The sequence below is a fragment of the Larus michahellis genome, chromosome 1, assembly GCF_964199755.1.
Source record: "Larus michahellis chromosome 1, bLarMic1.1, whole genome shotgun sequence".
Taxonomy (NCBI): domain Eukaryota; kingdom Metazoa; phylum Chordata; class Aves; order Charadriiformes; family Laridae; genus Larus; species Larus michahellis.
The window spans coordinates 83,118,632-83,189,308 of NC_133896.1; the positions used below are offsets into that span (position 1 = coordinate 83,118,632).

Here is a 70,677-nt window from a genome sequence, read left to right on the forward strand (position 1 = left end):
TCACCAGCAAGCCCAGTACCATCCCCACCCCCCTTCAGATCTAGTTTAAAGCCCTCTCAATGAGCCCCGATAACTCTTGTCCTAGAACCCTTTTTCCCCTGGAGGTCAAGGTATTCCTGCCTGTTACCAGCAGGCCAGGCGTTTTGTAGATCAGGCCATGATCAAAGAACCCAAAGTCCTGCCGGCAGCACCAAGCTCGAAGCCAGGCATTGATCTGCTGGGTCCTTCTATTTAGCCCCTCATCATTCCCCGCAACTGGGGGAATAGACGAGAACACAACTTGCGCTCCCGATCCCTTGACCAGCCGTCCCAGGGTCTTGAAATCTTTCTTCATTGCCCTTGGACTTCTTCTTGTTACCTCGTCGCTGCCTACCTGAAAGAGCAAAAGTGGATAGTAGTCTGAGGGCCGTACCAGGGAAGGAAGCATCCTCTTCACGTCCTTGACCCGGGCCCCAGGGAGGCAGCAGACCTCCCTATGTACCGGGTCCGGCCTGCATATTGGGCCTTCTGTTCCTTTCAGTAATGAGTCACCTATGACAAGGACCCGTCTTTTCTTCTTTACCACAGAGGTTTTGATGCAGGGGGAGGTCTGACTAGACCTTGCTGACGGCTCCAGGGTAGGAGAAATAGGAGAAATATTGTGCTCGTCATCATCCAGGTTCCTCTGCAGAGCACTGTACCTGTTAAATAATAGCACCTGGGAAGATGGGGTAGTCGCCGGGCAGTCTCGAGTGCAGCGCCTGTTGCGCCGCGCAGGAACTTCCTGCCATTGCCCCCTGTCCTCCAGGTTACCGCCTTCAGTTGAGGTGAGAGAGGATATGGAGCTCTCTGTTGCAGGGGTTTTATCTGCCTGCTGGGTTTCTGTCATGGGATGCAGGATTCTGCTCCAGGAATCTATCTCCCTTTCGCATTCCCTGATGCTCCTCAACCTACTTACCTCCTCCCTGAGCTCCATGACTAATTGGAGAAGATCCTCTACCTGAGCACATCTCCTACAGGTATGCCCATCATTGCCATCCGACACTGGCATAAGAGCAGGGCATACCCTACAGCCCGATGTCTGTGTGGTAGCATGTTCCCACAAGAGCTCCGTCTGAGAGGCGGCATCAGACCTGGTGGTTGTGGAGCTCATGGATGCCACAGTCATCTTGCGAGTAGTTACCATCACTACCTAGCCGGGTTAGCAGTCTTTCAGCTCTGTCCTGCACGAACTGCTGTGCAGACCGCTGTGATTGGACTGGTGTGTCACACCCTGCTTGGCCACCCCCTTCTCCAGCCCAGGAAGTACACTCTCGTTGTGGTGCACCTGGGTGATACCTCGGGTCACACCCAGGGAACGCCCACTTGCAGCTCACTTACTCAGTGTTTGCTCAGTGCGCAGCAACCAGGTCGCTGTGCTCCCAAAGGGTTTCTTTTATGAGGGGGGAGAGTGGTCCCACCCTCTGCTCGTTAACACCTGCCGCCGGGGGTGGTGGCTCCGCCCTCGGCTCCTCAGCTGTCCCCGCCCCCCAGAAGGGCCGGGTACCGGCTCGGGCTGGCCCCTTTTCCTGGCTTTAAAAGCCTCAAAAACGAGCCCCTGGCCGTTTCTTTGCCGCGATTTCCTTCCCCAGCACAGACTTACCTGCACTGGAGCTGATCTCCTCGGCAAATGGTGCATCCACCTGCTCCAGCATGGGGTCCTCCATGGGCTGCAGGCGGATATCCGCTCCACCGTTAACCTCCATGGGCTGCAGGGGGACAGCCTGACTCACCATGGTCTTCACCATGCAGATGCAGGGGAATGTCTGCTCCAGCACATGCAGCGCCTCCTCCCTCTCCTTCACTGACCTTGGTGTCTGCAGGGCTGCTTCTCTCACACATTGTCACTCCTCTCTTCCAGCCGCTGTTGTGCAGTATTTTTTAACACGTCTTAAATATGTTATCACAGAGGTGCTACCAATGTCGGTGACGGCCTCAGCTTTGGCCAGCAGCAGGCTTGTCTTGGAGCCGGCTGGAACTGGCTCTATCGGGCGTGAGGGAAGCTTCTGGTATCTTCTTCCAGAAGACACCCCTGTAGCCCCCTTGCTACCAAAACCTTGTCACACAAACCCAATACATGCCTTTAACTCAAGTTTCTCATTACATTTTCTAGAGCTTCCTAAACCCATTTTGCTCCCAAATGACCACTGGCAGAATGACATCAACAGGTTGATTTAATAATAGTAACAATAATAGTTTGTTGCTTCTGGCATGGAGGGGCGATCTGATATATATATAATGTGTTTAAGAACAGAGATCCCTTCCAACAGACACACCTCATTCTGAGCTTGCAAAGTGTCTAGAAAGGGCAAACTCAGAGGCTTCTCCTTTACCAACATGTGAAAGGGTCCTTCAGAGTACAGTGTATTCACTCACTAGACTGTGCACATGAACACCAGCGACATTAGCATAGAGTTCAGGCACCACCAGCTCAGGCACCTGCAGTACTGCGTGGTCATTGCTTGTCTTTACAGCTGTTTGGAGGGACTGCATCAGGGCTGCTGGAGAAGGCCGGTTAGTTGCACTCCACTGCCAGCAGGACTTCATGATGTTGTACCTGTAAGACGGAGAAGTAGGGAAGCACTGGGAATGAGAAGCACCAACGCAAAATTTTACTACAGTCAAGTCATCTCATACTTAAAATGCCTAGAGACCTTCTCTTTTTATGCTTCATATGAAGTTCTTTCAATGACCCTTTGAAATTTGCAACCACGCAATAATGTGGGGGGACAAAGACATGCAGTTATTTGCCAGGAAGTAAACTGGCAGTATGGGAAAAAGGAAAAAGATTGTTTGGTATTTCCTTTTGAAACAGCATTATGGAAGAAAAAGGCTCTGAATATTAAAAGAAATTATGTGTTCACAAAAAGAAATATAATGCCTTAGATATTCCCTGCAGATGCTTTGTTCATTTCAGGGAGAACCCCGCAACTTAGAGGAGAAAGATTATTCCAGAATAGCCCTTCACCTTGCAGGGAAGCAGTGGAGCAACAAAATGCAAAGGCAGACAAGGAAACTGAAACAAGAGCAGTTTTCAAAAGCGGTAAAGAAAGGTTTTGGCAATCAAGGTTTCATGCAGCAGAATCCATTAAGCAGATGTGGCAGACTTGTGAGAACAAATCTTTTCAGATTAACAGGTTACTGTTTTGTATGGTCTAGACTTAGAGATCTTCTCTAAGATCTAGTTTTTTATGTCTCACTTCCATTTAGCTCTGCAGATCTCAGGTTCAATTGTCCATAAAGCAAGTGGCTTACATGGCTTGCTGGCAGGTTGAGGGCTGCTTCATAATGTTCTGTCTCTGCAGGTATGGTAAAATGTCAGAAGGTGGCACCTCAGGATATGGTGGAGCTCCTAGAAGGGCAAAAGGAGTAACAGTAGAAAAACTATAAGGTAATGGTTGCAGATAGCAGCTTCTGTGTAAGAAGGCCTTCCTTGCCTACCACAGGCCATTTTTTTTCCTTCCACAGTTCACGCTGAAACAAAGTCTGAAAGGAATTGTCAAGACTTTGCAAGTTGGAAAAAACTGGATGCTTATTTAAATGGCCCAACTTCACATTCTAAAATTTGAGATTTTAAGTCTTGTTAAATTTGCTGCTTCCTTACTTATTTTTTTAATGACCATTAAATCTTCTTACCTAATGTAATCATCTCATACAGTAGAATTCCAAAAGACCATCTGCAAGAAAAGAAAACAAAGCAATGATAAGTTCCCATTCCAGCTAGCTAGCTAGCTTCAGTACATACAAACAACTAGGCATGACCTGCAGAATAAGAAGAGAAGGTACGAGCTATAAAGTGGAGCCTTATGCTGAGATTAGATATGCCTTACTGTGAATTTCAGAACATGAAATGATACATAAAGGAGTGAAAGAGACAGGCCTGACAGACAGATGAACTTTGAGTCCAAAAATGAAATCATACATGTCTGCCTTGATGCTGGGGGGTTTCTTCAGGAGCCGCTCTGGTGCCTGCCACTTGACTGGCACAATCTGTGTGACTGAGTTGGCACCATATGTGTGAGTTTCATAGGCCAGACCCAAACCACAGAGCTTAGCAGTGAAGTTGTGATGGAGGAGGACATTCCTGGCAGCAATGTCTCCGTGGAACAACTTCTTCTGTTCAAGGTAAGCCTAGAAAGTTGGAAAAGAAAGAGATTGTGATCATTTTTAAATGAATTTTCATTTATATGAATTTTCACTTAGTTTATGCCTGTCTTCCACGCTGTGGAATAGGGGTGTATGCTCACCCAAATAATGCAAGCATATTTCGCTCAGTTTTAACAAAGCACATTCTCAGTGCTTAGGCCAAGAAGACTTAGGCCACCATACAGACTTGTGTTGCAAGCAAACAAGAACAAAAAACTGCAGTGAATGTGAGCAGACTTACCAGAGCTGCGGCAACCTGATGTCCAACTTCATACACTTGCCTCTCAGTAAGATCATAGGGGATACCATCGATTGTCATTACATCCTAGAGGCAAAAGAGCAGGCCTTGGTTCATACAAATGCCATAGCTGTAGGGTACTGGGGAATGTTTTCTTCTAATATAACAAAATGAGTACTATCTAATCTTATGGTCCCTCAGCTAATTTCACAATTGGTCACAAATTGTCTGAAATATAAGGGTACATGGATGGGTGATGATGGATGGATGGTGTGCTGTGTAAGACAAGTACATAGAGACTACAGGTGGGTAAACTGAAGCGTGGAGAAGAGATTAATAGGTTAGACAGAAATGGGCAGAATAACAGTGGAGACTGACAATCCATACAGATGAATGAAAGATATATTATAAATTAGACTGATGAGTAGAAAAGCATAGTTATAACATATGAACGGTTATCTGGTATGAGACTAACAGTCTGTCTCTCTTACTACCCGGCCTGTAACAGTGACCCTAGTTGGATGCCCAGATGAGAGAAAAAGAATAAGGTAAGCACACAGTGTTTCCCTGTGTTGTTTTCCAGCCCCCAACTATTTTCAATTTAAGGAACTTCCTGAGATGGTTATGGTTTCAACATGTTCAGCAACCTCTGAAAGGTTATCTTCCACGAATGTTCTCAGTCTTGTCTTGAACCCATGTAAAGTTTCAGTATCCACAGCAGTCAGTGGCAAGGAATTCCATTAGTCTACACCCTACTCCATGAAGGACCACCTCCATTTGTTTGCCTCTCAGTCTTCCTCAGGGTCAGCCCTGACCTTTACTGGCTGGAATCATCAGGAACCATCATCATCTCACTGTCATCCCATTTTTTAGGTTATTGAATGTCCTGGTTCTGGCAGGGATAGGGTTCATTCTTCCCAGGCTCTGGCAGGGACACAGGTATCCCATGCCACGTGAGCCATGCCCACCCTGAGCTGCCCGGGGGAGGGGGCAGGAAGTCGCTGCTTGGAGCGGGCTGGGGCATCCCAGGTCCGGTCGGTGAGCGGCGGTTCCATAACCGTGTTTGTATATTCCTCTGTCCGTGTTATTGTTGTTGTTTTCTTGTTCCCTTTGCTGTTCTGTTAAACTGCCTTTGTCTCAACCCAAGAGTTTTGCCTTTTTCTTATGATTCTTCCCATATTGGGAAGGCCCGAGCGAGCGGCACGTGATTCTTTGTTGCCATCTGAGGCTAAACCACGACAGTCCTTTCGGCGCCCAACATGGGGCTCGAAGGGTTGAGATAACGACAGAATCCAACTAGAGCTTGAAAAAAACAATTTGTTGTATGCGTTTATTGTATTAGGTAAATAGTCGCTGGTCACCATGTTGCTTGGTTTATTCTCATGGCTGTGTTATGTGAATTGCTATATGGCTTATGTACTCCCTGCGGTGATATTTGTTACTTCTGGGAGAGGGATGAGGATTATCATTTTGCTGTCCTGTGCGACATCGGCTTATGATATGATAACATCACTTGTTAGACAGTTACTTTGGGGCGTTTATGTGGTATTGCTGTCCTGTCCGTTGCCGTCTCTCAGAATTTATTAATAATTACACCCAGTCTATGGGGGAAACAGGGGGGGACACTTTCCCCAGCTCTTTTGCCTCCCTTTTCTCCTTCAGGTCAGGTATGAGGTATGGGCTTTTGAGAATTTTCAATATCCTTGGGATGCTCAAACCAGCATGTTCCTAGTGTTATGTCTCCTGAATATGTTCCAGGTCTTGTTTAGGGTTAAAGGACTACTTAAGACTACCACCCAGAGATCTGCTCCGAGGCTGGATAGTCAGGGGTGGCATGGCATGTGGGAGAGCATGGGCAGGTACCTAGAGAACTACTCACCTCCAATGGTCTGGGACTTCACCCCTGAAAAATTACAGGACCCTGATAAAGTGGTAGAATATCTGAAGAGAAAATGCTGTGGCTATTCCAGAGAGGCACAACTCACCGTGCTGTGCTGGGCTCTGGCCAGTATCTACCAGGCACTGCTCAGTGTTACACAGCACCCTCAAGGGGAAGAGATGGAGACCAGACCAGCAGCCACTGTGGCTACTGCAACCCCTGCGACAGACACTGCGGCTACTGAAACCCCTGTGGCAGACACTGCCACTACTCCAACCGCGGTGGCAGCCACTGCCGCTGAACCAGGGAACCAACCCATGTCAGTATCAGTTGCCCCCATACAGAAAAAGAAGTACATGAAGAAATCAGTTCACTTAGTAAGAGATGATGATGAACCAGGGTCATCATGAGAACAGGAGGAAGAGGCAGAACCAGAGATAATCACTCAATCTCCATCCTTGAGTGAGCTGCGGGATATGCGAAAAGATTTTAGCTGACTTTCAGGCGAGCACATTGTCACCTGGCTGCTCCGGTGCTGGGATAACGGGGCCAGTAGCCTGGAATTAGAGGGTAGGGAAGCCAGGCAGCTGGGATCCCTGTCTAGGGAAGGGGGCATTGACAAGGCCATTGGAAAGAAGACCCAAGACCTCAGCCTCTGGAAACGACTCCTGTCAAGCATGAGGTAAAGGTACCCCTTCAGTGAAGATGTTCTATGTCACCCAAGAAAGTGGACTACCGTGGAAAGAGGTATCCAGTACCTGAGAGAATTAGCCATGTGGGAGATGATTTATTATGACTTGGACAATGCAGACTTACCCACAGACCCTGATGAGGTGCAATGCACAAGGCCCATGTGGCGGAAGTTTGTACGGAGCGCACCATTGTCATATGCCAACTCACTGGCAGTAATGGAATGGAAAGGTGAAGAGGGACCAATGGTGGATGAGGTGGCTGGCCATCTCCAGCAATATGAAGAAAGTTTCTCTTCCCCCCTTGTCTCAGCTGTGGAGAAACTGTCCCAGAAGATCCAGCAACTTGAAGAGACCATGTCCTACTCCCCACCTGTATGGGCCAGCATCTCAGCTCTTAGGAGCAGGCGTTTTCCCCACTCAAGAGAGAGAGTACAGAGGGTACACACCACGAGGCACCCTGTGGTTCTACCTGCGGGACCACAGGGAGGACATGAGGCAGTGGGATGGACAACCTACTTCGACCCTGCGGACACAGGTACAGGAGTTGCAAGGAAGAACAACCACAAAAGGGGATCCCTCCAGGAAAAGTGCCACCCCAGTTTCCAGTGGGCAGTTCCCCAGACAGAGCAGAAGGCCTGATCGTGCTTCTGATCCTCTTGAAGGAACTTCCAAGTCATTTCTGCAAGAAGTGAGTAATGGATACTATAACCAGGATTAGAGGGGCCCTGCCTCTGGCCAGGTCAGGGAAAGGGACAACCGGGTTTATTGGACAGTGTGGATTCGATGGCCTGGCACATCAGACCCACGGGAGTATAAGGCTCTAGTGGACACGGGTGCACAGTGTACTTTAATACCATCAAGCTACAGAGGGGCAGAACCCATTTGTATTTCTAGGGTCACAGGGGGATCCCAAGAGTTGACTGTACTGGAGGCGGAAGTGAGCCTAACTGGGAATGAGTGGGAAAAACATCCCATTGTGACTGGCCCAGAGGCTCCATGCATCCTTGGTATAGATTACCTCAGGAGAGGGTATTTCAAGGACCCAAAAGGGGACCAGTGGGCCTTTTGCATAGTTGCCTTGGAGACGGAGGAAGTTAAACAGTTGTCCACCTTGCCTGGTCTCTCGGAGGACTCTTCTGTTGTGGGGTTGTTGAGGGTCGAAGAACAGCAGGTGCCGATTGCTACCACAGCGGTGCATCGGCGGCAATAGCGCACTAACTGAGACTCTCTGATTCCCATCCAAAAACTGGTTCATCAACTAGAGGTTCAAGGAGTGATCAGCAAGACTCGCTCACCCTTTAACAGTCCCATATGGCCGATGTGAAAATCTAGTGGAGAGTGGAGGCTAACTGTAGACTATCGTGGCCTGAATGAAGTCATGCCACCACTGAGCACTGCCATGCCGGACATGCTAGAACTCCAGTACAAACTGGAGTACAAGGCAGCCAAGTGGTATGTCACAACTGATATAGCTAATGCATTCTTCTCAATCCCTTTGGCAGCAGAGTGCAGGCCACAGTTTGCTTTCACTTGGAGGGGCATCCAATACACCTGGAATTGACTGCCCCAGGGGTGGAAACACAGCCCCACCATTTCCCATGGACTGATCCAGACTGCACTGGAGCAGGGTGAAGCTCCAGAACATCTGCAATACATTGACGACATCATCGTATGGGGAAACACAGCAGAAGAAGTTTTTGAGAAAGGGAATAAAATAGTCTGAATCCTTCTGAAAGCTGGTTTTGCCATAAAACGAAGTAAGGTCAAGGGACCTGTGCAGGAGATCCAGTTTTTAGGAATAAAATGGCAAGATGGATGCCGTATTTCTGGGGTCAGCAGAAACACCATTGGGACGCCAGATCCCAATGGATGTGATCAACAAAATAGCAGCTATGTCTCCACCAACTAGTAAAAAGGAAACACAAGCTTTCTTAGGCATTGTGGGTTTTTGGAGAATGCATATCCCAGATTACAGTCTAATTGTAAGCCCTCTGTATCAAGTAACCCGGAAGAAGAACGATTTTAAATGGGGTCCTGAGCAATGACAAGCTTTTGAACAAATCAAACAGGAAATAGTCCATGCAGTGGCCCTGGGGCCAGTCTGGGCAGGACAAGATGTTAAAAATGTGCTCTACACCGCAGCCGGGGAGAATGGCCCTACCTGGAGCCTCTGGCAGAAAGCACCAGGGGAGACCCGAGGTCGACCCCTAGGGTTTTGGAGTCGGGGATACAGAGGATCCGAAGCCTGCTACACTCCAACAGAAAAAGAGATATTGGCAGCGTATGAAGGGGTTCGAGCTGCTTTGGAAGTGGATGGTACAGAAGCCCAGCTCCTCTTAGCACCTCGATTGCCGGTGCTGGGCTGGATGTTCAAAGAAAGGGTCCCCACCACACATCATGCAACTGATGCTACATGGAGTAAGTGGATTGCACTGATCACACAGCGAACTCAAATGGGAAACCCCAGTCGCCCAGGAATTCTGGAAGTGATCATGCACTGGCCAGAAGGCAAGGATTTCGGAATGTCACCAGAGGAGGACGTGACGCATGTGGAAGAAGCCCCACCATATAATAAACTGCCAGAAAATGAGAAGAAATATGCCCTGTTCACTGATGGGTCCTACCGGATTGTGGGAAACCATTGAAAGTGGAAGGCTGCTATGTGGAGTCCTACATGACAAGTTGCAGAAGCCAGTGAGGGACAGGGTGAATCGAGCCAGTTTGCAGAGGTGAAAGCCATTCAGCTGGCTTTGGACATTGCTGAGCGAGAAAAATGGCCAGTACTTTATCTCTGCACTGACTCATGGATGGTGGCAAATGCTCTGTGGGGGTGGTTACAGCAGTGGAAGCGGGGCAACTGGCAGCGCAGAGGCAAACCCATCTGCGCTGCTGAACTATGGAAAGATATTGCTGCCCGGATAGAGAATCTGGTTGTGAAAGTATGCCATGTAGACGCCCATGTACCGAAGAATCGGGCCACGGAGGAACATCAGAACAACCAGCAAGTGGATTGGGCTGCTAGGATTGAAGTGGGTCAGGTGTATCTGGACTTGCAACATAAGGGTGAACTATTCATACCTCGGTGGGCCCATGACTCCTCAGGCCATCAAGGAAGAGATGCGACATATAGATGGGCTCGTGACCGAGGGGTGGACTTGACCATGGACACCATTGCACAGGTCATCCATGAATGTGAGACATGCGCTGCAATCAAGCAAGCCAAGCTGTTAAAGCCTCTTTGGTATGGAGGGCGATGGCTGAAATATAAATATGGGGAGGCCTGGCAGATTGATTATATCACACTGCCACAAACCCGTCAAGGCAAGCGCCATGTGCTCACAATGGTGGAATCAACCACTGGATGGCTGGAAACATACCCTGTGCCCCATGCCACTGCCCGGAACGCAATTGTGGGCCTTGAAAAGCAAGTCCTATGGCAACATGGTAGCCCAGAGAGAGTTGAGTCGGACAACGGGACTCATTTCCGAAACAGCCTCATAGACACCTGGGCCAAAGAGCATGGTATTGAGTGGGTGTATCACATCCCATATCACGCACCAGCCTCTGGGAAGAGAGAATGATACAATGGACTGTTAAAAACTACACTGAGAGCAATGGGTGGTGGGACTTTAAAACATTGGGATGCACATTTAGCAAAAGCTACCTGGCTAGTTAACACCAGGGCACCTACCAATCGGGCTGGCCCTGCCCAATCAAAACTTCCACGTACTGCAGAAGGGGATAAAGTCCCTGTAGTGCACATGAAGAATATGTTAGGGAAGACAGTCTGGGTTAGTCCTGCCTCAGGCAAAGGCAAACACATCTGTGGGATTGCTTTTGCCCAAGGACCTGGGTGCACTTGGTGGGTGATGCAGAAGGATGGGGAGGTCCGATGTGTACCTCATGGGGATCTGAGTTTGGGTGAGAATAGCCAATGAATCAAATTGTGTGTTGCTGATTGCTAAGTAACACTGTCACTGTATATCCTCGTTACTATAATTGCTATCAGATGTACTACAGTAAGAATCACACAAATTAAGGACAGATGGACTTTGATGAAAAATTGAGTAAAGCACAGCGGTCATGGGATCAGAACAGGCCTCAGCAGCTGGTGCCCAGCAACTTCCTCAAGATCTACATCTTCAGCCCACAGACTGTGTGCATGAGCCACACCGGGTGCACCAGTCACAAGCTCCGAAAATACAGCATGCAACAGGCCAGCACCACACGGCATCTCTTCTGCCCTGAGAGACTGTTCTAACAGATGGAGCCCAAAGCCATGGATTAAATGAACTCAACGGACACTTTGGAGGGATGGCTCATAAACTAAGGGCATTATATCTGCATGAATATATATGTGTATATATATATATGACAGGGGCAAGTGGTGGCAATTCATTGGAACCTGTAAGATCTGGGCATGGCAAAAATGGTATGGAATAAGGGTCCTGGTTCCAGCAGGGGTAGGGTTCATTCTCCCCAGGCTCTGGCAGAGACACAGGTATCCCATGCCATGTGAGCCATGCCCACCCTGAGCTGCCCGGGGGAGGGGGCAGGAAGTCGCTGCTTGGAGCAGGCTGGGGCGTTCTGGGTCCGGTTGGTGAGCGGCTAGGAGTGGCAGTTCCATAATCGTGTTTGTATATTCCTCTGTCCGTGTTATTGTTGTTGTTTTCTTGTTCCCTTTGCTGTTCTATTAAACTGCTTTTGTCTCAACCCAAGAGTTTCACCTTTTTCTTCTGATTCTTCCCATATTGGGGAAGCCCGAGTGAGCGGCACGTGGTTCTTTGTTACCATCTGAGGCTAAACCATGACACTGATACACGCAATGAACAGCACCAAGTCCTACATGGGTGACCTCCCTCCAGTGCAAGTACCAACCTTTCAGTCTTACGCTCTGTTTCCTGTCTTTTAATCAATTGGTTATCATTCAATGTTCAGTTTTGGGCCACTTACTACAAGAAAAACATTGAGATTCTGGAGAGAGTCCAGAGGAGAGCAACAAAGCTAGTGAGGGGTCTAGAGAACAAGTCTTATGAGGAACAGCTGAAGGAACTGGGGTTCTTTAGCCTCGAGAAAAGCAGGCTGAGGGGAGACCTTACTGCTCTCTACAACTACCTGAAAGCAGGTTGTAGTGAGGTGGGGGTCGGTCTCTTCTCCCAAGTAACAGGCGAGGGAGTAACAAGGCGAGGCAAGTAACAAGAGGAAATGGCCTCAAGTTATGCCATTGAGGAGGGAGGTTTAGATTGGATATTAGGAAAAATTTTTTCACAGAAAGGGTTACCAAACATTGGAACAGGCTGCCCAGGGAAATGGTTGAATCACCATCCCTGGAAGTATTTAAAAGACGTGTAGATGTGGTGCCTAGGTACATGGTTTAGTGGTAGTTTTGGCAGCGTTAGGTTATGGTTGGACTTGAAGATCTTAAAGGTCCCTTCCAACGTAGATGATTCTATGATTCTGTGACCTTCTCCCTGGTGTTGTAACTGCTCTGCTTTCTTAAAAGCACTTGGAGTGAAACTTTTAAAACTTTTTAGAAATTCAGGTAGCTGTATCAACTCTCACTCATATTCCAGTGCCTGCTATACCCTTCAAGGAACTCCAATGGTCTGCAAAGTAGGACTTAGCTTTACAAAAGTATATCAACTTCTTCCAAACTATATCATCTCAATCCAGATATCCACCAATTTTATTCCAGTTTAGACTTGTGTAGAACTTCTTAGGTGGATGGAAATAGTTTAGACTGATATAGAGGGATGCATTGAGAGATGAAAAGAATCATCTATGACTTATGGACTATGACTTATGGATAGATTTGTACCTAAGGAATTTAAGAAGATATATAATTGCTCCTTTTGACTCACCTTCCGACACGTCCATAGAAATGTCAACAGGTCACCAAGAGACACATCTTCCATAATCATATAAAGTGGGAGCTGGCCTACACAGCATCCAAGCAATTCAACCAGGTTCTCATGATGGCCAAGATTTTGATGGAATTTAATCCTTCCCAGGAAATCCTTTACTTCCTGAGGACTAGTCAGGTCTGAAGGAACAAAAAGAACCCCAAAACAAAACAAATAAACAAAACCACCACCACCACCAACAACAACAACAAAAACCACCAAAAAGCCCCCAAATGGAAGCAGCAAAGAACTGGGTGCATAGCTTAAAATCAACATGAACAGCAATCTTCTTTAGTCAAGACACTCCCACCAAAAGGCTACTCTGACTAGCTAACGTGATACTGAAAACAGCTTATTCTTGCCCAGTAATGACTGCCGATTCTGCCCAGCATCATGTCTTTGATACAGAGATCTATACCAAAGGGGATCCTGGCCATGTGCCTTACCTTGTAAGGCTTTCAATACTACAGTCTTAGTCTTCCCAGGGTTCCCAGTTTCCAATTGTGCTCTGTAGATGCTCCCATAGCGGCCTTGTTTTATCAGCTGCCAGGTGCCTGGTGAGAGTTTCTCTCGGGGTATCTCCAGTTCTTTCAGAGTTAAGGATGCAGAATGTAGCAGGCTCTCCATAGATGTCTCACTCAGCTGGATATAGCGTTTCTCTGTTGAGCTGGATTCCTGCCAATTCTTGTCATTCACTGACAAAAGCAAATGCACATGATGCAAAAAAACAGACAGATGAACTCTTGTAGTAGGTGGCAATGCCTGTTCTTCCCTTTAATTTTTTGCTCCATACTGTTTTGGAAATCGGGACAAAGTAAAGAACTGTTGCTGTATCTTACTTAACCTGGCCCTTCAAGAGGAGAAGGAATCTGTCTCCCATTCTGATGAAAAGGCAGGAACGAGTCTGGAGATCTCTACTATATTTAACTATCTAAATTTTCCTAGATAAGAAGCATTTGTACTTGATTCCCATGTGCTGAAGAAGACCATTTTCTTTTCTTACCAGCTACCAGTTGTTATGAAAGTGACATGCACAGGGTGCTTCCACAAAAGCCTTATCTTTGTTCTCAATTGTTTCCCTTAACATAGGCTGAAGAGGCTTTTCCCTCTACAAAACTAAAATCAGTTCAGAACTGGATTTTCATTTCCACACAGCAACATGTGTTTGTGGTACCAACAAACCTTTCCCTATCCCCTCACCAGTCCCTGTTCTATTTCCTTTTGTCTCAATAGGAAGTAGGAGACAGCAGCTTGAAATTAAATTTCTTAAATGACAGTATAGAAAACGGATTAATGACGTGTCATCTACATCAAAGCAAGTCATTCATAATTGCACCAATAGCCTCTAGAAGGCTGTTACATAAATACTCTTTGCAGCTTTCAAGTGATGTTACCACAGTACTTTAAACAGCCTATATGGTATGTTGCTTTAGGTTTTCTCAGGTCCATCTATACTACAGATTCCACTACTACTACTGTGAGTGGGGTAAACCAGGGTTCCCATTTTTTCTAATGTTTACTGGATTGCTGAATACCACTCAGGCTCTTCATAAATGCTACTGCCTAACAGCTGCCTAACAGCTGAAGCAATGGGGAAAAGGAATTGACTTCTGGTCACTGAAACCAACACTCTTTCCTCTGTCTGAAAGACATTTTTTTACCTTGTTGTCCAGATGATGATGATGATTGCTCCTGCTTTGCTCGCAAGCCTCGACAGTGGAGCCAAAGGATCACAGTTAGCACGATGACAAAAAAACCCACAAGGAGAACTGGGACAACAATCACTTCAGTCTGATATTCACGCACAACTATCAGCAGAAAAAGAAAATGGGAAACCAAGGAATAAGCAGCACTGCCAGATTCACATGGGTTCTGTATAACAAAGTAGTAATGACCCCTGTCAGTAACTTTCAACCCCAAAAGCATGTGTATCTGTCTTCTGCTACTTGGAATAGCAACTCAACACTATTAGTGCTGCCACACTATTTTTCAAAGGTGCTGAGTATCTAAACTGCATGAAACCACTCCCACACCTAAGGTCACTTATTTGATGCCTTAATACAGAGGCTAGGAATTGCAGCCATGTGTAAGTGTCATCCACCAGTGAAACAGAACTGGCCCTGGCAGAGGAACAGCAGGGAGATGGGAAGGGCTGATTATTACAATGCCATCACAAATACATGTGCAATTACAACTTCACCTCCTTCCATTAAAATTATAGGCAACATTTCAAAGAAAACAGGGCGTGGTCAGCTGGTTTGGAATTTGACCGGAAGACATTGCAATTAACAAGGATGTTGCAGGTAACTAACTCACTCTCTTATGCGCCCAGATTTGGAGGTGGTGCTATTTTTGTGTAGGCCAAGACCACATTTCAGTTCCCAAAGATGACAGAAAGTCATGAAATCGAAATCTCACAAGACTGGTCCTTAGGGAAGCGGCAGGGAATCTTTAATGACTATATTATGTCTCATTCAAAGTAGAAATACTCTAAAATGGCTAAAATTACATAAGATTAATCCCACCACAAAGACCGCATCCCCTTAAAAGTTTCTCCCCTGAGACACAATGCAGGGAAAGGTCAGTCAAATCCTTCTGTGTGGGCTGGGACGCAGGTAGAGGAGGGGAAAGGGCTTGGCCTGCTTTTCAGTAAAGCTGGACTTCCTGATCAGCATGTGAAAGCTTATTACTTAAAGGAATCTGTGAATCTTACCACATAGCTTGTCACTGCTGTTGCATTCCAGTAGCATGCGTGTGAATCTTTTTATATCCCCTGCCATGTTCAATTACAAGCAAGTGGGTCTCCAACCTCTATCTTCTGCACAGACACAAATAATATTAATGAAATTTATTAGGAGAAAGGGTGATTAATGAAGCAACAGGTGAGCTGAATATGGAGCTTTCTACCCCTTATGAACAGTGGTTTTGTGAAGAAGCAGCATTGGGACTTAGAGGCTTAGAGAACGATACAGGACATCCATTATCAAATCCTATGAAGGGTAGACTGTATGACCAGAGAGAATTTAAGATTAAGCTTGTTCTACAGTGCTTCACCAGCAATAGGGTATCCCTAGGCCTACAGGCTGGCATATGCACAAAAACTCATAGTCATGAACTTAATTATATTCAAAGAATAGCTAATACAGCTAATACACTTCTAGCTATCACACTTCTTAGATGCCAGGATGGCCCAGCCTTTTATCTTCTGGTCCATAACAAATGAACAGATCAGCAGCATGCATACAAAGTGTCTGTCATTCTTGACTACAGCTCCTGCCATAACTCATACTATTGCTCCACAAAGACAAGGAGAGAAAAAGGCTTGCCATTAGGGCTGTCTGGTACTGACTCCTTAACACCGCCAGGTCTATAACTAAACTGAAGCATAACATCTGGAACTCTTCTGTATTTGTAGTTGAAAATCCAGGGCCTGTGCAAACGTGCACCTTTCCAGCTGTAATTTCAGCTATCACTAACCTCTTCCTTACCATGTGCAATCATACACCTACAAAACCTTCTGATTGTGTAAATGCGTTTGCCATGTGTACAATCCTGCTCAGACAGGGCTAGATTCACCAGCGTATGCCAGCATCTTTGAGTTGTGCCAGGACTGCAGATCAGCTGCAGGCCTCCCAGACGTAGGATTTTTGCTGTTCTGCATTACAGGGGGAGATCGCCCCTGTAGAAACTTGTATTTCAGTTCAAATGGGTGCGTGTGTTTTTGTTTATTCTCTGGAGAACACATAAGCACTTTAGAACATGTCCCACTGCTACACTAAGTATACTATCTTTACTGAGAACTAAAGTCATAAGATAGGAATAGGCTCCGTGGTGCTGCATTGATTTACATCAGCAGAGGACCTGGACTACTATATCTAAATTGCAAGAAATCAATGCGGTGAATAGTGATGATTGACAGAAAGACAAGGAAGGCATGTACATTTAGCCACTGTTTCTTATAAACATTGCCAAAAATGTAAGACTTGATAGCTTCACAAACAGTATAATCTAGAATGTTTTACAGACATCAGGAATTTTATCCTGTAAGTACTTACTTTATTTTCAGCTATGAGTTCAAGTCAATTAACCTCAATGGCAAACGTTAAGAATAATGTATGGCATTCTTACTGATACTAGTATGGTTTTATGGAAGTTGGTGATAGATAAAACATTAAACAGGTTGTTCTCATGCTTAAAATTAACGGGCGAAATTCCACTATATCAGTTGCACAACAGAGGCAGCAGAAAGAGGAAAATAGAATATATATGCACTTTATCACAAAAAGTCTGTTTCATTTTATTTCCTTTGATTCTTAATATGCTAGCAAATTCACCTGGTTTCAGGGTGTGGCTACAACACGAATCCAGTCAAAGGAGCAATAATACAGCAATAACACCAAGCTTTTCAGGTGCACTCTGAAAGCAAGCACACTAAGTCAACCTGCCTTGGCTATAACACATATACACTCTTACACACAAATACACAGGTATCACCATAAGAACAGTCCTAGCTTCTTTCACTCTCAGATACACACAGATATGAAACACACGTATGAACAGACATGACAGCATTACAGGAAAATAGACTTTAGGACTATTAGCCAGCAATCGTATACGTATAATCTGAGTCATAAACAGTCCAAGCTCCATCTTAACACTAGTTAAATGGTTTTTGCTTCATGCAGATGCCCACTAGAAATGCAAACATATGTTTAAACGATGGGCATGCACAGGGACATATAAGCACACACATACCAACTCGTACTTACACAGGAACACGCTCACAGAGTCACAGAGATCCACACAAAAAAGCTTTGACACAGCAACCATGTCTATACTGGTCCCCTGTCCATCAAAAAGATTCCTGCCTACTTCCTTATGCACCTCCCATCAGTGATGCCAGTGGGTGGCACCCATGTTTTCTAACCATACTCAGGGCAGAACTATGGGATCGAGAAATAAAAGCACTGGCAGCCATTGGCACTTTATTTGCACTGGCACTCCCACCTGTTGCTTATGGAGCCGCACAGGTGTTACGACTGGAAGACTTTGATTAGACAAGTCCATTTACACGCTCTGTGTCTACCCTCTTGCCAAACTTAGGAAGCAGGAAAAGAAGTTGCACTTGAGATAATTCTGAAACGTCTTTTCAGTGATCCTTTCCAGGCCAAGACCAAACGAATTCTTATACTTAGCTCCTTCTGCAGTATACTTGTCTAACAGTAACATTATTGCAGTTCCTACATTTCCATCCGCACAATAACAGTGGTAACTCAGAAATACACAGATCTCACGTTACACATTTAGTAAGTATTTTTTGCAGTGTATCAGTAGGGGTGACATGGAGGTTATGTGGAACTAACATCTTCAATGTACAGGTGCATACTCACCACACAGCAGAAAGCATTGTCAGTGCTCAACCACTTATTTTATTATTTGAAGACAGTATTCCGGTACCAAGCCAGGATAAGAGGGACAAAAATACCTTAAGAGGTTCAAAACCTGTACCTCGCTGGCATGATTTTCCTTGTTTGTGTGTTATGTTTTACCAAGACCAGTGCTGTCTAGGTCATGAGCACAGTAGAACATAGCCTCTATTATTTCAATTTAGAATTTGCATTAGGCAATTTGTGCAATCGCAAGTAAATTTCAGCCTAGTTATTCCACTGGCTTTTTATTACTCTTTTACATACACTGAAATCCACTCACCGGAATTAATTTCCCTTTATTGTTTACTTTCAAAACCATATTTGCTTCAAAAGTCTACTCTCCTTGCCTAGGCCTATCTACTCTTTCAAACTATTCTGATTTCCTCCTCCTTCAGTTGAAACTCATTATTTTCATTTACACAAAACCTGGAACTTTCCTTTTTCTCTTGGACACACATCTTTTTTCATCAGGTCCTCTATTGTGCAGCACATCCATGTGACTTAACATCTTATTTAAGAAAAGTAGTTGGCAGTGAAATACAAAAACTAAACATGGTAGTACTAGGCCACTCTTCCTTCAAAACGCCAAGGCTCAAGGTAAAGGTGCTATGTTCCCACTCAGTTTCAAACTCCAAAGCCTTCCTGAAAGACTGTGATAACAGTGACCAGAAAGCAAATGAGCTTTTCTAGAACAAAGCTCTCAACACAATGGACTGAATAGGAGCAACAAGGGGCTGTGAAGGTCTTTGTAAATGAGTTTTGAAAAGGGATTTGTTCCCCTGACTAGAGCTCAGGGGGGAACAGGGTTTCCACTCAAAAGATTTGGAGAGATGTGGGGAGCTTTTGCTGGGGCAGAGGGAAATGAATATGAATCAACGCAGACAGGCTGGCTTAGAGGGCAATGCTCAATGTATTATTAACAATGTTCAGATACTACACAGTTCCAAGCTGTCCTGGTTTGAGGTAAAACAGAACCAACTTTCTGATTTGTAATTTTACATTTTAGCTGGGCCTCTTCTAACTGACTAAAGTCTGAAATTAACAGCTTATTATTAACAGTTCAGAAACTGTTCGCTCTCAGAGTGATAAGACCTGATCATACCAAGGCATGGTACGCAGAGAGGCTCTTGCTTATACTTATTGTTATAACAACCAAGGCCAGCTAACTTCGCTGTTTGCCCCATCAGAGGGTCGGAAGCAGTGAAGCGTAGAGGGGTCCCACCCGCAGGGAGGAGCAAACGGGACAGGTGACCCAAAACTGACCAACAGGGTATTCCATCCCATATGCGTCATGCTCAGTATAAAAGCTGAGGTATCAAAGGGGCAAGGGGGCTCTGGCTTGTTTTTTCTCCAATGGCCGACATCTGAGGAGGACCCTGTCTGTTCGTCTGCCTTTGATCCTATCTGAGCACTCCTGACTCTAGTTCCGAAATTCAGCTCCTGTCCGTCACTGACTCCAGTCTGGGACTTTCTCTGTGTCTGCTGGTGACACGATCGTCATCCTGGGAGCTGGATACGGTTTTATGTATATTGTATACTTTTTTTCTTTAATTTTTATTATTCTATTATTATTTACTATTTTCTTATTTATTATTATTTTCATTAAAGTAGTTTAGTTCTTTTTCTAAACTTGTAAATCTCCTTATCTCTTCCTCTCCTCTCTGAAGAGAGAGTGGGGGAAGGGGCATCTGTTGTTCTGATCGGCCAACCTGGCCAAAACCATGACACGAGCAGACTGCAACAATGATGGCAGTATAGCCTTTCTTTGACTAATACCTGAATCCAAAGCCCCACATCCAAGCTAAATATACAACGAAGGTCATGGTATCTAGAAAGAGCAGAAGCGGCCGTTCTTAGACAATGATACAAGGCAAAACGTTAGCAGAAGCTAACCTACAGTCAACAGCATTTGCAAACTGCTACTAGCAGACTACCTGGTGAACTGTGCACAGCGCAGAAGTTTCACAGCGTGGTGACAGCGCCAGGTTAATTAGCCCCCATATCTGTCCTACACCGACACTTACTGCTCCTCTATGTACATCTGCCAACAGGATGAATGAACACTGGGGAAAAAGGTGGTGTTTTGTTTTCAGCCATGTTTGTTGGCCAAGCTGTTCTGCTGCCCTGGCAACTTAGACAAAGCACAGTGGGCAACACAGGGTCAGGAATAGGCAGCTAAAAGATGACAGTTCTGGGGGCTGCTTAAACCAGTTCAGGAAGCCCCAATACTGAATGTGAATATGGTTTTGTGAATGTAGCTGAGCTAAATTAAGTGCTCAACAATGCCAAAAGAAGGGAGTATCTCTGCTCTCTTACCACTCCTTGTTTTGCTCCCAGCTGTGCAATTGATCACATGGTAAACTGATTCAAACCACTACCCTATCAGGAAAAATTCACTGTTCTTTTGCCATGGTAATTTCCTGCCATTTTAATGAGTGGTATTAGTTTGCCAAGCAATTCCACAAGTGCCAACACAGGCTCGAGGAAGTGGCAGGAGCACATATCCAAAAGCAGGAACACGTAAAACAGATCTCCCGCCACCCAGGGTAGTGAATGGCTAATTCGTCTAAAGCTGCATTGTGAAACCATTCCCAAAGTGTCAGCACTAAGATTTTTCCAGTCCCCTGTCATTCATTCCCACAGGTACGCTGTCCCTTTAGCTCTAGCACAAGCATTCACATGGCGATGTGGTGAACTCTCACATTTTATGGACTTAAATTTTTCATCAGGCTCAATTTATGCTATTTAAAGTGCCAGGACATAAGACTCGAGAAGCCTGATGCGTGCTCCTGCCATGTTCAGGAAAATCCGATGTTGTACATACTCACGGTAAATAGACAGTTTTGCCAGTGAATATGTCTGACTTGGGAACTAACATCATTTTTCATCACCAGTGCAAATGTGTAAATCCTTGAGCAGTGATTAGCTATTCTGTCTAAAGAAACAGCTGATTAAATTAATTAAGTATGATAAAGGCTAAGATTCATTTGGATCTTCATTAGACCTTTTAAACTGTGCTCTGAACTGATATGGAATATCAGTTAATCCTCCAAACTTCCTGGTCTGCATTAACTGCACACCACTCAATCATAAAAATACTCTTACAGGTGTTTTTCATGGATGAACTGTGAGGACCAAATACAATACGTCTACAGGCATGTAAAGAACAGCTGAGTCCAGCCCACTGCCTGACTGATAAAAGACAAAGAAAGTCCTTTACCCATGACACCTTCTATTTAATTTCTTACAGTGGCAGAACTGCACTCTCAAGCTTTTCCAGTCACCATTTCTGTACCGCTTTTATTATTTTCCTCCTCTTAGATCACCTTTGAACCAGGCCACCAGTCAAGGTTTAGGCAACCGTTACGCACAACCGCACTGCCCTGGCTGTGCAGCTGAAAGGGAGGGGAGCTACCAGGGAATTGCAGGAAGTAAAACGGCAGTGAAAACATGATCTGTGGGCTCAGGACAGACGAGCAGTCATGGACATTGAATGTGAGAGAAGAAGAGGACCAGGGAAAAGCAAACAGTGAAACAGAGATTTTTTCTCTGTAATGTCCACCATTTTACTAAAAGCAGCGTCCAAAACAAATAAAAAATAAGTCCAACAGGACTCAACCCTAACAACTTAATGTGATAAGAACATATTTCTGCAAAAGGCTATGTACTTTTTAGATTACATATCCAGTCTCTTCTGCCTTCAGAAGACCTTGGTGACTATTTCATACGGCAGATCGTGACATATTTGCAAGGTTCCCCTGGCCCACCAAGTCATCTCATCTCTCACTGTTAAGGCACCTGTGGGTTACCAAGCAGCAGCTCCTACTGTGTAGAATGGGAAATTCTGACTGGTCAACCCAGGTTATAACATACCGGAGCCACCTCACTTCTGTCCTGAACAACGATTACTGATAATATCCTGCGGCTTGCTGTACTGGCTGTAATAATGTCTCATCTATAAAGATTTGGAACTCTAATTTACTTTTGCAACAGCTAGTAGCTGTAACACCCTGTAAGAAAACAAAGTGTTTCAAAAAGTCACGTACAGTGACTCAAGATTTTCTCTTGCTCCAAAATTAGAAGCGGTACCTGAACATGAAGCCTAGGCTAGTTGCCACAACCATATTAGAGGAGTGAAAGACAATTAGGCTGACCACTTCCAAAGAGCTAGGCCATGGAGAGAACAGCAAATGATGAGGTCCATGCTGCTATTTGAGCAGGTGAATTACTTAGGGCAAACTTGGCTGCTTTTCAAGGGAGCAGAAAAAATAGGCAAAGTCAGCAATTGAGAGATATGCATCAGGAGGACTCTGCACTGCTGTGCGTTTATGCTAACAAGGTTAGTCCAAACTGGCACCGTATCAGTGGAGATATGCAAGTTCTTATAGTGCTAAGTTTTGCTTAAACTCAGATCATCTCACAAAAATTAATGTATTTGTGCAGCATGAGGAAGCCTGAGTACAGAAGCATGAAATGGTACAAAAACTGAATGGCGATTAAGACAAAAATATTTTTTTCTAATGCAGATAAGGCTGACTGTAGTTTCTGAAAAATTAACATATATCTTTATCACACTCCCCCTGAAAAGGCCATGAAAAGTAATTCCTCACAGTTAATCTGCAAAACCGAAGTTAAAATAATAAAAAAAAAAAAGGTGAGGAATACATTAACTTGAAGCCCCTAGTGAGCAAGCCGTTTGGAATATGAAAAGCCTGGAGATCAAACTCTCAACAGCACACTCTTACCTATGACTTCCTTTTGTGTAGTCAAAATCACACACTACTTTTGAAAATGCCAGCCATTCTGTCTCTTTCTTACTGACCGACTTCTTATTTTGGTGGGAACTGCCAGTATTAAGCCTGTATCAAACCCTAGCACAAAGTTGACACAGATACTCTGAAAAACTGACAGCAAAAGCTGTGATGGGACATAAGAATGAAGGAGTTTTTCAAAGAACCATGTATACATGTAGCTCTTGTTGTAGAAAACACTGTGTGGTAACAATGCTGCACGGTATCACATTGCTGCGTAATGGCTTAAGAAATGGAACGTGAATCTGCTTTCATAAATGCACAGCCACGAGGAAACAGCTGAAGTTATGTAAACAACTTTAGCTTCACAATTCCCCAACTTTCGGATATTTCTTGGTGCATTTAACATAGATTTTGTTTATAATTTAATCAGTAGCTCACACACACACAAATACATGAAAACAGGTAAAGACACTGAAAAATCTAGATGCCTGCATCATTTTGGATTAGAGTTAATTTCCTTACAATCAAGTAACAGTGATGGAAATTAAATGCTAATTAGTTCTGAATCCAGCCTGAGGCATGTATTACTTAACCAAACACTGAACATATTTATGCACACATGCATAGCATTGCCCTGTATTGTTTCAGCAAACTGAGACTAATTTTATACGAAACTTAGTTCCTTTGTTATTTTCTTCCTGTTTAAAATATGCCTAGAAGTTATTTTGTTTAAATCAACGTGCATGTAGAGGACATATCTCCTCTTGTTTTCTCAAAGCCTAATACCATTATGAACACAGAAATTTATTACTGTAAGTAACTTCAATACAAGCAGTAAGTACATGCATAGGTGTATAGATTTTATGGTACAGCTATATCCTAGTTCATGTCGCATTTATGTCAATTAAAGTCTTGGTTTTTTTAAATAAATTCATTAGCTAATCTTCCAGCAGTGTTTTCTCTCACTTACCTGAATTACACCACTTCTCTTGCCCTGCGGTAGTTTTTTCCTGAAGCTTGCGGGCTGCCGGTTCACAGTTTGTTTGAGGCCACTCCTGATAGCACTGATGGTTACTTTGTGTGGTTGTAATTCTTATGACTAAGTTCCTCCTCACTGATTTTCCTACCCCAGACCTGCCCAGCTTCAATTCTTTACTCCTCAAGGTCTTCTCAGCTGTCTCCCCAGGGAGTTTGCTTGAGTGTAGGTTCAACACACGAGCTGACAGATAGGCACACACTTGTAAAACGAGTCTGCCCGGCTTCCACGCACCAGCTGCTCATTTGCTGGTGACAGAGACAGGCAAAGCAGAGTCCTCGGGTGGGGACCTGGAGTGTAATTTGAAAGGCAGGCAAACACAGAGCAACAGCGATAGGCTAACGTAACAAGCAGAAATCATACACTTCAGATTACAAGTTCACGTTTCGAAAAAACGGTTTCTTGGAACAGAAAATCTGTACAAAACCCACACACTCCAGACACTGAAAAAGCTCTCTATCAGGAACACAATCTGCAAACAAATAAAGAGAGAAAAGATTAATAATACCAAAGCAGGCTACAACAGACAGCAGCGATGCAGGCTTTTTTAACATTCTGACTTACCTGTTCGTATCCCTCCCGCTCAAGCTGTCCATGCATTCTGTCAGCATTTTCCAGCCCTGCCACCAGCCCTCCCCTGCCCCTTCCTCCTACCACTCCAGCCCAGAGCTCCCACACAGCTCTGGCAATGATCCTCACTTAAAAAAAAACCTTCTAAATCCATCCTGAGCTCCCCAGCCAGACCAGACGATATTCTTGAACTTGCCCTGTGACCTTTTCCTGCTATAATGCCTTTCGGGTCACCATTGCACCCTGCTGGTTCCCTCAGTCCTCAGCAGCTGTGTGGCGTAATCTTCATTGCACCTCAGTTCCTCAGCATTTTAGTTCTGGGGACTGTCTTCCCACCCAACCCGTGTAGGCAAGCCCTAGCTGTTGGCCTGCCCTCCCCTATCACTGAAAAAGCTTGTGTTAAGAGTTTCAGTTTCCCGACTCCTGGTTATATGAGTCTGTACAAGATTATTTGCTTACCTACTTCATACAAGTGAGAGGCAGTTGTATTACAAGAGGAAACAACATGAGGCCTACCGTTGAGAGACAAAGTTTGTTTCACACTCAACAACACACTGCAGGTGGCTTTGGGAAGATGTAGAATATGATATCATCTCTGACAACTGTTTGAGCAAAACTTACCTACTCCCATTAACACGTTGCTGCTGCATATATTATTTTGTTGTGGGAAAATTTTAGTTGCGGTACAGACAATAGCTTTAGATACTGAAACACAATAGTTAATTTATCCATCAGAGAGACTGCATATTGCTATATTTGTACAACGGTACATCCTCAACTTCTCTCTGGGATTATTCTTCCAGCTGGCATTTGCTGTCCGTGTGTGCAAAATGGGGAAAATGACGAGTGGTTTTCTTCATTGCTTAATCTTTCTACAGAGACTGGCACAAGTGGACAAAATAGTATCAGTGAAATAGCTCTGTGATGCAGACTTTCATCCTCTGAGAAACTAGGAGAGATATCTTCTAGACTGAAAATTTTCTCGAGTTAGAAAGTTCACTACAGCTGCGGAGTGTAGGCTCAGGCTCTGGTTTCAGCTTTCCTCTTATTCTGGTACTAACTTGCATTGATTCTCTGCAGTATTTTCTCCATGAAGGAGCAAGGGGTCTCTCCTATACCTCATTCCCCATTGAAGAGTGGCTAAAATGCAAAGGACAGTTCCTCATTTAAACGAGTTCTTTACTGAAATGTATTACTTTCCACAGGCACCTTCCCTGAGGCACCTGGGGGAACCTATTCGGATTCCTGTTTAAAAATATGATAATTGACAATATTCCTCTTTTTGCTCCTTCTTTCAGTTTCTACAGCCCTCAACTGTAGAAGAAAGAGTGGGAAAGGCAAAGGGTTAATATTCAAGGTACACATGTGCAAAAACAGCAACTGCTGCTGCTTTTAGTTTCCCCAGTCAATCTCTCTGCTGTGCTCCCAGTCTGACTGGTTGGAGAAGATATTTTAATGGTTCAGAGATCAGGCCTCAGACTGTATAATCTTCCTCACTGATCCAGAAGCCCCTCCCCCTGTTTAGTTAAGGAACAACAGTCATTTATTGTCACTTTTGTCCTGTGAAAAACAAACCTCTCCTGCTATAAGTCTTGTACTGTGTGCACATCCACAAAGAAAACACTGCCTGTTTAAATGCCTCTGTCCTTCTCTCTGATTTTTCCTTAAGCAAGTATGATTAGGCACACTGAAAGGCAGTAGACTGGCAGTCTTACTAACAAGAACGTCCTCTTCATCTCCAAGACAGCTATAGCACATAGAGCAACCATCCAAACCACACAGCAGCGGCTCAGGAGCCTCAAGACTTGCTTCTGGGACTAAGCAGCACTTCAGCCACAAACCATTCAGTCTTTGTCCTATGTACTGAGACTGTTAACAAGGGTGCTAATTTTGCAGTTCAGCTTCCGGAAGGTAAGCATACTCCAAGTAACTGCTGCTGGACCAGAAAAAGCCAGCTTCAGATGAAAGGATCCCCTTCTTAAATGTCATTGTGGTATTGACTTTTTCTGCAGTAATTTGGAGGTCTCTGACTTACTTTCACATCTTAATGTAAGATTTAAAAATGTGGCTTATAGCTGATAGGACTGTGACTGATCTTTTGGTCAGCCTAAGCCCACAGAGGTTGAAAGGCTCAGTATCTGTTCTTTTGTTTCTGCAAGCCTGCCATTCATCCCAAAATGAGGTAAGAATCAGAACAAATAATCTAGAAGTGAAATTAAAATTCCCATCATTATCCCAAGTCTCTGTTCTGCCCCATGAGCTTTACCTCTCAAGATGGCAGGTCTTCTGACTTGAGAACAATTCATTTGCCTATTTAATATTTAGATTTGTCTTGAAAATGGTAGTTCTACTGTGATTTTCAGTTCATCCCCACAGTTTTTGTTATTTAAAATTTCACAAGAGACAAAGGCTAAGAGGGGGTAGCATTATATGAAAAGAAATAAAGAAAAAAAAAAAGAGCTTCTCCTTACAAAAATGAAATGACTGAAGGATTATGAATCAATCTTCTTCAGCCAGTTGAAGGTCCAGTAATTTGCTAGCACTTTCTCTATTCAGGGTTAGGCATATTTAATAGTAAGTCTTTTTCCTACAAGTTCCTGCCAAATTAGATCTTACCATTCCCAACTCTTTTCTTAAATCTAAAGGGAAATTTCATTTGCACAGTTTCATGCAGTCACTGGCCTAGTCAGCCCACTGTTCTCAAACCAGATGCTCAGGAAAGATCCTGAAGGTTGATTAGATGCCGTAAGTATGGTTTTCCCCTTTGGTTTCTTCGGCAGATTTTACAGGCCCAGAAGATCCTTATAGTTAATATAATACAAGGTCATAAGAACTTCTGTAAAGCAATTCAAGTACTAAAATCCTCTCTCTCTATACTGATGTCAGAGGTAATAAAGGGTAACCTAGCTCCTGATTTTCATGTCTTGGTCAAATGTCAGAAGTTATATGCCATACATTGCAGCTGAATTCTGTTGTCTTCCACTTCTTCAAAGACATAACTTCCCTGAGCAGGAACTCTTTGAGCTCCCCAAATCAGCACTTATCTGCAGCATAACTCGGTAGCTTGGCCACAGCTTCTCCCAGAACTCCAAGACCGACAGATGAACTGTTAGACTGCAAGTGAGGTGCAGCACATATCACACACATTCAGTTCCACTCTGTCTAGTTCCCAAGTGATTTTATCCTGAGCAACCAACGTCCTGAGCACAATATGTCCGCATATTCCTCTGTTACTTTCACCTTTCCTCTTTCAATTTCTCATGTTCTTTTCGTTAAATATATAAATCTTCCTTTTAAGTTCCTGGTCTTTGCCACTGCATTTTGACACTGTTCACGTTTTCCAGTGAGAACCCAATAGCTCCTCTTGGCAAAACCTAGAAGCTGGTGAACAGAGCTATAGTGACCTAGACACCCAGTCTCAGTATAGAATAAATTGCAGGGCTTCGCACAGAAAGAAGCAGACGAGCCAGCTATCTCCTGGAAAGGACACCCAGAGAGACCTTAGAAGAACTAGAAAGAATGTATCAACAAGAGCTGAAAAAATGTTACATAAAAATGCAGGTAAGAACTATTCCGTTTAAAAATATAATTTTTACATCTGTAATTCACCCTCTAACACATTACTGTGTCCTAATTATAGTAGTCAAAAATCAAAAATAAACCAAGAAATGTTGAAACAAAACATGCTGCTGTCTGACAGTGTCACTGGAAATGGATTCTAGCACATTTATTATGCAGAAGCGAGGCATCTGCTAAGCTATTGGAATTACATGCACAAACACATGGTATTTGCTGCACAGGTTTTCATAGAGTAATGAAGCAGTATTAAATAGCAATGCCACTAACAATCAGCCTCCTAATCACATACAGACATGTACAGCAGGAGGCAGCATCTGGGAGACAGGTTAAAGGCTCAGAATTTAGGAGTCGGGGTTACCTAAGAAATGACTGTGCCACCTCAAACCAAGGGCCCATGAGCCTAGTACTATGCCTCAGACAGCTGGCAGTGAGAGCGCCTAGGGGAATGAAAGACTATAACAACAGAAAATGGTACTTCCCTTAACGCTCTCCCCAGCCTCTAGTAGCCTCCAGTTCCAGGATTTGCTTAGCCAAATATAACGTTTTCTTTCATACGCGTCAAAGGATTTTGCACAATTGCTTTTGAATGCCTGCAAAACTTTAGCAACATAATGCTCTGTGATAAATTCTTCAGCATTCGTATAACCTGGGTGAATAAATACTTCATTTTGTTTGTTTTGAAGATAGATTGACATCTTCAAACCAGCTACTCAGTTGGCAGTGAAATGAGTGGTGGTAGCAAGAGATGAGTTTCATGAGTCATGAGAATACTCAATCCCTTAAAAACAAGACTGAGTTTGTATTTGTGTGGATGAAAAAGGAGAACAAGAGACAGCCCAAACCATTTAAAGTTTGGATGTTGATCTGGAATGGGACATGATTTGGGGTGCGAGCAATTCAGAGAAGGGACTTGATTCTCACTCTGCTAGATACCAGATAATTCCTAGTATCGGCAAACTCTTGACAAACTTTGACTCTTGTTGCTCAGTCATCAGAAAATTTCTAACCTTTCTTTGTCTAGTCCTGCAAACACCTTCTCTGGTTATTTTTTTAAAGAAGACAAAGATCATAGAATCACAGAACAGTTTGTGTTGGAAGGGACCTTCAAAGACCATCTGGTTCCAACCCCCCTGCCATGGGCAGGGACACCTCCCACTAGACCAGGCTGCTCAAAGCCCCATCCAGCCTGGCCTTGAACACTTCCAGGGACGGGGCATCCACAACTTCCCTGGGCAACCTGTTCCAGTGCCTCACCACCCTCACAGTAAAGAATTTCTTCCTCATATCTGATCTAAACCTACCCTTTGTCAGCGTAAAACAGCTGCCCCTTGTCCTGTCACTACAGGCCCTGCTCTGAAGTCTCTCCCCATCATGCAGACTGGGGGAGATGAACCCCCACCGAGAAGAAGCGGAACCCCCACCCAACTTTGAAACTTTGGGCTCAAGACGTAACTTTTGGATTACTTTCAGGACAATTCCCAAAACGACAGGCCACCTTCTGCCGGCCATGACTCGGGGCGGGTGGAGGAGGAGGGTGAGGGGAGGCCCCGCACCGGCTCCGGGGGAGGCCGGGGGACAGCCGGAGGGACGGTAAGGAGGGGGGAGGGGGTTACCTCCTGTCGTCCAGCCTCCGGGGAAGGGCAACTACGGCACCGCCGCAGGCAGGCGACCAGAGGCCGCGGGGGTGGCCAGGTCTGCTGAGGGGCCCGCTGTGCCGCGGCCCAGGACCGGCTGCGGGTGCACTGGAAAGAGGTGGGGTGGCGGGACAGGGAACCCTGCCACAGACCGGGCCCGGAGCCGCCTCCCGCCTCCCTGTCTCGGTGCGGGGGGCAAACCCGTGTGCCTTCCCCCTTCCCGTCCTTCGGCTGCCTAACTCCTCACCCAAGTCCTTGTTTTCGTGAAACACAGAATTAATCGAGTCCGTGAGCTCGGGGGCAGAGCGGGCAAGAGAGGACGGGGAGGACAGAATGGCGGGGTTTTTTTGGTGTCCCGTTCCCGCCCGCTCCTGTCCCCGTCCCGGGAGGCGGGAGAGCGCGTGCCCCTGGAATTCGGGGGCGGCGCGGTTGGCGGCGGCGGCGGCGGGGAAAGGGGAGGGTGAGGCGGGGAAGGGCGGACAGGCCGGAGGGCGGCAGAGGGGCTATCCACCTCGGCTGGGAGAGAGGCAGGGAGGCCGGGGGCGGCGGGGCGACGGCTGGTCACGGGTGGGCAACGGCCGCCCTCTGAGGGCCGCGCCTCACACCGCCTTCGGGCTCGGCCCGGCGGCCCCCCTGCGGCCTGTGGGTCCTGGTGGGAAGTGAGAGGGTGCCCGTTATGTGGTACGACGAACGGTGGGGGCTTTTTAAGGTCTCCGGGGTAGAAGGTTTGCCGGTACGGGGCTACCGAGTGAAATTGGTTTTGTGAAGAGACCCTTGAACACCCAGCGTCTTGACAGGGCTTGGCATTGCTCTAAGGCGCTTTAAAGCCGTTATAAACCCATGCCTTCCTTCCATGTCTGTTGGCAATAAAAAAAAATTTAAAAAAAAAAAAAAAAACAAACAGAAAATGGCTATGGACCAGTTGAGTTTGAGAAATTGTATATAAAATAAGAAACTGGACAAAAAACTACGCCTGCTGCATGACGTGTATAGTCAGTACAGTGAAGCTCTTCCGTCTCCTCCGCCATAGTTTTGTCCCATTCGTTGGTGGTTTTCAGAAAATTCAGAAAAGGACATTAAAGGCAAGGCTGTGTGTCACATTTTTGGTTAATACCAAGGTTCTGAAACTTTTAATTGCATAAACTTGTCCTCTAAATCTATAATGTTGACCCAAGTGATTTTACTTCCTGAAATTTGACTAACTACAACTTAAGCAGAGGTTAGTAAATCATAAGCACTTAGCTGCTTATATGGTGACAGAACTTAGTGTTTGTAGTTACCTGGCTGTAGCATGCAAGTGTGAAACACTGGATACAAATGAGGATTTTACAGCTAAATTTGAAAATTAGGAATTGCCGTACCTCAGAGTATCTGGAAGACAACTGTAATAGGATAATAGATAAAATTTTCTAATGAAGTGTTCGAAACAGTGATCTTTTGTTATTACTGATACCAAAATTTTCATTTGGCGCAAACACAGCGTATTTGAGTGTAATTCTTCCTACTTAATTTCAAAATGGATTGAAAATAGTATGCAGCATACAGGTGATGACCAGTAACTTCAACATCAGATTCTTAATGAATTCACATGTAAATTGAATATTTATATACATACTGGGTTTTTTTAAAATTTATTGCAATGTTACATTCTCTCAACTGTGAAAATCAGTTCATTTCAAAATAAAATAAAGTATGAAATTCCTGTTTTCCTTGTAGATGGCTGAATCAGAACCTCAGGAAGGAAACTATGATAACATGGTTAAAATGGTGGAGGACCTGAATAGGGACTTAGAAAATCTCCTGGAGGAAATGGAAAAACTAACAGGTACAGGTCTTTATTAAGAATGATACAAATTTGTCTACTAGAGTGAAGACATTGAAGATTTATTATTTGTATTTATTGTTGTAAACTTCTGTGTGATAGAAATGGAAGTGGAAACAATCACCACCAACTAATGAATGCCCTAATTGGGAGAAAGCGTGCAAATAATCTAGAAGTTTCAGATGGCTCAGAATTGAAAATTAATAGGTGATGAATGCTTAGTTCATAATGGTGGTTGAAAACAGAAATAATGCTAAAGTATTTAATTTACAATTACTAAAACATACATAAAATAAGATTTAATTCTGAAAAAACAGTGGGACACATAGTACCTCGGAGGTCAGTGCATGATGTGTTTAATTCCTCAGTTAGAACAAAGATTTCTCTGCAAATTCAAACTTAGTCCTCTGTGTATGGAGAGGATTGCATATTCCTCTCCATGTTCTGCAACAAATCTGTTAGAAACTGTGTGCAACTAACAAGAATAGATGGAAACTGTTACTTAAACTATTGTAATTAAACACAATTTATGAGTGCCATTGAGAAAACTACAGTCAATATATGGTAAAAGGGAAAGTATGAAATAAGTGCTAAAACTACTTGCTCTGCTTTATCAGATCCTTGTTATTTTAAAATCAATTTCATTATTTAGGTTGTTCTGAAAACCTTTCATTTCTATGCTGCAGCCTGCTTGATCTCACTCTTCCTCACCTAACACAAGCCTCCTAACTGTAACTGGTCTGGAGAGAGGATTCTTTGGTTCATTTATTTTAAAACAGTCTGTTGAACGTTTCTTTTTGATTACCTATTTTGTTGTCGTTTTTAGGTAAAAGTGTCTCCCTTTTGTAATTTACGTCAGTGTACTTCCATTCTGAAATATTTTGAGACATAAAGAAGTAATACTGAAAAGTCTTTTATTTAATCTTAAGTATTACTGCGGGCAGTTTCCACTTATAGCAGGCCTTCTGACATAGGACCTGTACTGATAATAATTGATGTCCTTTATCCGTTTATTGAATCACCCATTGCTTTTATTTAGCCAAAATTCCTAGCTTTGTAGTATCTGTAGTGCAGGCAACCTGGATGGCTTATGACATGGTAGTCATACGTACCAACCCAGACCTGGCCACCTCCATGAGGCGTTTGGAGGATGCGTTCCTGAGTTGCAAAGAAGAGGTGGAGAAGAAATGGCAAGATGTGCTGAGTGAATCTAAAGGTGAAGAGGAAAAAAAGGAATAAACTGAATTCAGCCATGCTGGCAGGACTACATCCCTTGGAAAACCACTCTGGTCTTTTTGTTTTCCAGCTGTGGAAGCTTCACAGACACTGTGGAAAATGGATTTGCTTTCATCTTACTAAGAACTACTTATGTGTATACACCTGTGGAAGTATTTTAATGAGATTACACACATACATATATATTTATATTATTGAAGGTAAAAGATAACAATGTGTCTATTTTTATTATGCTCATGAGTAATATTTGTAGTGTGTGTGCATACAAAACTTATATTCTTTCTGTGTCTTCCTTCCTGGAAGATCATCAATATACGTGGAATTCTTTGACACCTGAACAAATGGGGGAGGGAGCAGGGGGGTGGTAGTACAGTGGACATCGCAGTGGTATTGCACCAGCAGATGCCTTTCAGGAAAAACTGAAGAATTACTTTTTTTCTAAATGAAAAACAGGTGGAATTCTAGATTTGCAGATAGACTGGGTTAGTTTGATATGGGATTACCAACTAGGTGTTCAGTTACAGAATTTGAGTATTCATGTAGGTCATCTGTAGTTGTTTCACTTTGTTTCCTTGGATTTTTAACAAATTTTTTGTATTGGTTTTCCCAGAAAGATTGTTCTTCTCAATCCTCTGAAGGTAGCATGTCTCATTTAAGAAAACATTGTTTACCATTGTAGACTGCACTGTGTGTGGTGTAGTCTGTGGGGCTGCTGCAGAAACCAAACCAACCATGTTATAAAACATGCTTTTTCTCCATGTGTTCCTACTGTGCAATATTAAAAAAGAAAGAAAAGAAAAAAAATCTTTTCTTTTGTAGTCAAGATGTGATTAAGAGCACCATCTTGTGGCATGCGGTTGAGTATTTTATCTGAGATGAACGTCAATGCAAGTTTTGAGGAGAAGGATCTTCCCCTTTATTAAAATCAGTCTCTTTTAACTAGAAAGTAAGCACCATGTACCAAGTGAAAGCATCGCCTTTGAAGAGGGATTTGATGATTTAAATCACATCGAAATGATCTGTCAAAAGTTAGCTAAGTATTCTCTTGAGACTGGTTGATCTCGATTCAGACAGAATGTTTATCCCACTAAAGTGAAAAATATGTAAATAATGTCACTTTTTTTTTTTTTGCATTGCTACCAAGTGTTTCTAGAGGCACAAATGGTTAAGAACATAAATTTTGAATTCTACTCTTGATTTTTCAGTGCGTAGGTCTTCATTCCAGCCAAGGTAGGGCAAAATGGCAGAGCAACATGAGGAAACCTGCACTTTGATTAAGTGCAAGTTAATCTTCTCTGGAGGATTTTTAATGGCATGTTGTGACTTTGGTACCTATTGCCTTTGGTACCACATTGCCTTCATTCTTTAAGTCTGTGTTAAAAACTACATTCTTTGAAGAGGCGTGGTCTTTAAAAGCTTCTTTAGGAATGTACTGAATTTTGTGATTTTGTGTGTCTTTTTAGCCGTAAAGTGCCGCCCTTTTTCTTACTCATGAAAGCTCTCACTCACGTGACCACAAACACCTAACGGCGATGAGCGGTAGGGACAGAAGTTGGGAAGAGAAAACTGACGGTTGAGGCTGGGAGCACAGCATGTGCTCTGCCTGGGGAATCTTGCTGGCTGAGTAGACTGGGCCTGCTGCCTCTTTCCCTTCAAGATTTTCTTCCTAGCTGTGTGGTGGTAACCGGAGGAGAGTTCCGGATATGGACCAGCATAGGAACAGTGCATATTCCTTGAAAAACTATACAGCAAAATGTTTATACTTTTTCTTTACTACTAAAATGTACTTATTTTAGGTTGGTTTTTTTTTTTATTATTTTTTTAATTTCTTTTTTTAATTTTTTTTTTTACATTGAGAATCAACTTATGGGGATTGTTGAGTTTTATTGCATGCGTCTCACCATCTACTACGTTTCAGCCCAGCTAGATGCTTTAGACTTTCAGTGGAAACCAGATAGTCCACATTGAAACTCCTTGATTTCCTGCCACGGGGGTGTGACATAAATTTTCAGTAAAAAGGCTGTGGAGCAACAGCTCCATCTAGTGCTCACATAGCTTAAAACAGTAACAGTAATCCGGATTGCTGGGTAGACATCTCTTAATCACCCATCACCAAAGATTTCTGTAATGAAAAGCGTCAGCAGCAGTTTAGCTTTGTGTTCACTCCCAGCGAACTCCACTTCCGTGATCTAAGCCTGTACAGCAGTTTTTCACAGGTGCTTCCTGTACTGTATTTAAGAAAAGCATGCTTCTGCAAAAGGGCTACAGAAGCAAGAGAAGCTGTCGCTGGTGCAGTGCCCATCTGTATGCTCAAATACAGCAGTAAGGAATTCTGTTTTCTTAGGTATTCATTCCTTAGCCTCTATTAAGTGACACTAAATAAGCAAGCCACAAATCAGTTGAAATGTTTGTTTCGGGGTTTTTTTGTTTTGTTTTATGCACACACCTGGACCAGTACTGAAATCTGTATTCACCCTGGTTCATTTTGCATGGATAGGCAGGCTCTTATTTCCACAGTTCTGTATCAGCCTTTAATCAAGAAATCTATGAAGTATAGCAGAGAGGTTATGGACTCGATCCCTACTGATTAAGGGTAATAGATGCTCTGGTGTCTAACACCGCAATGCTTTTACTGTTCTTATCACAACAAAATTTACTGATCTTACATAACCCCATTTTCAAAAAGGGAAAAAAGGATGACCTAGGGAACTACAGACCGGTCAGTCTCACCTCTGTGCCTGGCAAGATCATGGAGCAGATCCTCCTGGAAACTCTGCTAAGGCACATGGAAAATAAGGAGGTGATTGGTGACAACCAACATGGCTTCACCAAAGGCAAATCGTGCCTGACAAATCTGGTGACCTTCTATGATGTTGCTACAGCATTGGTGGATAAGGGGAGAGCAACCGACGTCATCTACCTGGACTTAAGCAAAGCATTTGACACTGTCCCGCACGACATCCTGGTCTATAAGTTGGAAAAGCATGGATTTGATGGATGGACCACTCGATGGATAAGGAACTGGCTAGATGGCTGCACTCAAAGGGTTGCAGTCAGTGGCTCAATGTCCACATGGAAATCAGTGACAAGTGGCATTCCTCAGGGATCAGTACTGGGACCAGTGCTGTTTAACACCTTTGTCAGTGACATGGACAGTGAGATTGAGTGCACCCTCAGCAAGTTTGCCGACGTCACCAAGCTGTGTGGTGCAGTCGACACGCTGGAGGGAAGGGATGCCATCCAGAGGGACCTGGACAGGCTTGAGAGGTGGGCCCGTGCGAACCTCGTGAAGTTTGACCAGGCCAGGTGCAAGGTCCTACACCTGGGTCATGGCAATCCCAGGCACAAATACAGGCTGGGCAGAGAATGGACTGAGAACAGCCCTGAGGAGAAGGACTTGGGGGTGCTGGTGGATGAGAAGCTCAACGTGAGCAGGCAATGCGGACTTGCAGCCCAGAAAGCCAACTGCATCGTGGGCTACATCAAAAGAAGCGTGGCCAGCAGGTCGAGGGAGGTGGTTCTGCCTCTCTACTGTGCTCTGGTGAGACCCCACCTGGAGTACTGCGTCCAGCTCTGGAGTCCTCAGCACAAGAAGGACACAGACCTGTTGGAACAGGTCCAGAAAAGGGCCATGAAGATCATCAGAGGGCTGTAGCACCTCTGCTATGAGGACAGGCTGAGAGAGTTGGGGTTGTTCAGCCTGGGGAAGAGAAGGCTCCAAGGAGACCTTATAGCAGCCTTCCAGTGCCTAAAGGGGGCCTACAGGAAGGATGGGGAGGGACTCTTTTATCAGGGAGTGTAATGAGAGGACATGGGCTAAGGGTTTCAAACTGAAAGAGGGTAGATTTAGATTGGATATCAGGAAGAAATTCTTTACAGTAAGGGTAGTGATGCACTGAAACAGGTTGCCCAGGGAAGTTGTGGATGCCTCATCCCTGGAAGTGTTCAAGGCCAGGCTGGATGGGGCTTTGAGCAGCCTGGTCTAGTGGGAGGTGTCCCTGCCCAAGGCAGGGGCGTTGGAACCAGATGATCTTAAATGTCCCTTCCAACCCGAAACACTCTGTGATGCTGTGATGTACTTAACCTGTCCACAAGGCAAGAGTTGGATGATTAAGAGCGAACTATCCAAAAGCCACCAAACTGAGCCATACGTTGTCCAGCCCAAACAGTGTGCAATGGTGTAGCTCAAAGCACATTCCTCGTCTGAATGTAAACATCTACCTTTCCTATAAAACAGAGGTATGCAAAGTGTCCTGCAGCCCCTTTTTATCTAGCACCTCGGGTGCTACTGCACTTATCAGAGCTGCCTGGATTGTTAACACTGTTTTAGAGTTTCCATTAACAGTTTCTCACCAGGAATCTTAGCTAAAAGGCCGATAGGCAGTCTCCCAGGAAGTTCTGAGGGTTGAAATTGTGCCCATCTCTCCAGTGTAGTGTAAAACAACTGAGAAGGGGCTGTGGACATTTCCCATGTCCACTTATGCATCTCAATCCTTGTCAGAACGTGGCCTAGAGCTTTGTTTAGAATATTTATTTCATTTAGTACTAGTTCTTTCCAGTTCTTGATTATTAAAACCCCAATTCAGGTCACCTCAGGAAGGCTCAAGAAGACACTCCGTACTCACTAGCTGGTTTACTTGTTGGCATAAGTTGTTTCAAATTTCAGTCCAGATCCCTGCAGCAATTGTTTCCGAGATGTGTATGGAGAGATTATTAAATCTGTAACAGCCCTATTTACACATGTTAGTACTAAAAATAACGTTCTTTTTGCTGGCAAAGAGCTTATCATAAACAAAGGGAGTGAACAACGTTCCTTCTGAGTCATTTCTTCCAGGGCAAGGACCGTATCACCTAGGCACTATCAGCATGAAAGCGGCAGTGCCTTTTCTGTGTACATTCTATTAATACTCATTTCTTTTTTGTAGCAGCACTGCCTCCTTCTTGCTTCTGCACCACCGCGAAACACATTTACATTTTTCAACGAAAACATATTAGGGTATTCTCTCATTTTTCTTTTTCTGATAATCTGTTGTCTACCTTGCTTGCCTGGTTTTCTCTAGGTGCTCTGGGCTTGGATCACTGGAATACGAACATAGGTGGTAAGATTACAAGGTTTTGAGATGACATGTATTTTAAAGGAAGGCTGTTAAAAACTGGTAACAGTTGTCATGGAGAAAACTGCGAGTACTATGTAATGCAAGTGAAAATAATTGGCTAGATCAACACACTGAACAATAACCACACAACGCAGATCTTCTAAGCCTCTGGAAACAAAACAAGACTGTTACAGGTACACTGTACAAAGCATATTTTGTCACTTACCACCTAACTGATGTCACTTAATATGTTAAAACAGCAGAAGTTTGACTTTAACTTGAGGTGCAGCTAATGTTGAGTTGTAGGCTGACACTAACACAAGTTGCTTATCTGAGCTATGACTGTGTGGATCTTCACATACTTAACCCACACTCCGAATTTTGTGAGAACAGATCTCCTTCCATACTACAGACGCATACTTTATTGTCAATCATCCTCAGAAATGCGCTGCAAAAGCAGGTCCTGACTAATTCTAAGGACCTATATGGTCTTACAAAAGTTACAATTTACAAGCCAAAACTCCAGACTAATAGCTAAGCATGGAAGAATGATGCATTTTGACAAGTCAAGGAAATACGATGAAGCTCTGAACTCAGTGACAACTTTCTGTACGTCTTTCCTATCACGTTTTAAAACCTTCAGATATTAGTATTGCCAGCTGATAAGATGAATAATTACTTCTAAGTTGTCAGGATCAATTTTCTGCACAGTGCATTGTTGTCTACCTCTAAGACTCAAAAATCAAATCACAGTGACATTGCTCCACCATTGTCAACAGCACAAAATGAAGAGTTCAAACTGCTACTTGTTTGACACAGCGTTCAAAACTTTCTCATCTCCTTTACACTTGACCGAGGGGTCCCACTGCTGCGTGGCTTGTGCAGCTGTTTTTCCCCCCAAAGTATGTCTGAAAATCTCGGAGCAGATACCTTCATTCCACGGCGTCACAGTAATGCTGAAGGCTAGCTGGTTCTTCAGAAAGCCAAACCAGCAGAAAGGGTAATGTCTAAGGCCATGGCTTTGAACTCAGGTTCTACAAATAAAACTCTCTTAAAAAGCCACAACAAATAACTGTCAAACTTGCGTAGTTTCCATCTTCGTTGTAAATTTCCATGGATCTACAAATTGAAGAGTTTGAAAACCACTGTTCCAGATCCATTAGGGTCAGTACACTTGTTATCCAGATCCCATGCACATTCATTCTAGTATTCCAAGGGGGAGTCTCAAGCATACGCCCTGGCATGAATTAAGTATGCACATAGCTTGCCATAAGGGCTGCGAAATCAAGTTCTATGTAGCAGAGACTTTATTTCCAAAGATTTTCCAACTGCAGCAGAAAGTCTGTTTCACTTCCAAGGCATTTGTTGCACCTGTGTACAGTCCTCCCACATAAGTGGGTGGAAAGGGCCGCACATGGATACGCTGTTGTTCAATGCAAAAGTTTCCAGAGAAATACGTATCTTGTATCAGTGAGTATCTTGTTATTGCAAGACTATTATGTTTAACTGAAACAGCGCACAGACAAAGGCCTACAGAACATTCTTCTTCCCTTCTTTACACTCCTCAAAAGATCACAAGCCACAGGGAATACTTTTGCAGCTAAGTAACAGCAGACAACAGCCTTCACAAGCAAAAAGCCTGGTTACAGTCAGGCAGGCAGAGTATTATGAAAACACTGTAAAATGATTACACTATAAAAATGTAATCCACTCCAAGTGTAAGCCATTATAAGTGCCCATGAAAGGGAAGAATGCTGCAATGAGAGAATGAACGTAGCACAAAAACAATGGCTCCAAGTAGGTATAAAAGCACATTAACTACTCTGCAAATTCAAAATCCTTGTAGCTAAAAGCCTTTAAAAAAAAAACAAAAAAAAAAAACAAAAAAAAAAATCAAACAGAACAAAACACCACAACACAAACTAAGCACTTATCTGAAGTTCTGCTTGAGGCAAATAACCCATAGCCTTATTCACAGGCACGCAAGCACCACAGTTGCCAAGAGAACTGACCCTCCTTATTGGCTGAAGAAATAGAAAACTGGTGCTCAAAGTTCAGCTAACAAGACAAGTAGTGGCCTAGTAAGGGAACAACTTATGCCCTGCCTGAGACATCTAAAAATGTAATTATGGTAAGTGTTTTAGAATCGAACGCTTGAGTTGAGCTTATATTTTCTTAAGGGGGAATTCAGGGATGAAGGGGGTTATGCTCATCAGAAGCTTCTGGTTTATGCTGAGGTTCTTCCTATCACTAAGGTAGGACTGAAATAACAGAAAAAACTAGACACCAGGACACTACTTGCATCTCTCCCTCTATTTCTCCTTCCATAAAATAAAGATAACTAGTCAGGTGCTTTTGTTAAACTGATTCAAATCTGACCTACATTTTTGAAAATATTAAAAAAATTCTCTTTGGCTTGTCAAATCTCACTCTAAGAAACACTTGCTTTTGAACAACTGAAGGCAGTTCTACTAGTTTTTATGACAAGTTCTGCAGTACTGTTTCAATGTTTATGAATATCTTACATCTGTTTATATTACAGTGAAACTGACAACCTTGCCCCAATCTGCCCAAAATAGATTTAGTTCTGAACAAATCTAAAGTCTGCTGAGGATTATCCTGCTTAAGAATTTGTAAAAGGTGCATTACTCATTTTCTTCACCTTATTGAATTTTGTTCTACGTCAAAACAGCCATATTCTTCATTTTCCAAGGAAAGCCGTTAGAATACCACTGTGTCCCTCTCAACATCTTTCACAGTCTAAAGCTTACCATATTCAGTACAAAAACTCAGTCTCTAAGCAATCCTTGTATCAACGTACTTTCAGAACTGCTGGGTAAGTGATCCAGTGCTGCAACAGCAGGTTACGCTACGTGAGTTTGCGGGGAATGCAGCAGCGATGTGTACTCCAGGGAGTCAGAAGCATTCTCCTTCCTGAACTAAGCCCGTAGCTTTCACTTCACATCTCATTAATAGTTCCTAATTCATTGCAAAAGCAAGCAGGAAATCCCCAATGCAGTCAGCTGCGGGCAGTGCAACTCATGCATCACTAAACCTTCCCCTACCCCAGCAAGGCAAAGGCAGAGTGCAAGGGCCATTCCTCACCTTCCCAGAAGATGGATGGAAAGTGCTTTGGAGCCCAATTATCCCCTACGCTCCCCCTGCTTCTCATTTCCTGAGGAGTAACATGAGAAAGCCTGTCTCCAGAGAACCTCATACAGTGTTTTTTAATTATTAATAGTGTGCAAGAACAGAGAAACTAGAGGAGACAAGGATAGTCCTACGTGTGTACAGTTACAGTGTTGCTCTGGACCAAAGGGGTTTACATGAAGCGTTACTCAGTAAAGGCTGGATAACGACTGCATACCTAAGAACAGAAAGAGGTGTTTTAAGCAAACAAATCTACTATCTAAGGTTTGGATAACAGCAACCGCAAGACAGGAACGTGAGGAGTGCTGGACTAGAGAATGAAGGACACAAGATAGCTCAAGAAACGCACCCATATTCAACAGCTGGAAGCAGACTGATAACACTTGCAAGATATCCAAGTTTTAGAGAGGAACATTAGAAATACACACACATTAGTAAAACAGATAAGTACTTTGCTCATTAACACAAGATGGCACAGGTACAAAGATTTTACTGGTTTCGAGTAAGGAAAAGTGGAGAGGCAAGTAAAATATACTGCCACTATTTGGAGCAGGAGCTTGAATAAGCTTTGGAGAGCAAGTCTTATGAGGAGCAGCTGAGGGAGCTGGAATTGTTTAGTCTGGAGAAAAGGAGGCTGAGGGGAGACCTTATCGCTCTCTACAACTACCTGAAAGGAGGCTGTAGAGAGGTGAGGGTCAGTCTCTTCTCCCAAGTAACAGGCGATAGCACAAGAAGAAATGGCCTCAAGTTGCACCAGGGGAGGTTTAGATGGGATATTAGGAAAAAATTTTACACTGAAAGGTTTATCAAGCATTGGAACAGGCTGCCCAGGGAAGCAGTTGAGGCACCATCCCTGGAGGTATGTAAAAGATGGGTAAACACAGTGCTTAGAGATATGGCTCAGTGACGGTTTTTGTCAGAGTTAAGTTGATGGTTGGACTAGATGATCTGAAAGGTCCCTTCCAACCTAGGCCGCTCTGTGATTCTGTAAAGTGGCAGTTACTAAGCCCATTTTGTCTTTTTAAGCAGAGGAGTCTCAAAGCTTGGATTTTACTGTTCACAGAACACATAAACCTAGCAAACAGATGGGGAAGTAACATCCCAGTAACCCACTCCAAATCCCTCAGACTCCTGACACAAGATGGCAACAGAAAAATCCAACCATTAAATCAACACCATTTGAGCCAGAAAAGCAGAGAGGACAGCATAGGTTGTAGCTGTGTTGCATAATTTCTTTGCAGAAGTTGTTTTGGATTGAAGTAGATCCACCTAACCTAGCCACGTACATCCACCTAACCTTGGTTTACCCAGCATGGTTTTAGACAAGATACATCACATATTAAAAAAGGCAGCTCTCATTTTCACATATAAATGCTGAAGCCACAAGATTAAAATAATTCATTATTTTAAAAACAAACATGAAAAACACTAAAACAGAAAGGTTTTTTTGGTAGTTGAAATCACTTTTATTTGTGAGGAACGTCACCCATGCTGCACAGTTTCAAATAGATCTTACCAAGAAAAGCGGAAGTTTCTCCTCCCCATGTCCTGTAGTGAACAGGACTGGCACAAAAAAATAAAACTCATCACACCTGGGAGGTTTAGCACCAGCATCCAGTAAAAAAAAGCATTTGATTTCAATTTCAGTTCTTTGGTTGGGTTTTTTCCCTTTTCAGTCTGATGCCAAAAGAAAAATTGAAAAATTCAATACTAGCGAAACAGTGAAATTCTAAAAAAAAAAAAAAAAACAAAAAACCCCGATAACCCACAGTTGCTGCTGAAACTGGGGAGGTTGCTCTTTCTGAATCTCGCTCTCTTTTTTTTTTTTCCTCTTCATGCATCTATCTTGCAGGCGTTCCCTGGATCTCAGTTGCTGGTAAATATATTTTTTCTTTTAAGTTCCAATGTTTCAAATCTTTGCTTTCATCATCACTGTTGACATTTTATTGCTTGAGTGTTTCTTTGGTGTTACTTTTGAGTTGTATTTTAGGGCACCTGTTAAAGAGCCAAATTTAAGAAAATGCAGTTTATTAAATTCCGTTTTCCTGTTGAAGAGGTGGGATGTCAGGTGGAGAGGGAGTTATTATAACAACAGACAGGATAAGCAGGACTGGCTTATCCTGTTTGTAAGCTGGGAGTACAGTATCTTCCTAAAGCAAAACACACTAACTCATCAGCAGATGCTACTGCTATATAGACCAGATAGATCTTCCTGAAAAAAAAAAAAATACATCAGACTGATAGAACGAGATTTACTTAGTGACAAATACAGACACTGAGGCAGAGGAGAGAAAGAAGAGAAAGCAGCAGACAGTTCCTTGGTTTGCCTATGCAGCACTCTCAGAAGTTATGACAAATATCTAGCCATACATAAGAGGGATGTGGCCAGAGTCCAAATCTTAGAAGTATACACAATGCTGCTTCAGTTGGAGAACAGGAACTATCTATAATCCTTACCTGAGGGATAGTAAAGGTGCCTGGGGAGCCGGACATTACTCAGCACCACTCTGCTCGGTCACTGGAGCAGGATTTTCAGCAGGTGTTTCAGTCACCTTTGTCTGAGACACAATAAACCTTTATTATAGGCAAAGACTGACCTCCAGACCTTCCCTCTGTTCAGTGGTAGGCCCAGCACAACCCAGCTTTTAGAATAATCAAGGAAGGTGAATCTTCAGAAAATATAAACTTTAGTGTATTTCCTGTAGTATTACACAGCAGATTCTGTCAGGGGAACACCTCAAGTAGATGCACAATAAGAAAAGTCTTTCCTCATTAGGATAAAAATCTGTGTTTGCAAACAGTTCCCTGAAATCATCCAGCCCACACAGTTCAGGAAATGGATCTGGACCTTTCAAATCCATCTCTTATACTACATACAGATGGAAGGTTTGAGGAAGCTGGAAAACACAACTGTTTTTCTCCATTTCAAAAGTATTTGTTACCATCTGACCCCAATTAAGAACTATCCAGAAGCAATCTCTATCCCACTGCTGGTTCCATTTAAGATAAGCTGCTCATTCTCAAAGTAGTTCACAAGGAACAGGTAATGAAACCAGCTCCCTTCAACCACCAGCACTTTGGACTTGGCCATCAGACTCCTCCACCACACCAACAATACTCTTGGTAAAACCACCACAGGTCTTGAGCATTCACCCCATCAAAACTCCATCTCTGCCATATTTTGCCAGGAGCATGCTTACCTCTTTCCCATCCTGAGCCGGAGCATTGGGTGGACGAGGTCGACGCCGGTAGTTGTATGGGCGCCTATACCCACGACGAAGTGGCTGCTGACTCATAGCATTGGCCTCGTGATGGTTCTCTTTGTTTTCAGCCTCTCCAGCCACTGGGGCAGGGCGTGGACGCGGGGGCCCTCTGAAGAGGAGGAGAAATATGTTAAGAGAAGCTCAAGAAGGTTGAACTACCACGAACCCAGCAAAAACCTCTCTAACCAAGTACCATCTGTAACAGTTGAATGCTAGCAAATCATCCCTTTGGACTTCAGCTGGCATATAGTTGAAAGGGAAAGCTGTTTCATTGGGTTAGACAAGTAACCTGGGTGTCTCTTCACTGCTGAAGCTACATCAGCATATTCTACTGTCTGTCCTACAGTGAAGGGGTAGTTAGCCTATTTGAATTGCTGGCTAGAAGAAGAAACAAGCCAGTAGTGATCACACTGTCCGACTCTGCCAGGCTGACCTTGGACTAGTTATATACCAGTCCAGCCCTCTTCATAATTAATGGTGCAATCCCTGAGAATTGCAGTTCCACCTGTAAACCATTCCTGGATCTTTCCTCTTTGCCTTATGTTGCCCCTCTCAACCATATAAGAAAGTGAAGCATGTATCTCAGCCAGGCAAGTTGGACCTCATTAACATTAACATGTTAATGACATGAGGAGATCTCTGGGATTGGTTATTCAAAGGCAGACAGAGAGGCTTTAGGTTTGGAACTACAATGTATGGTCACATCTTAAATGTGTGGATACATAGTCTCTAACTATGGTCTACAACTCCCTCAAGGGGGGCAGTGGAGGGGGAGGTGCTGATCTCCTTTCTCTGGTGACCGATGATAGGGCACGAGGAAACAGAACGAAGCTGTGTCAGACAGAGTTTAGCTTGGACATTAGGAAAAAGTTCTTCACAGAGGGTGGTCAGTTGCTGTAACAGGCTCCCCAGGGAAGTGGTCGTGGCAGCAAGCCTGTCAGAGTTCAAGGAGTATCTGGACAACACTCCTAGTCCTATGGTTTAGTTTTAGGTTTAGTTTATGCTCCTCCTGTGAGAAGCAGGAAGTTGGACTTACAGGTCCCTTCCAACTCAAGGTATTCTATGATTCTATAAGCTATTAAGTCCATATTCCTGAAGTATGCAGAGCATTTCATCCAGTTGCCAGTACAAAGAAAGTATGTTTATAAACTGTCAAGACACAGCCAAAAGTGATGACAAAGTTACTGCCTACTATCTAGTTCCCATTAGCTGGCTTAGCTAATCCACAGCTATCCAGTCCCCAAAACCACTAGCTTTTCCAAAGGAATCTAACGTAAAAGTATCACTGTCACTGTATTTAGTGCATGTAAATGCAAACAGTACCTACCTGTTAACTCAAACAGAAACACTCTGCACGCACATTGGACAGAGTAAGCTACCATACCTCTTACAGGGGAAAACGCAACAGAAACACATAAAGTCCTGTTAGCCATGGGCAAATCATCCAGCTTGTGATTCACCCACATAACATGCAAAAGCTCAGGTGCCTCAGTGTACTTGGTGTGGCGCTATTCCTGACTGCCCAATGCTAACGAAGACTTTTGGGAATAAAATTTATTCTGCTCAGACCCCTATGAGTATTACCCCAGTTCCCACAGTCCTAGATAAGAAAGCCAACTGTAGCACAAATGTTTAAAGACAGAAACGCCCAGAGCAGAGGTGGAAGGCTTGTGGTTCTATACCCAGCATCCAGAAGGATGGATACATTTTGCATGGAACAGGTAGTCATTAAGGACAATGTTGTTATTCCTGCGAAACTCAGCTCATGTTGCTCTTGCACTGTCATTAACCTGCTGCTGTTTTTCAACAAAAATGTATATGAAAAAGTGGGGATTACATTCATTTCATAGTTCATCTCTCTCAATTCAATGTTGGAAATTGACCTCATAAGATAACTGATAGACAGACAAGGACAGGATTAAGAGGAGCAAGCAACTGAATGGCAGACTAAGACAAATTAGCTCCTTGAGAGCAGAATGCAGAATGCTTTATGAAGAACACCAGTGAAAGTAATCCAGTATTTCATTTTAAATGCCACTCATTCTCCAAGACAAAACAAGTTGCAAGAAGCCAAGAATCTGAATGAGCTTTTCCAATTAAAGTAATTCAATAAAAAAGTGAGGCAACATCCCAAAGGTATGACAGTCAGAGGTTGATTATTTCACACCGATATTTTTAACTGCACCAAATTCCTCAGCTATGGAATTGTTCCCTTCAATGCAGAGGCTGGAAGCTGGAGTGGTCATGTCAGAAATAAGGCTGGAAAATGAAGAAAACAATCCTACACTGGCCAGTTTAAGGGATGAGTAACACAGATGACTCAGCAACTTACTCCATGAATCAGTGGAGAAAGCATCAGTGTTCATGTGAAATCCAAAGGATCTTTACTAAAAGAAAAACAAGAATGGCCTACTGGGTCTTCAGGTATTCATTTATCCCAATTCTATGAATCCCTAGGAAAACAAAGACAAGGAAGCCTACTTCCCAAATAGCCTCCCAGCCTCCAATTGTTTTCCACACTGCAGATCTCCTAAGCCAGACAGGGTTCATCAGGCTACGCCTGAAGTACTGTGTCCAGTTCTGGTCCCCACCATTCAGAAAGCAGACAGACTGGATACAGCCAAAGGAGGGCCATGATGATCAAAGGGCTGGAGAAACTGACCTAACGAGGAAAGACTGAAGGTATTGGGTCTTTTCTGCCTGGAGAAGAGAAGGCTTGGGGGAAGGTGTGTGTGAGAAACAGACAACACCGCAGTATTCCAGTGCTTAAAGAGCAACTAAAAAGAGGACAGAGGCTCTCTCTTCACAAGGAGCCACATTAAGAAAAGGAGCAACAGGTACAAGTTGCGCCTGGAAAGGTTGTCTTGATACAAGAAAGACTTACAGTGAGAACAATCATTTACTGGAAAAACCTCTACAGGAATGTGGCAGAGGCCCCACCACTGAAGGTTTTCAATATGTGACTGGACAGGGTGCTAGATAAACTCATCTAGACTCTCTTTCCCACAAAAGGTTAGACCAGATTGTTTTTTCAGGTCCCTCCCAACCTGGGCTGTTCTCTGTGGTTCTATGAGCCTCCCTTTGTTTTTCAGCATGCCTCCCACTTCTTTCATTTACAGTGTCCTCATAGTATAGTCTTTTATCAGAAGAAAAAGTAAAACAAATTTCATCTACCCTTTCCATGCTAGTCATTATTCTGAGGACCTTTATAAATCTATCTTCATTTGTCTCTTCTCCCAGCCTCAGAGTCCTCAGTCACTTCCACACTTCACACATTCTTCCCCCTTCGATCATCTTGATGAGTTTTGTCTTATTAGGCTGGAAGCTCTCCAGTCTCTTTAGCACCCCCTTTCTCCAAAAATTTTATCAAGTAATAATCCTATTTTGTTACTTCTCCTTTAGGAGCCCTCCAGGAACTTAACATTTGTAAGCTGACTGACTGCAATGCCCTCCACTAGAACTAGATACTACAAGGCAACTCTAATGCTGCCTGTAAGAGATAGGACACAACGTCAGTTTTTACTGAATAGTAGGCTTTCCTCCATACAAGTAGCACCAGCGCATAGAACCGAGCCCGAGTGACACATAGGACTGAGCTATATGCACAAGCTACTAGTCCAGAGCTAAGTTGCAAACTACTGCCCGCAGTCCACAAGAAGAGTTATAGAGCACAGCCTGTCCCTCCAGATGGTGGGCCTAGCTTGATCCCAGATCAAGTGGGATTTGGATTGTCGAGGAAAGCATAAAAGACCAGCTGGGAAGGCACAGGCCCTCCAACTCACTTAGTAAATTGCTCAATTGTGAGAAGTAAGAGGATACAAAGAATTCTCTCTTTCTTAGGCTGTTCCTAGCTCTGAGCAGTATATAAGCACATTGAACAACTTCTACAGTTGTTTCCTTACTCTTGTGGCTCACCTTTCTCCTAGTAATTAAAATGCTTCTCACTGTCCCTACCATTTGCATATGCATTAATGCTAGGGAATACAGCTTCCTGCTTTTAATGAAGCCTGTGTAGATCACAAAAGCATCCAAATATAGTGACGAGCAAAGGAAATAATACAAACCTGCGATAGCGGGGACGATAGGTAGGATTCCTATGGACTTGCTGAAGTTGTCCTCCTTCTGTGACGCCATCCTTTATCTCTCCCTCACCACCCTACAGCCAAAAGAGAACAGAAGACAGAGGCAAAGATGAAGTGTTACCTTATTTCATGGGGGGTATATTAACTATAAAGCCCAATGACCTGAACACAAGGTCGAAAACAGTATATCAGTACAGAAACACCAGCATATTGGTTAAAAAGAAGCGGCAGATACTCAGAAGGCTTTAATTTGGGCAGAGATAAGAGTAGGACGGAACAAGAGCCAATAATGCTGCCCTTGTTCCTCACAGTAACAGACTAAGAGGCTATCTGACAATGCCTTAATCCCTGTCTGCCAAGAAAGGCAGAGAACCTGATAGTTCTGACACATGTGAAAGTGCATTTCAAGACATGACATTGCATAGTAAGGGGTAAACATGTTATGGAGAAGCAGCTGATCAGGACACTTCTGCATTTGGAAAGCTAACTGAAAGACATCATACTGAAACTTGCCAGAGACCACTTCTGGCCTCATTCTACACAAAGCCCCATTCCACAGAGAACTCCCACAAAAACATCAAGGAATTCAAAGACAGAAAAACTGTACTACATCATGTTAAATACTCTTCTACACAATCAACATTTTCAACCTTTCAGAGATGCAGTGGGTATCTTTCCCCTTCAGCCCTTAACTGATAAAGCTCTATTTCAGTTTGTTTGGGTTTTTTTTTCTGTGTGTTTTTTTTTTTTTTAAAGTGATAGCCATCAGTAATGTCTGTTTTGTAAACCATTACGCTATCTAGAGTTCCCATTGTACTATTCTTCCCTTTAGGGAGGGAATTTAACAAGAAATCTAGAAACAGAAGTGCATCTTCTGCATCTGATCCACTGCAAAAGAAAAGCTGTTGCTTCATGACAGCCTTCAGTAGTCTACGCTAAGTTTGACAGGTCTCCTTCCAATTCTACACAGCTATTTTAACCACCACCATTTTTTGCTCTATTTTAACTAGCAATCTCAGGCAACTGTGTGGGCAGTGAACTTTTCTTTAGCTAAGATAGCATGATGACAAACATTTAGAAAAGCTGGTGCACTGTAGCTTGTAACAAGAAATCTTGGGGAATTACATGAACCTCAGTGACTGACCTGGACAATCCTTTCCTCTCACCACAGTAAGATACCCTCCAAATGCATTAATAATTTCAAGCACTCTTTGTTGCTTTCCAAGTTTCCAAAAAGCACAAAGACATGGCCTAAAGGCAACTGGAATATTCCACATGCTGTACCTAGAAATAGCTATACCAGCTATTCTTAACAATATGACAGGGTCAGCTGCTAAGGTGAGTAGAGAGAAATCATAATTCAATAAAAAACCCACAATCATAAATAACGTTATCTGTTATGTTCTCTCATGTATAAAGCTGATCAGGATAACTGAAAATCCACAGGAACTCCCACTGACAGTAATAAAAGATAGCATCTGATAGCAGTTGAAAAGTACTCGAGAGACTCAGAAGGCAAAAGGAGAAATTACACTTCTGAGTTTAAGACAGCATTATACTACAATCTACTGTGCAATACGAATCTGTCCTTTTTCGATCAAGATGCTTCGTACTATATAACTTACAGTTTATTAGACCTGTGATGGGTGGTCAGAAGTGTCTCAGACAGTAAGGTGAGAAACAGCACTGCCAGTATTGTGTGGCAATAGTGATCCAGAGGTCTTGGGATTTGCCTTTTGTGAAGCAAGGACCTAATGCTGCTCCTGCTCTCACTCTCTTCCTCATGTGAGGACCGCAAAGCACAGAAACAGAAGAGAGCTGCAAGATGTGAAGGGAAGAGAGGACACAAAAACTAAAACAATCCCGAATGTGTTCCAGCATAATCACCATTTCTCTTCTCCAGGATTTCTGAGCAAGCACATGTGGAATCAGCACTCTGTTCTAGTACCGCAATGCCAGAAATATAGAACTACAAGGCCTAGTAGGTCTTGTCTGAGGGACAATGTGGCAAAAGCTAACAAAGCATCAACCAACCTAATCGCAGGGAGGGGCACACAACAGTATTTTTCACTAGTCAAAGCTCTCCTGTAGCACTTGACAATCAGCATTGCATTCACAGCTCTTTAAAGGCAGTATTGAATTTCTACATGTTTTTGATGGCACAACCCAAGTCCACTCCTCCCTACTAAAGGGCTGCACTGGAATCTCAGATAAAAGACTCCATGTCCTGTAGTGACAGAGGAAAGAATGACTAAACCTGATGAAGCATTACTCAAAACCAAATGCAAATATTTTTCTATTCATCTTGAACTCAATGTTGCTATGTCAGTATTTTAAATGGATTTTGCTTAACCCGTGAGTTGAACACATAATAGCAAAGCAAATGAACTGCTTAGCCCAGAAGTCCTGATAATTTCCTGCATCTTCTATAGCATCACAAAAATTCAATTAACATATTACATTAGTATCACTGTCAATTGATCTAGATGTATTGGCCAGAAGCGAAGTATAGCTCCAGAACAAAACAATTATGCTGTCAGAAGTCACTGAAACAGATACAATTTGACCAGAAAACAGAACCTGACCTTTGAGGTCTTGTTTTACTATACTGAGAGTAAGTATACGACATTCATTTATTAGGAAAGCTTCATTTGACTCTTAAAACCACCACACTACGTCTAGCATACACGTGATCCTGTTCACTCAGTCTCCTTCACAGAAACCTAACCTTTTAACTCAGTGCAATACCTTCTAACAAAACATTAGCTCATCCTAAAAGACAAATGAATGAAGCTGGCATGCTGCACTCTACGTTGTGCTATGAAGAAGGCCAAAATAGGCATGCAGGCTGCAATTCCCCGGTAAGATCTCGGTCAGATTTCCCTAACCCTGAAAAAGTACAAAATTTTATTGCTGGCCCCCCAAGAAGAGTTCTGTAAGCTTTAACTGTAACTGCAATGAGCTTTTTACCCCTCTGCTTCCCCTAATTTCTTCTTCGTTTGTTCTTATATCTCTTCAGATCAATCTCTAGCTTTTGTATAATACTATCCGTATTTTCAGGTCTCCTCTCTACAAGAAATAGTGTCAGCCTATAAAAGGGCTCTCAAACCATTTCAGTTGTTTTCCAACTCACTGATACAAAGGCTTCTTCTAGCAATGCACACAGTATTTAGATAAGGACGTCATCGGTTCTCAAGGTTGTTCCATAATTTATTGCCTGTTATAACTTTCTGACTACAGCTCCATACCATGTCTGTGTTGTCACAGACAGTTCAGTGAAAACCACAGCCTCTTTTCTGTAGTGGATGCAATTAAGAAATTTTTGAAATGAACAAGTAATTCCATTTTCCACAGAACTCTCCATGCAATCCAAACGCAGTTCCACTGGAGCTCAGATTCCTCAAGGTTTTCTTCGCTCTTGAGAAATTCACACAACGTGTTCAGAAACAGACGCACTAAGTTACATGCAGAGTAGAGACCCATTTGAGCTAGCATGGCAAACAAAGAATAGCATCTCCGGTTTGCCTAAAACCATTCCAGTGAGGAAGGCGAAATCAGCTCTTGCTGAGCTACAAGGTTGGACAGGAATTGTTAGCCAACATCAATTAAGAGTTCTTGAAGCCTAGAAGGTCACCACGTCAAAAGTCACCTCGACGAATTAAACAAACACCCAGGTTAACATCCTTTTGTAAATTATCATTTACAAGTTTTGAAGGCTGTAATTCTTCGAGTCAATGATCTCAGAGAACGAGCAGTATGGGTTTGGTTATGAAATTGCAGATTACTTCATAGGACATGAGGCACCAGTCACACCAGGCTAAGGTCTGGTGCCCACACCAAAACAGTCTGGGGACTCAGATGTAAGCAAGCCAAAGGAAAAGAGTGTGATAACACAATTTGTTCCCCATGTGTACATCTTCCAGTACTGGGATCCAAGGGTGTTACAGTGTCACATGCAAACCAGATTTTTAGCATTTGCATAAGACATCCAAGAGAAGAACATGTTGCAGCATAAATACCCTGAGACTGAATGTTCCCTATGTCCAAGATGGGTCTAACATGATCACTCTTCAGGCAGAAAGAAACAGCAGCTTTCCATACTCAGCAGCACACAGGGTTGTCTAAGTGTTGACATGTCTGCTTATTTAAAATCTCAAGCGGCTCCAAGACAACACTAATACCACCAACTAAAGCATTTACTCCCAATAAAGACACTTGAGGGCGATTTTAATCTCAGGAGAGCAAATGGAACCGGAATCAATACTGGAATGTTGCTGGTTGATGAGCTAACAGATAAGACTAGAAATATCAGAAAGCGGAACAAACCAGAGTATCCCAGTTCTTTGCCACTTGGCATGTCAGCTGAAGCTACAAACTGTATTGCCACAAAGGCAAAGACATACTCAGCAGTAAGTATTCATCGGTTACCAGCACCAGCTTCTAGCAGTCTCAAAAGGGACTCAGAAAGAATACCTTTCACGTATTTAAGGCTCAGTGGTGCCCAACAGGATTAAAGAAGAGACCTTACAATAGCTAGTATAAACAGCTAGGCTTTAAGGAAAGCTTTGACAACACTCAAGTTTGCTCCCATGCTGTCAACTCTCTAGAACAGGATGAGAGGAGAGTTGTGTTGCTTGGGTAGAGACTTCCACCAGGGCTCTCATATTAGGTCATTCATACATTCCTACAAGCGATGATCACAGACTGAACTATGAAAGGAAATATCAAGCCTAGAGTACATTCCAGCTGGATTGTTCCAGGCATCCATTTAGCAGAAGCATGATGTGGATAGGAGCAGTAACTGCTAGAACTACAGCCATGTACCTCATACTTCTCCCCCTGCAAAAACTCGCAGAGAGCTGCTTAGGAAGGCTTGCAGATGTTATGCAGAGCTGTGCATAGCTAGTTTAAAGAAAAAATGCATTATTTTTACACTGTACTGCTGTAGGCAGAGGCCTATAAGGAGGTTTCAACTAGTTGGTTAAACTACTACCATGCCATGCAAAAATGATGAACTTCTAAATAAATCTGGTTTTCCAAGTACCTCTTCCAAATTATAGTTACACTACTTAAGGTAATATAAATACTTCCCCTTTCTTCAGGTAAGGGGCATGGTGAACCACTTAATGGTCTGAAGAGTAAACACAAAGGAGTGAGACACCTAACAGCCCAAGAGATGCTTTTAACACAATTGTAGAAAGACACACCAAGGAGGGGCCTACAGGACACCAAATAATAGAAAATATCAGTATTGACATCAATGATGTGCTAGAGGGAGCCAGAACATTACTGAAGAACACTCAAAACTTAGTTAAGCATCAACAGTTTACTATATGCCAGTGCTGAACCTGTAGTTCCCTCTCATGAAAAGATCAGAAGGCTGCTGAGGACAAAGGATTATCACCACTAGAGAAGTCAAACTTACACTTCGAGGAGGTCCACGGCGTCGGCCATAATAGCCACGTCGATAGCGGCGCCGGTCTGCAGCATAACGGCTGCCTTCTACAGGGACTCCATCTGGACCAGTGACGTTAGCTGCTTCTGCACCCTAAAAGGGCCAAAGGAAAGTAATCCAGGGCAGGGCAAGAAAAGAACAACCAGGTACAGGGAGAAAATAAAAACAGGAAAGAGACTTGTCTGCATCAGTTCCAAGCTACAGAGATTCCTTCCTCCCAAGTAACACAAAAGCAGGTCTGTTATTCTCAACCCTGTAACACAAGAGTTACGATCATGAGTTAATACCCCATCAGCCAGGCTGAGTTCAGGGGGAAAAAGGAAGAAGTAACTGATTAAAGGCAAAAAAAAAAAAGAAACCCAAACCAAAAATCAAAAGAGCTCAGAAGACTCAAAAAATGTTTGAGAAAGTAGAAGTGCAAAAAAAACTTGAATGTTCTTACAATTATTAAGCTACCAGACTCCAGGACAAGTTCTTCAGGGCAATATATGCAGCAGTTAATGTTTACTGAGCAGACTGCAAGCTCCGAGTGCTCTATCAAGTAAAAATTACAAACTCTAGAAGCACTAGGATATAGTTAGAGTTTTGATAAGTATCTAGAAACACTTCTTAACGAAGCCTTTAAAAAGCAGATCTTCCACAGAAAAGTTGTATGAATGCCACCCACTACAGGGATTAACACATTAGACAAAGCCACCAGATACACAGCTAAGGCTCTGTGCTACTCCCCACCAGAGTGATGTTAACTCTGTTGGACCACACTCCTAAATCTCTTACCTTCTCTCCTTCAACCACATCAAATTCTACAGTCTCTCCGTCACCAACACTGCGCAGATATTTCCGTGGGTTGTTTTTCTTTATCGCTGTCTTTAAAGAAAAAAGATACAGGAAAATACATTAGTTTATCTTACTCATTTTCATACACATTCATACCCTGAAGATAAGGGAAGGATAGTATTCAGCTACAACCCCAACTCTACATACCAGATCAATCACCACACCAAGTTACTTCATAGTCACAGATGCCTCATTTCACAGGCTCTCCAATACTCAGGGGCAAGGTTTACTCCTTGCTCAATACTCATGAGTTTACAGATCAGCTGTTGCTCCAGGATCCCCTCTGTCAAGCCTACTAAATATTCAGACCATTACATATTTCTGTATGAACTGAGTTCGCACTGTTTGATCTCCTGCAAGCTGTACAAAGGCAGCTCCAGCAGCAACTGTGACCCATGCTTTCAGAGCCATTAGGAGACTGTAGGCCATCTACAGAGAAGTTAAGACCAGGAGCAATTTTTAGAAGATGACATTAACTATAAGGCATCATGGCAACTCATAGTAACTGGAGAAGAATTACTAGAACTCTGATCTAACATAAATAAGCTTTTTATCTAAGAACTGTGAGGGAGACAGAAAAAAAAAAAGTTAGGTGAGTCCCTAAGGAACACAGGAATAGCACCTGTGAACAGACACTGTTCACAGTACAGAACAGACAGTCTCAGTCTTAGTCATCTTTTCTAAACAGAAACCCCAAAATACCATTAACAATGTGGCTTTGGATCAAAACCAGTTGAAAACCTCCTCACACTCACAGGAACATTCAAGCCTCCTGAAGCCATTTTTCAGCCTGTCAACTACAGAGGCCTTTTGCTCTATGGAGTATCTCTACAATTCCACAAAAGGCAATTAGCAAGCCTACTATCTGTTCATTTGCTAAGGGTTCACAAACTGGAAGAGGCCAGGGGAGAAACAGACAAACGACCAAACAAAACCAAAACACACACATTATACAAGCCAATCTAGGGGCCAGCTTTTTACTGAAGTTCTCTTAGATTAAGACCAATCCACTTCAAGTTTTCTGACAGGGGCATCTTTTGTTAGCATGAAGGAGGCAGGTGCAGATCCAGTAGACAGAACCACACAGGAAAATACAGGGCACAAGTCTGACTTAAGAAATGGGATGCAGGGCAGAAACAGAAGAGAAGAGAGAGTTTTCCTATCCATCTGCAGTTCAAGGAAAACAAGCAGAATGAACAATAGTTGAGTTGTTGCCCATGCGTGGCAACTACAGTCATTCAGTCAACAACAGCCCAAAAACATTTCCCACTGAAGGAAGAGTTCTAATCAGTTTAAAGTTGAGCTTGACCGGTTTAGGAAAAAGTATTCTCATTGTTGCTGAATACAGTCCCCTTTGTGTTTTAGGCAATAGGCCAGCATGTCCTTTTAGCCCTACATCTAGCCACACCTTTCCCTGTACCCTGCAGTGTCCCTGAACAGCTTAAGGAAGAACACAAGAGTGTACATATTATTGCTATCAAAAAAAAAACCACAACAGCAGGGTTTTTTGATACAGAAAGAGAATGAGCTGCTCAAGTGAATTCTTTTGGGAATTACTTTACAAAGCGAGACTCCCACCATCAGCTGAGACAGCTTTGTTTGCTTTCTGCTGACCTATTAGTATAACTGCCCCATTTCTAAAATCAGCTGGAAGTGCCAGCTTTTCCACAAATGCTATATACTAAGACTAAAATCATTATCTTCACTGCAGACTAAGGGCTTAATTCTTTCACCACCACTTGTACTGAGACAACTGACTCAAACTCATGAGACTTGTGCTCTGCATATGAAATTCAGCTTGTTGATACCTCTGTCAAACTCCTTCCCCTTCCTCATAAATGCAGAGGAAGAAAGGACTACCAGATTTCTTTTCAGCAGAGGGTGTACTCAAGATTAATCAAGCTCCTCAAACATCCTCTAAGAAGGGTAATGGAAGATAAATTTGATAGGATTCCATATGTTCTGTTCCAGCTTTAGGGACAGAAACTTCAAGATTCAGATTTACAATTGAATAACCTGCCAATAGGAAATAGAGGCTACCACACACAGTAGGCTGGAATCTGTTTTATAAAGACAACCAGGAACAATTTTCAGTAAGTCCTAGAATTCACAGCAGAAACTATACAGCTTTACTACTTACTACTTCAGCTGCAGGTAAACATTGCTGAAAGAAGCCTCTAACAAGCCTAAGCTCTAAGCTTGATGAAAATACTTTTTACTCTTGTATATCCAGAGGGGAGAAAGCCCTATTCTCTCTGTTACTGTTCACCAGCATCCTGCAGGCTTCAGCTTCTTTGATTAAAAAGACAGATGTTTTGTGTTAACACAGACAGCACTCAACAATTAAGACAGAGCCTTTCCTTTCCCAAGGGGACACTAATGAACAGACAGCTATAAAAGTCTTCAGAGCTAGTTCAGTATTTTGTTTGGAGGAGTTCTTTCCATATCCTCGTGATATCACCACATCATGTGCCCATACAGCACTGCCACAGCAATAGCCAAGATTTATTACACCAGTAACTGGTGCACATACATGAGGCTGTGCCCAAGGAATATGATCCAGTGAAGAAAGAGACAGACCTGTGCAGCAGAAGAGCTTAACTCCTCCTCACTGCTTGTTGATTCAAACTACACCTAATTAAACTGGACTTCTCTGGCTACCAGCAATTTTAATGGTACTTAATTAATACAAGACCCTCCTTCCCCCCAGACACACTCCAGCCTACAAGGCAGGCCAATTCCTATTGCTCACACCACCTCTAACTGACACAGTGCCCTAGATAGTGTTAAAGTACATCAATAGCACCTTGCTCGAACCAACAGATCAAGGATGGATGCAAGCAAGACAAAGCAGGTGAAGAATTACCCTTCCCCAAAACACTGCTTGGGTCCCCGGCAAGACAAAGGGTTAATTCAAAGCAAGCCATGCATGCCCTAAAGAGAAAAGCATTTTAATCTGTACCAGGTTTATAAATAGCATCCAATAGCCAGACACCCAGCGTTAACCCCCATTCCAATCATGAGATCGGCCTGTTCCCTCCCCACTGCGGATGCGTGCTGGGGAGGCAGGGAGGAGGCTGTATCTATTCAACTAGGTCAGCCTTATTCTGAAGGGATTAGGCATGTAATCCAGGCCCTCCCAGAACGGGTGCAGGGAGGAGGGGCAGAACCGGCAGGAACCGAGGAGAGGGAGCTTGCAGCAGGATGTTTGCTTACGCCATGGATTTGTCTGCCTCGCTGGGCAGGCCCCATCCACTGGCCCTGCCGAGCCAAGCACCCAGGGCAGGAGCTCCAGCCAGAAAGCCCCAGGCTCTGGTAGCAAGCACATTCCCGTACAGGAACGGCTCGAGATGGACACAGTCATTAAAGAAGGAGGGTGACGATTAGAAATTGGTCCATGCATTGAGATGTCTTGCTCCCAGACCGCTAACTGAATTGGGAATATGTACTGCACACTCTTCCCGACATCTTCACTCATTAGAGGCACTAGACTTACTCCCTCCTAGCTTCATCCATTTTAAGGCTAATGAGTCTACACCCCTTGACCCAGAGAAATAGTTATCACAGGCTATTTAATCATGAAGCCACAAAAAACTAAACTAACTCTTGATGTGGACCAGCATGTTTAACACAACTACATATGTATATATCCTTGTCCTCTGTAACCAACTCCAAGTACAAGGTTCCTGATTATATTTGACAGAAATACTACCACTTATGCCACAAAGATCATGCTTTTAAGAATCATATGGGCCAGCAGACATTTCATATGGGACAGGCTCCAGGGGCAACATTCCATTTCCTGGTGAAGTAAAGCCTCAGATGATGCAAAACCAGACCTAAACCAACTAACCAGTTTGTATCAGCATGGAGACAGCATCCTCTGTCTTCCCATTAGTTGCCTGTGTCCTAAGAATCACAGTATAAGCTTAGAACAGCCTACTGGCAGTTCAGGGAAACTGTCAATAACAAGCCGCTAGGCAACCTCTCTCCGCTTGGGCACACTTGGCACACAGCCTTCCCTCTCTCCTTCCTAAGAGCAGCTGCCTCATGCAGCAACAGCTGATGGCAACCCAGGCTGGTCAAGAGCCAGATTAGATCACTTTCTCTCCAATACCAGGGAGGGCAGACAGAACAGACCTGCAAGTTAAGAGGGCAGGAAGAAACAGAAGACACAAGCAGCACATGGAAGTTGGGGAGAAGGACAGACCACAAGTAGCAAGGTCTTTACAAAACAGGAGTCATCTCCTCAGAGAAGAGATGACCAAACAAAACCACACCAAAAACATCCTCGAAAACCTTTAGTGTTCAAATCAGAGCAGACAACAGAAAGCGTGAACCATTTAATACCTGCTCCTTCAGTTACAATTCCTGAGAGAAGGGAAACATACCCTAATATTGCTCCCTGAAAATTTCAACATACATGTCCACTCAAGGTATTTGTGGTAAATATTCTAAGAAGCCAGGACATGGTTGGGTGGCTGTTTCAGGAAGTTGCATTAGAAACCTATCATAGTGCACATCTCCAAGTACAATTATTGCTGTCTTACCTGATGAACAAACACGTCTTCTTTGGTATCATTTCTGCGAAAAGAAAGTGAGAAGTCATAAGAGTTTAGATTAAGAGATTTAAATAGAAGTCCCTGACTTCACAAGTGAAGCCCTCCTTCCCCCACCCTGTAGTACATCCCCTGGATTCCATCCATTCTGCGTAAGACTATGCTACCAAGACCCTGCTCTGAATTTCTAGGGTCATATGCTTGACAGCAGAAAGGACCGCCCACCTTCAGAAAGGTGAGGTTCTCCGTAATCTTCTGGTAAACATTCAATATTTTGTTTTGACACAGAGCAGAGTTAATCACTACACCACTTGCCTTTCACTATTCAACCCTCCCAAAAAAACTTCCACAGGGGCTGCAACCTGAGCTGTTATCCCAGAGGTCAAGCAAGACTATCAACAGGACTGGCCACAGCTGTTAACAGAGCTCTCCTTTCAGTGAAACTCAAAGCAACTATGCACAAGAGGTGTTAGTGGAGTCCATTGGAGAGGAACCCAGACACGAACATGAGGTTGCCCCGATCAGCCCAGCCAGTTCAGGCTTTCGCATGCAAAGCATGAAGACAGGTCTGAGACCTCAATTCTGTGTTCCCATACAACAGAAAAAGCCTAGACCCTGCCGTCTGTTCACTCAATTCCTTCTTGACAGCGGGAACAGGAGCATCAAAGAGTTTGTGAAGATAACGCGTAATCCAAAGCTTGTTGCACTGGACTGAAGTAACAGTAGACTTTGGTTTAGGAAGAAAGGTAACACGTTGTTACACCATATCCAACCTCAGGCTCTCACATCAACTGCTGTGAAAGACTTTTAAGAGTACTTGATAATTCAAGCTTTTCTTCTAAGCTTACATAATACTGGATAGTAGTATCCAGAGACTGGTATTAATACTGTACGGGACTGCCTTCAGATCCATGAAATGGGGCTCTTCTACCCCTTTCTATGGTGTCCAACTCACCCAAACCTACCTGCTGTTTAACAGCTCAAGGACTTGCAGGACAAAACTTGCCAGGTATGTCTTTTGCAAGACAATCATTCACCATGCAGGAGCTTCATTTTTCATAAAGCACACAAGACATTTAAGCCCCTCAGCCCCACAGATATTCCAGCCTTAAAAGCCAGAGTTTCCTCCAGTAACTTGCAAGTGTTGATCTTGCGCACCTAGGGTTGAAGTGTCATCAGTATCACTTACAGATATTTGGATTATTGATGCCATTCAGAAGTTTGCTCACATTCAGAGAGGAAAAAGAGATACAAAGGGAGAACCTTCTGTGAACCCAGGCCTGGGATATCTTCAGTTAGATGGTATCAGAGAATCTCAATGTGCATTTAGAGTTGGTATTTTGACCAATCAGTTAATATTTGAATTTTTACCTGGAAGTATTTCCTCTCATCCTCCAACCTTACTTGCATTTAAGCTTTAAAAAAAGCCAGGCAGTCATGAAAACATACAGCTCATTAAAGGTGTAGTATCAATAAACATGAGAAACAAGTAAGAAGTTTGTAATGAGTCTGACCCTTTCTGTTTTCTCCCCGTACATGCAACCTTCAATGGAGGGTGTGAGGGGGTAAGAGTCCCCTGAGATGATATCCAAGTTTGTTGGATGTCTGGCCGAAATGGCTATCAACTGCATCATGTAGTCAGGTCCATGGGTCTCTGCTGCAACTACTAACGCATGACATATTATCTGTACCATGAGTCTTAGTACAGTAAATACGACTATCATAATGTAAACATACCTGTTGATAAAGCCATATCCATTTCTGACATTGAACCACTTGACTGTGCCAAGAACTTTGGTGGCTGGAAAGAAAAAGTTAAAGAAGTTACTCTAAAACATAATGAAGTACAAGAATGTTACAAAAATACTTTTATACCTGCGTATGAAGTCACAAGCAAACCTATTCTGCTCCCTTAACATTTAAGGTGTACCTTCACTGCCCACTTCAGTTTATATAAATGCAATAGCAGGAAGCAGTGCTTTCACTTGCTGTTCTTCATCCAAGAGTTTACCACACAGCATCTAGAATGAAGTCCAACTCTCTTTTCAGAATTGACCATATATCCCTTCTCTTTTTTCACTTCTTATCCCAGAAGTGGGCAGTGAAGCTGGAAATCCCACTGCCATTCATCAGTTCTCTTTGGCTTAGTAGCTAGACATGAAACATCGCTGAAGAAAGCTGTTTAAAAGTCCTCTCACTCGGAGTTACTCTTCCTTGGAAAGGAGAGCTGGTCAAAGAAGCAGTATCCAGCACCATGCAACTCTCCCAAGCGAAAAGGCAGCACACCCTTATATCGGGCAAGCTCTTTCTTGCATTGTCAACATCACTCTAACCAAACAAGATCCCACAACATGGGGTTTTTTTTGTTGTTTGCATTTTTTTATATTCCTACTTCTAGAGATCCAATTTACCAGTTAAAGTGACCAACTTTATATTCCAAGGTGTCTAGGATCAAGACAAGCTCCTGTCTCAACACCAAAACAGTGTCTTATTTAGAAGCTATACTTCAGCGTCTTATAGGATCTAGCAAAACCTGTTCCTCCAACATATAGGTACGTGTGGGAGGAACTCAACAGCAATGGAGGTAGTTCAACCTCTCCTCCTCTCAGCAACTGGGCGGAGGCCACAGACTTGTGCCTTACAAACCTGCAGAAAAGGGAAAATTTTGGGCTCTGGATTTTGACAGATGTTACGATGTATCATGATCACAGCTATTTAACAATTATTTGAAAAGGGTCTAGTCACCTACAGATGACTGCTTGTTAAAAAACATTACATATGTTTGGGGGGTGGGAGGAACCCAAGAGGCAATTAAAAGGAAAATAGTCTAGAGAGACTCTCCTGTTCAGAAGTCCAAGCCACTCTGCTAGAGGCAAGGACACACTGCAAATCATTACCTTCATCTGCTCTACACCTACATTCTTCCCTAAACATCCACTAGATGACAGAGCTAGACAGACCTTTGGTCTCACACAGTCTTGCCATTCTTATATACCCCTCAGACAGACAAAAAGAGCAACCTCTTCCTCCTGCCCTGAACAGCAAGCCATTTCTCATTGCACCTATAGAAGTGAAGGTTTTGGTCTTTAATACAAATTTTAGCGGACAGCGTGGAAGACGTAAAACCACGTTAAGACTGAGACAGTTCTTAGAAGAGGGCTCTACTTAGTACAGCATCCATACCCAAGACTTCTTCCTTACAGAGATAAAGAACCTGAGTTCCACTGCCTAGCACCGATTCAATAACAATGACAGTCTTCAGCATTAACAATTATAGTTGTGCTTTTAGGTTCAGTTTCATGGGGACATCACTGTGGTAGGGATAAGCATCTGTACCTAAAGGCACTGGCTACATACAAGATCTCACTGCACTAAGATAAGTTAGCAGGGGAAGAAACAGGGTAAGGGAGGATGGGAGCTCAGAAACAGGTGCCAATTGCACGTGCAGATTTTAGCCTGCTTTAAGAAACAAAGCTAATACCACTGATTCTTCCACCATCATCCTTTCCCTCCCCCACAAAACAGCTATTGAATCTGTTGGCCTATTTCAATCAGATTAGGCGAGAAACCTAGGAAGCCTGAGGAAAACCCTCAGAAAAGGCAGAAAGCTGGCAGAAGGAGAGGCTGTCAAAACTCACTCTACGTGGCCAACTGGCTGCTGATAAATGGAAATCCACACACACAGCTTCGGAGCAGCATTGCTGCTTTTGCATAAGCTGCTAGAGACCAGGAGTGAGTCTCCAATATATTCCCTGAAACAGCATACTGGGGAAATACCATTCCCTACCCACATTAGTCTCAGTGTCTCCCCTAAGCATTACAGTGGTGGGGGGAGACCATCAGACACAATAGCATGACACTGAACATCCACATGGCCATGGTGCTGCCATCGTAAAGCCTGAGCTGTCATAGCAGGGAGATGAAGCAAGGAGGAGGGCAAGCCCAGCAGACGCCACAACCAGTTTTAGTGAGGAGTCAGAGAAGGTAGCTGATGTGTTGACACCTGTCCCGCCAGCAAGTGAAAGCCCGCATATTTCTACAAGATGTTGTACTCTGATGCTATCAGAGGAAACAATCACCAGCTACTCCCACCCATGCCAAAATAGCCTTTTCATTAGTTTTAACAAGCCAAAGCTTCCTGTGACCAAGACAGAAGAGAAAGCTGACTAACCTTTATCCTTATTCCTAGAAGTCCGACATTTGGATTGCCCTGGGCAAGCATCAAACCTTGCTTCTAATGGGATCTTTGTAAGAAGAGACTTAAGTGAACATAATTACAAGATCATTAACACAGACATTTGAGGTGGACTTGAACGTAAGTCCATTTTTAATTAGCATTATCAATGATCATTTTCCTTACAACTCCTGCTAAAAAACTTGCCTAACAATAAGACCAGAGTGAAAGAACATCACCACGTTGGTTTTCTTTTTCCTGCTAGACCAGTAAAGGCACTTGTGTCCTCGCCGCCACCCCCCCCCCCCAAAGCAATAGATGAACAAGATAAAAACATTACCAGAATTAAACAAGCCGCGTTAAGGCAAGAAGCAGCCAGACATACCAACAGATATGGATGTGCCTTGACCGATTACTGACAAATCGGATAACAGAACAGGGGGAAAAAAACCCCACACAAACAGTACCTCCAATTTCTGTTTTGCTAGAACCCTTCTTAACTCAGCTCCAGAGAAATCCTTTACCTGGCTCCTCTATTTGCTGCTGTATGACCTCACTCTTTCCCTTCCAAAGGGGATACTGCCTTTCCTTCATGTAAGTTTGTGACACCGCACTATCGCTCAGCCACGGCTTTCTTTGCCTTGCTAACCTCCTCAAGTTAGGCAGTCACAAACACCAGATCCCTACTTCCACCTTTTCAACAGGTCGATCCAGTTTGATCCCAATAAAGAAACACTAGCTGTGACGCTGGCCTTGCGCGCCGAGATGGCAACTTGGCATTTCACTTGCGCCTTTACTGATAAAGCAGAAACGCAAAAAAACCAACCAACCAAACAACAACAACAAAAAAACCCAAACAACAGAACCACCACTAATCCTAGAGGCACTATTAAAGCAGCATTCCTGATGGATAGGAGAGTTGTGAGAAGACCTTCAGATGAAAGGGGGCCAACACCTGGCTCAGCGGCAAACCCTTCCAAGGCGGGGTAGGGGGGGATGCCCCTGCGGGGCAGGGGGCCGGCGGCAGGTGCCGGGAAGCCCGTCAACATGGCTACGTTTCACTCGCTATTCCCCGCCCGGCCCCGGGCGCTTCTCCGGGACCGGGCGGGGCAGCGGACTCTCTCCGCCGTTGCTCCACACAGGTGCTTCGGCCCTAACTCCCCGACTTGGCGTCCCGGCTAAGCGCCGCTCGGCTCCCCCCGGCCGGGGGAAGAGGAGGAGGAGGAGGCGGCACGGCCGCCTCCCCCCGAGCGCAGCCTGACTCACAGCCGCCGGGGGGGGGAACCGGGCTGGGCCCCGGGCGGCGGCCGCCATGTGCTGCCCCCCCCCGCCGCCACTCCCGGGGAAGTTGGGAGCGGGGCCCGGCACTCACCCAGCACTTTCTTCTCCGTCTCGGCCGCGGCAGTTGTGGCGGTTGTGGTGGTGGCGGCGGCGGCAGCAGCAGCAGCGGGGGCCGCCTCACCCACAGCCGCACCCGGCGCGGCGGCGCTGACGGGGCTCTTGGGCTTGGCGTCCGGCGGTGGCGCGGGGGTTCCTGCCGGGGCGGCGGCAGCGGCTGCTGCTACGGTAGTCGTGGTGGTGGTGGCGGCCGCGGCGGGCGGCGGGCTGGCGGTGCTGGTCTCCGCCGCCTCGCTCATGGTGCCTGGCGGGATGGGTGGCGGGCGGTTGGTGCGCGGCGCTGGGCGGCTGGTATCCCTCGGGCCCGCGCTGGGTCTTACTGCCCCCAAAATGGCCCCGCCGAAGTTTTAACACAGTCAGCGGGGGCCGGCGCCGGCACTCGCGCCGCCTCATTAGCATTTAAAGGGGCCGCGCCGACATGGAGCGAGCAGAGCGGGCGGCGCGGGGTGGAGAGGAGAGCGGCTTGCCCCCGCGGCGGAGGACACGCGTGGGCCCGGCCCGGCATGGCGTGGGAGGCCAGCGGGTGGCGAGTGAGTGAGTGAGTGAGTGAGTGGGCGGGCGGGCGGGAGGACCAAGGCGCGGGTGGACGCGCCGCGGCCCTTTCTGCGTGCGCGGTTGTGCGGGTACATACGTGGCCGCGTGTGTGTGCAGGAGTGTGTGTACGTGCGTGGGGCGTGCGCGCGGCCGCGGCGCGGAGCGGAGCGCCGCGGGGAGGGCGCGCGTCCGTGTCTGTGGGTGCCCCTGCGCGCGGGCACGTGTGCGCGTACATATATATATGTATGTATATACGTGGGACGCGTGGGAGCGCGGAGGGGCCGAGCTGCCTGTCGGCTCCCGCGTGGGCGAGCGCGGCTCGGTGCGGCAGGGGCCGCGCTTTGTACGCCCGCTCCCGCGCGGGCGGCTGGGGGGATGAATGAGTGCGTGTGTGCGTGAGCGTGGAGGTGCCTGCGCTGGCGTTGTCGCTCCTGTTGCTTTCCTTGCCGCCCGTTCCACGTCGGCACTTTCTCTCCCGTGGGGTCCTCCCGCTCGCACCCCTCTGACGGCTGGTTCCCCGCCGTCCCGCTGCTGCCTCATCTCCGCGGCGCGGCCCCCGCAGCCTCCTCCCCCGCCTTCCTGCCTCTTTTTGCTCTTCCCATGTCTTTCCCACGGGTTTTGGACACCCCCGCGGGTGCCCTTTCCGTGACGTTTCTGCTCTCTTTTGCAGTTTTCACGCCGGCACCCCTTCCTTGCGCCACACTCCCACCACGTCACTTTCCGTAATAGCCGCTGCCTTGTGCCCACCCTTCCCGATGAGACGGGTGCCTGAGCTGAAGCTTCATGCACGCGGCCTTCTCTGCTTTCTGAAGTTTTCCTTTGCTTCTGTGTATACCTGAAGACTCAAAGAGCGTGGTGCTGTTTGGCTTTCGCTGTGTGCTCCCTCCATATCCCCACTTCTCAACAATTCCTTGTTAGTTCTCACAACAAAAATGAAGGTCTTCGGAGGGCATCCCTTGCTGAACATCATCGTAGAATCATAGAATGGTTAGAGTTGGAAGGGGCGTTTAAGATCATCTGGTTCCAACTCCCTTGCCGTGGGCAGGGACACCTCCCACTAGACCAGGCTGCTCAAAGCCCCATCCAGCCTGGCCTTGAACACTTCCAGGGATGGGGCATCCACAACTTCCCTGGCAACCTGTTCCAGTGCCTCACCACCCTCATAGTGAAAAATTTCTTCCCGATATCCAACCTAAATCTACCCTCTTTCAGTTTAAAACCATTACCCCTCACCCTAGCATTACACTCCCTGATAAAGAGTCCCTCCCCATCCTTCCTGTAGGCCCCCTTTAGGCACTGGAAGGCTGCTATAAGGTCTCCTCGGAGCCTTCTCTTCTCCAGGCTGAACAACCCCAACTCTCTCAGCCTGTCCTCATAGGAGAGGTGCTCCAGCCCTCTGATAATCTTCATGGCCCTTTTCTGGACCTGTTCCAACAGGTCCATGTCCTTCTTGTGGTGAGAATTCCAGAGCTGGACGCAGTACTCCAGGTGGGGTCTCACCAGAGCAGAGCAGAGAGGCAGAATCACCTCCCTCAACCTGCTGGCCATGCTTCTTTTGATGCAGCCCAGGATGTGGTTGGCTTTCTGGGCTGCGAGCACACATTGCCTGGTCATGTTGAGCTTCTTATCCACCAGCATCCCCGAGTCCTTCTCCTCAGGGCTGCTCTCAGTCCATTCTCCACCCAGCCTGCGGGGCTGTACCCATCCCTCAGGTAGCAATGACAACATCAGCTCCAAAGCAGTCTCAGGTGAAGTGTTCACTGGCAAGGCACGCCTTAGGGGATGGTTTAAGCTGCACGAGGTCTCACCGACTGAAACTCCTCAGGAGCCTTGAACCTGGGTTTGACAGATGTCGGAGCCAAAAGCAAGAGATGCTACAATGTGGTGATTTGGACCCTCCCACAACTGCAGACAGGCTAAGGCTTAGCTACTTGGGAGACTGATAATGAGCTGCTTTGGAATTCAGACTGCTTTCAGAGCATTCAGGGGTATATCCACCCACACAGGCATCGCTACTGCCAATTCAATTTCTTACACCATTTTCTAAATCCCGGATGGAAATTAACAGTCCTCGTCATTGCATCCCACTGTACGCGTAAGAAACAAAAAAAAATAATTTTTGTCCCACAGTTTTTAATCCTCCACTCTATGTTAATTTCATTATTTTAAGGTTGTGTCACTTTCTGTCCTTTTACATGTTCCAAGTGCATGAAAATATCTCTGAGGGTGCTCATTTGAATAAATTTTGAGAGGAAGGTTTATTACGTTAAGTCAAATGTGTTATCAAAATTCAGGCACTTGAGATACCAAATTTCTTTTTTCTTGTTAATTACTTTTTCTTCCTCCAGCTAATTTTAGAGTTGTATTGAAAAGCCCATTCAACAAAAAACTGCAGTATACAAGCTGTGGAAATGTATTGTGTTTTATTCCATTCCTTTGTAGAAAATTGGCGATGTTTTTTGTCTATTGTTTTCTATTATTTTAATAATGACAAAATGTAAGAATTATAGAGAAAGTAGTCTAATTTTTCCTTTTCTTTCTGACAATTGGTAATACATTTCCTTTGCTTCAGTATTCAATCTCTTTTCCAAAAATTGTGTTAGAAGAAATTAATCCACCAACTTGGGTAATAAAAAAATTGTAACTGTTGCATGTGGAGACTTATTTTCTGCATCTCTCTACATTTTCTGAATAATTCCTATGAACTTGTTGTAAATAACTACTTTGTGAAATTTAGAACATTACAGCATCACAGGATGGCTGAAGTTGGAAGGGACCTCTGGAAACCATCTGGTCCAACCTCCCTGCTCAAGCAGGGCCACCTAGAGCTGGTTGCCTGCGACCACGTCCAGACAGCTTTTGAGTATCTCCAAGGATGGAGACTCTACAACCTCTCTCTCTCTTTCTTGTGAGTCAGCCTCACCGTAAACAAGTGTTTCTTGAAGTTCAGAGGGAGTTTTCTGTATTTCAGTCTGTGCCTGTTCCCTCTGGTCCTGTCACTGGGCACCACAGAAGAGAGCCCGGCTCTGTCCTCTTTTCACCCTCCCTGTCCTCATTGGCTCCTCTACCACTTGTGTGAGGCAATTGTCATCAGCGCTCTCCAGGAACCTCTTGGATTGCTTATGCCATGCTGTGTAGTTCCTTCAGCAGGTGTCAGGGTGATTAAAGTCCTCCATGAGGACAGGGCTTGGGAACGTGAGGCTGCTCCTACCTGTCTGTACTGGGCCTCATCCGCTTGTTCTTCCTGGTCAAGTGGCCTATGCCAGACACCCATTACAATGTCACCCATACTGGTCTGCTCTTTAATCCTTGTGTTGCTCGCATCCTTGTGTTGGCTCATTATCCATTCCCAGGCGGACCTGCGGGAACTCCAGCTGCCCTCTCACACAGTGGGCAACTCCAGGTCTTCTCAGCCTGTCCTTCCTAAAGAGCCTGTACCTCTCCTCGCATCCTTTCCCCTCACTGGCAGGGTTAAGGAGAACACCACCCGGGCCCCCTGACTGTCACCCCCAGAAGGAACACTGTTTGCAGAAGATGCATTTTTTTTAAAAAAGTGTCTTCTCAAAAATTCTCAAAATTTCTACAAATTATTTTCCTGCCTCTCTTTCCTAATTAATAGTTCCATAGCACATCAACAACATCCTTCTGACCTTGCAGGTGGTGGAAATATCAATCTAACACACTGTTTAAGTTGCTTATAACTTGGCCAAACTGTGACAGCTTAGATGGAAATTTGTACTTCTCATTCAAATAGTTCAGCAAAAGATACTGAGTCCTGACAATGAGATGTGGGAAAAATACTTTGTTTTCCATTATTTGAATTTGTTTTAGGACTTGGCTGTATAAGTTACAGTGACTCGGTGCTTTTGAATGGAAAGTTGAAATTTAGGTGTGATAGAAATGTGTTTTACTGTTCTTCTTTGGGGGGAGAACAGAACTCCCTCAAACACCCCTCGAAACTACTAGCAATCAAATTTCACCAAGTAATGAACTTCTGAAAAAATATCTTTACCACGTGGTCAGTAGAGAAATGATCTGAAGGTGCCGTCTGGAGGTGCACCAAGTATGCTCCAGTTCTTCCCTGCTGTTTGAAGCCCCTGTCCGTCACTCCTGCGTGAGCGCCACGGGACAGTCCGGCCGGGGACAGCCGAGCAGGTCACCCTTGCAATTGCAGTTCTAGGTCACTGTGACAGCAGTCACCGGTGTTTGGAGAGAGAAGAATATCCCGTCAGTGCTCTTCCGTGTGCCTCCCTGCTGCCCACGTTGTAACAAAGGCAGGAAGCAGAGGATGGCTGAGGAGCATGGGCTTCGCTGAATGCAAGACCAGGGAGGGAAACATCCAGGGTGAAGACACTTGTCGGAAGGGGATGAAATACTGGGGGCAGAATCCAAGAGAAAACAGTGGCAGAGAGGCCCGGCGATGGGTGTTTCATACGCCTCTGATTCGTACTCTATGTGCTTTGCCTCCTGCTGCTCCAGCTCCCCCGGTGGAAGGCGTCCGAGCTGAAGTCCTGGGGGGCCAGACCTGCTTCTCACGCGGGTTAGTCAGAGTGGCTCTGTGGGACAAAAGTGCTATTCCCCAGCCTGGGGTTTATTGCTGTTTTACTTTTGGAAGGGAACTGAAACCCGTTTGACAAAAGCCAGTAAAGCTGCAAAGTTAAGCAAGGAAAAGTTAAGCAACACTAGGAATGAGGTTACTTGTAAGCTTGAAGTTCAGCCCCCTTAAGTGTAGGGATAATTACGCATTTCTTAATTAGATGATCACATATTCTTCTTCCCACAGGATCCTGCCTTTTTTCGGCAAATGAGCTGTTTTTCAATAGTCCCTTTCATCCTCCTCACTCCATGTGCAGCTCAAGCTATTATTTAATGCATATTATATAACCCACAGACTAGATGCAGAATTATTCATTCCCTTCTTGCTTTGGGATGCTGTGGGGCTTTTACTGTTATCTACCCATGGATCACAAGCATTAATGAGTGTATTTTATCCGACATCGTGTGCAAACAGCTGGGATTATCGTCTCCATTCTGGGGATGGGGAACAGAGGCAAAAAGAGATCAATGCTGCTGTTTTCAAGTATCTGCTGATTCTGGGTAGCTGCCTTGAACATACACGCATTTCTTTTCCTGGGAACTTACTATTTTCACCGGTTGGGTGGGACTTGAGACGCCTGCATGAGGGTGGGACGT

General features: G+C 44.4%; 3 protein-coding genes across 11 annotated transcripts; 1 reads left to right on the forward strand and 2 right to left on the reverse strand.

Annotated features, from left to right (window-relative positions):
* Positions 1-2,174: 2,174 nt before the first annotated feature.
* On the reverse strand, positions 2,175-30,127 carry STYK1 (serine/threonine/tyrosine kinase 1). Of its 4 annotated transcripts, none has more exons than XM_074589005.1 (11): positions 29,858-30,127; positions 24,030-24,385; positions 15,590-15,694; positions 14,538-14,684; positions 13,323-13,571; positions 12,835-13,016; positions 4,406-4,489; positions 3,941-4,149; positions 3,655-3,695; positions 3,274-3,370; positions 2,175-2,575 (listed from the first exon to the last, which is right to left on the reverse strand). In XM_074589005.1, the coding sequence occupies exons 3-11, from the start codon at positions 15,654-15,656 to the stop codon at positions 2,371-2,373; spliced, it is 1,281 nt and encodes a 426-aa protein (XP_074445106.1). In that variant the 5' UTR covers positions 15,657-15,694; positions 24,030-24,385; positions 29,858-30,127; the 3' UTR covers positions 2,175-2,370. The 4 variants fall into 4 exon arrangements, with proteins under 4 accessions (XP_074445106.1, XP_074445100.1, XP_074445096.1 ...); XM_074588999.1 differs by having other exon boundaries at positions 2,176-2,575; positions 24,030-24,567; positions 29,858-30,115; XM_074588995.1 differs by lacking the exon at positions 29,858-30,127 and adding an exon at positions 24,660-26,249 and having other exon boundaries at positions 2,176-2,575; positions 24,030-24,567.
* On the forward strand, positions 29,767-34,132 carry SYCE3 (synaptonemal complex central element protein 3). Of its 5 annotated transcripts, none has more exons than XM_074589069.1 (4): positions 29,767-29,834; positions 31,595-31,703; positions 32,770-32,916; positions 33,007-33,716. In XM_074589069.1, the coding sequence occupies exons 2-4, from the start codon at positions 31,595-31,597 to the stop codon at positions 33,057-33,059; spliced, it is 309 nt and encodes a 102-aa protein (XP_074445170.1). In that variant the 5' UTR covers positions 29,767-29,834; the 3' UTR covers positions 33,060-33,716. The 5 variants fall into 5 exon arrangements, with proteins under 5 accessions (XP_074445170.1, XP_074445159.1, XP_074445151.1 ...); XM_074589058.1 differs by lacking the exon at positions 29,767-29,834 and adding an exon at positions 29,873-29,996 and having other exon boundaries at positions 33,007-33,200; XM_074589050.1 differs by lacking the exon at positions 29,767-29,834 and adding an exon at positions 30,284-30,338 and having other exon boundaries at positions 33,007-34,132.
* An 8,492-nt stretch (positions 34,133-42,624) lies between these two features.
* Positions 42,625-65,995, reverse strand: YBX3 (Y-box binding protein 3). Of its 2 annotated transcripts, none has more exons than XM_074589018.1 (9): positions 64,925-65,995; positions 61,116-61,179; positions 59,370-59,403; positions 54,760-54,849; positions 53,953-54,075; positions 48,510-48,601; positions 44,383-44,554; positions 43,640-43,740; positions 42,625-43,177 (listed from the first exon to the last, which is right to left on the reverse strand). In XM_074589018.1, exons 1-8 carry the CDS (start codon positions 65,187-65,189, stop codon positions 43,675-43,677), a joined length of 906 nt encoding a protein of 301 aa, XP_074445119.1. In that variant the 5' UTR covers positions 65,190-65,995; the 3' UTR covers positions 42,625-43,177; positions 43,640-43,674. The 2 variants fall into 2 exon arrangements, with proteins under 2 accessions (XP_074445119.1, XP_074445126.1); XM_074589025.1 differs by having other exon boundaries at positions 42,625-43,394; positions 64,925-65,636.
* Positions 65,996-70,677: the final 4,682 nt, after the last annotated feature.

What these genes read in the sequence shown, in the direction of transcription:
- STYK1 (XM_074589005.1), bottom strand. Translation starts at nt 15,656, where the DNA reads ATGGCAGGGGATATAAAAAGATTCACACGCATGCTACTGGAATGCAAC. An exon ending in CAGCAGTGACAAGCTATGTG is followed by an intron (nt 14,685 to 15,589) that starts GTAAGATTCACA and finishes TTCTGCTGATAG; the next exon opens with TTGTGCGTGAATATCAGACT. An exon ending in GTATGAGATGATTACATTAG is followed by an intron (nt 3,371 to 3,654) that starts GTAAGAAGATTT and finishes TTGCCCTTCTAG; the next exon opens with GAGCTCCACCATATCCTGAG.
- YBX3 (XM_074589018.1), bottom strand. Translation starts at nt 65,189, where the DNA reads ATGAGCGAGGCGGCGGAGACCAGCACCGCCAGCCCGCCGCCCGCCGCG. An exon ending in GACGGAGAAGAAAGTGCTGG is followed by an intron (nt 61,180 to 64,924) that starts GTGAGTGCCGGG and finishes TTTTCTTTCCAG; the next exon opens with CCACCAAAGTTCTTGGCACA. An exon ending in GCCGTGGACCTCCTCGAAGT is followed by an intron (nt 48,602 to 53,952) that starts GTAAGTTTGACT and finishes TTTTGGCTGTAG; the next exon opens with GGTGGTGAGGGAGAGATAAA.
- SYCE3 (XM_074589039.1), top strand. Translation starts at nt 31,595, where the DNA reads ATGGCTGAATCAGAACCTCAGGAAGGAAACTATGATAACATGGTTAAA. An exon ending in GGAAATGGAAAAACTAACAG is followed by an intron (nt 31,704 to 32,739) that starts GTACAGGTCTTT and finishes GCTTTTATTTAG; the next exon opens with CCAAAATTCCTAGCTTTGTA. An exon ending in TGTGCTGAGTGAATCTAAAG is followed by an intron (nt 32,917 to 33,006) that starts GTGAAGAGGAAA and finishes TTTGTTTTCCAG; the next exon opens with CTGTGGAAGCTTCACAGACA.